General features: G+C 42.3%; 1 protein-coding gene across 1 annotated transcript; it reads left to right on the top strand.

Moving 5' to 3' along the window:
• The first annotated feature begins 17,035 nt into the window (after positions 1–17,035).
• RGS13 (regulator of G protein signaling 13) lies at positions 17,036–43,218 on the top strand. The gene is made up of 5 exons (XM_040985192.1): positions 17,036–17,162; positions 24,251–24,319; positions 28,591–28,652; positions 41,476–41,642; positions 42,741–43,218. Exons 2-5 carry the CDS (start codon positions 24,255–24,257, stop codon positions 42,921–42,923), a joined length of 477 nt encoding a protein of 158 aa, XP_040841126.1. The 5' UTR covers positions 17,036–17,162; positions 24,251–24,254; the 3' UTR covers positions 42,924–43,218.
• Positions 43,219–72,089: the final 28,871 nt, after the last annotated feature.

Genomic DNA, 72,089 nt, shown 5'->3' on the forward strand with positions numbered 1-72,089 from the left:
CTCAGGAAGCCAATATGTGCAACGCTCAGGAATGTGTTCCCAGTTACGCAGTCAGTGCTGAGACTCAACTGCCAACACAGACTCATCTAACACCAGGCTTGGCAATCTGCATATTAGGGACTTCCACGGCTCACCCATCAATGGATTTCACTCCACAGTTAGCTGTTAACTCTTTAAGAATTACCGTATTTTTTTTTTTTACAAAAATTGTACATGCTTATGGAAAACAATGTGATGTTTCAATACATGTATATACTACGTAATAAATGAAGATAATCATATATCTCCTCAAACACTAATCATTTCTATCATTTAACTCTTTTACTCAGACTGCCCAAGTAAACGTATTCCTCTCACTCACTGTAGTTATCATGTCAGCTTATATATTCACAGCTTATTTCCTTTTTTTCTTATTTCCTTTGTTTGTCTAAGTCATCACAGAGATCAAAAGGCCACAAAAAACATGTAAAATACAACCAAGGGTACAGACTGTCCTTCTTACTTACATCGTCCCACTGCCTTACACATTCCCAAAGAAATGAGAATTTTGCCTACTTGACCTATGGAAAGAGATAGAAATGTGCGAAGTAAATAAAAATTGGCTTTTAACATGACTAATGAGTTAAACACAAATTATCACTATGCTGCCATATTCGCTTTACAAAGTTTCATACGGCTCAGCCTTACTAAATGTGCACATGTTGAAATCAGTCAGCTCAGCTAAAGTTTGATCTATTTAGCAGAAATCAAAGATCAGTCTGACTCTGAATTTCTCAATCAAGGGGGAGCATCATTTCCTTCGTAACACTGTCCTAAGAGACAAGAGTTGTAAATGCTGCATTGTCAGTGAACGTGTGTATTTCACTATAATTAAAAAGTCATTTGGGCAAATGAAGGTGCCACAATCAAATCTGACTCGTAAGAGTATGCTCGTTGGAGCCAGATGGCCAGGGTTCTAATACTCAATTCATAATCCCTAATTGGTTAAATAGATTTCCCGTGGCACAGTTTTCTCATTTGTAATAGTGAGGAGAGTAACGTAGCCTAGCTCGGAGCACTGAAGCAGTTGATGTGCGTACGGCTCACAGAGCAGCGCTTGGTACAACCTGCGTATGTGAGTAGCAGAGGCAGTAGCAGTAATAGTGGCAGTAATGGTAGGATTGCGAGTGAATGCTGTGGCTGAATAGTATTCCCCAAACATGCGTACGTTGAAGACACATCTGCAGAAGCAAGAAGGCAGGCCAGTGGGTGGCGGGCTGGGGGAAGGAGGACTGCATACGGGCACAGGAGATCTTTCAGGCGCAATGAGTATGTCCTAAGACTGAACTGTGATGGTAGTGGCATGATTCTACATGTTCACTAAAATAAGAACCGTACAGTCAAAATGAGTGATTTGCTGTTATATAAGTAGCTCAAAAACATTTTCACGAGTGGGTTCTACCTGCAACACTCTGCAAGGCTGGCATCCTGCACTGGTAGCCATTCAGGCTCAACGGTTCCACTTCTTTTCTTGAATCTCATTTTATTTATTTCTATTGGAAAGGCAGATTCACACAGAGGAGGAGACTGGAACATCCTCCATCTGCTAGCCCACTCCCCAAGTGGCCACAACAGCCAGAGCTGAGCTGATCTGAAGCCAGGAGCTAGAGGTTTCTTCCGGATCTCAAAGCTTTGGGCTGTCCTCTACTGCTTTCCCAGGCCATAAGCAGAGAGCTGGATGGGAAATAGGAGGATTAGCCAGTCGAGCCATCGTGCTGGCTCCTCAGTTGTTCCAGGTCTGATCCTGCTCTATCTCTACTGTGCCTGGGAAAGCAGCCAAATCTGACTCTTATCACCATGTGGGACAGGCCAAGCCCCTAGCTCAGGGCTTCAGCTGTACCAGCCCTGGCTGTCGTGGTGGTTGGAGAAATGAGCCAGCATGTAGAAACTTTCTCTAACAAGTAGTCTTTAAAAACATAAAGCTATCTCACAACATGTTGGTCTTTTCTTAACATTTATTTGTATTGAAAAAAACTGTTAAGAACAATACTATATTGATCAAAACTAATAAAAAAAGATCTGTAATATTTGCATTTTTATAACCAGGAACACAGGCTGTTAACGTGTGAGGCAAATACAGGAACAGCACCATACAGAGAGCTGTTACCATGGCAGAGCACGCTGACATCTTAACATCTCATTTTCTTTCCGTTAGCGAGTGTGTAGAAGCACGCTCGCCATGGAAACATTCCAAGCATGTGATGTGTATGCCGCTTCCTCGTGTTTTACTGTGCCCAGCTCAGGAAAAGTGGACTGATCCCCAGTGGGACTCACTGCTTAATATTCAGACAGCACTCTCTAAACTTCATAGTCGGTATACTGCCATTTGAAAAAGAAACTACTTAGTGTGACAAATTTTACATGAGAAATGAGTCAAAAATTTAACTTGAAAAATGTTTTTTGTGCCAGAGTCTTATAAGCATTGCCAAAAGGAAAACCAAACTTCCTTTTCAGGTGGTCTGAATTATTCAGTGTCTGTGATGTGATCTCAGTTTAATGGAACACAAATGCTGCCTGTCCCTCTCGCCCTGCTCGGTGTCCAGGCGCCCACTGCCCTGTTGGAGGGACCCTGCCCCTACAGCTCACAGACTGCACTAAAGCACTCCTGCTCCTCACGCAGAACAAGCCACGTTGCAAGAATTTACATGAATTGAGGCAGCTTCCTAAGGATCTCTAAGGAACCCCTTTGGATCTTTTTTCCAAAAAACAAAACAAACAAAAAAACAACTTTTAAGGACCAGGTGAACACAATCTAAACGCGCAGACTCAGACCCCTGTCACCTACACAGGAAGTCTTAACCACTCCTCCCGCAAAACAGGAAGTCCCGCGTGACCGCTCAGTACTCTCCACCAAAACAATGGGACAACTGCTTTCCGCAGCGCGCCATTCAAGCTGACAGAATACTCACTTCCATCAATCTTAGCTGTTCTTCAGAGCGGAAGTCATGTATCCATCCGCAAGTGTCCAGCACATGGAACCATTCAATCTTGCCTGTGTTAATAGTCATACCAAGGCTCCCTATTCTAAAAATTGTGATATCACCAGTTACACAAAATTTCTTATTATTTCATAATCACTTCAACTGTATGCATTTTTTTTGTCGTATAATAATTTGATTGTCCTTTCATTTCCATCATAACATAAACTTATTAAAATGTTATTACACTATATTGCATTCCTCATTATGCCCCAACTCCCAATTCCACACAGCGTCATTCACAAAAATTACAAAGTGCCTTGAAATGTCAATGGAGATAAATAGTAATGTTATAAAATTGTTGTCTATAATTGCATCTTTGGGCCTGGTGCGGTAGCCTAGAGGCTAAAGTCCTCGCCTTGCAACCACCGGGATTCCATATGGGAATCCCGTGCGGCCCCGCTTCCCATCCAGCTCCCTGCTTGCAGCCTGGGATAGCAGTCAAGGATGGCCTAAAGCCTTGGGACCTGTACCTGTACTAATCTGCCTGTTGAGGCCGCTTGGGGAGTGAACCATCGGATGGAAGATCTTCCTCTCGGTCTCTCCTCCTCTCTGTATATCTGACTTTCCAATAAAAATAAATTTTTTTAAAAGTACAATACATTTTCAAGTATAATGTCAATTCAAATGTAAAAAAACAACAAAAACTCAGTCTTTCCTGCTTTGTCTAAGGAGCAAGAAACACTGGTGGTAAATGTAAACAACTTCTTCATGACAACTGGGAAGGGACTAGATCCCTTTCCCAAGATATCTAGAAATTTCCATCTCTCATCCTCCAAATTTCCATAAGCCTCTGGAGTGACACTTCCATCACTTGGTCCTCCGATACACAAATCAGTCTGGAACAGTAAACGAGGTAAGTCCTTTTCAGCCCAGTTCCCAAGAGTCGAGTTCAGCTAGAGAAACCACGAGGCGCTCACCCACAAGTTTGCCATGCCTTCTCTCTACCGTGAAGAGCCAAGGAACAAGCTCCTGCAGACACCGGGAAGACCGCAGGGGAAGGGTGCCTGGGATCTACTCAATGTCTGAAACATGAAAGTATCCGGACAAGTTAGAGTAAAGATACTCATTCAATTAAATCAATATTTACCCAGTGCCCAGTGAGGGGCTTCCATTTATTGGTTCTGAGAATGCAGTAATGAAGGAGACAGAAGCAGTCTCTGACATCTTAGCATCTACTGAAGCAGCCACTCTAGCATACAAATGTAACACCTGCTCACAGGCACAACACACAGTAAGTACAAAGTGCTTTATTTTTTTGCTTTTTAAAGATTTTTTTTTATTTTTACTGCAAAGTCAGACATACAGAAAGGAGAAGACACAGAAAGGAAGATCATCCATCCAATGATTCACTCCCCAAGTGAGCACAACGATCAGAGCTAAGCTGATCCAAACCAGGAGCCAGGAACTTCCTCCAGGCCTCCCATGTGGGTGCAGGGTCCCAAGGCTTTGGGCCGTCCTCCACTGCTTTCCCAGGCCACAAGCAGGGAGCAGGATGGGAAGTGGGGCCGCAGAGATTAGAACCGGCACCCATATGGGATCCCAGCACATTCAAGGCGAGGACTTTAGCTGATAGGCTACTGCGCCAGCCCCAGTACCAAGTGCTTCAAGGGAACCAATCAGGAGTCCTCATGAATTAGAAACTTTGTACCCTTTGAGTATCTTCAAGCTGCAGTCTACATTCTAAAACCAAGGACTTGGAAAATGCTAAGGATTATGGTAATTAATAACAAATCTGTCTGCAAGTCTGATGCTCAGGGTACAAGGTAAAGCAACAGGTCATCTGAAATCACCTAGCAGAATGATCGTGCCTCTGGCCCATCTCACATTCTACCGCAGTCTTATAGAGAAAGCAAACTATCACACCAACAGCCAACCTCCCGACATGCAGAAGAACCTGAAGACAAACACACAGTCAATACACATGTCATGCATTTACATATTTTCCTATTTTGGGTAACAACAAAATGCAATTGCAAGAGCCAGGGTCTGATTACAGAGTTCTGCAAAACAGATGCTCTCTACTTCCAAAGCCTGTTTCCTTTATTTTCTAAAATAGCGTACTAATTTTAAAAAGCAAAATAATGAAAGACACACACAGTTGAGAATGGAAAAGTTTCAGTGCTCACGAGGCCGCTTTTTCATTGCAAGTGGCCTCTGGGGAGTGATGAGAAACCAGCGGCTGTCAGACGGGAACCCTGTGCTGCTGCACACTTGGCTTAAGTTACAGCGATCTAACCCTCTAGGAACGCTGAAGGGGACACAACACACATAGAGCTAGACGAAGACTACGGGATGTGCAGCCTGACATGACTGACAGAAGTGACAGAGGGCTGTGAGGTCAAGTGCACAGATACGATTCTGTTTCTGAACAGGTCTGCAAAGAACAACCTAGACAAGGCTTTTATGTCTCTTAGGTGCTCTCCATTTTCTAATCAACTCTGCGTAAACAAATGCATCCCTTTCTATAGTCAGAATGCTTTGACGTGTCTTCCAGATAGTTGCCAAACACACACAAACCACCATTGTATTTCCATCAGTATGGAACCCTCCCAGGGAAATGGGAATGTGTGAGACCTAACTAGGATTCTAAGTGCTCAGCTTACAGCTTTAATCATGAAAGGCAAGTTAGTCATATGTCATCAACTGGAAAGAAAATGGAGTTGAACATCATTATGAACAATGCAAACAAAAATATCTTGTTTGAAACAAAACAAAACAAAAAGATTTGTATTGGAAAGGCAGCTCACATTTACAGAGGGAAGGAGCCTCTGTGTGCTGGTTCACTCCCCAGGTGAATGCAGCAGCCGGAGCTGAGCCCACCCAAAGTCAGGGGCCTCTTCTGGGTCTCTCTGCAGGCCCGGGTCCCAAGGCTTTGGGCCATCTACTATTGTTTTCCCATGCCACGAGCACAGGGCTGGATGGGCAAAAGAGCAGCTGGGACATGAACTGACACCCAGATGGGATCTCAGTGTGTGCCAGGTGAGGATTTAGCCACTGAGCCATTATGCCAGGTCCATTTAGTTCATTTTCCTCTGCATACTAATCACTCCGACAGAGGTGAATACGGATTCCCTCTCAGGCATCAACACAGGACTAGCCCTAAGGACCGTGCCAAGACTGAGCGGTGAGACCAGGCCCTGTCATTGCTGGGGCTCTTGCTCAGTGTGCCTGGGGCAGGCTCCAAGACAACAGCGGGCAACAGCCAGTGGAGGTTTAACTCCTGAGTTAATTAACAGGCATGTGATGTTGAGTCTCAACTTCCTCTCTGAGCACAATGAAGACAACAAGATCATAAGGTCATAGTTTGTTGAAAGGGTTAGCAATGGCTCACTGTGTCTATTGCAGACAAGGGGACTTCAAAAAGTTCACATTAAAAAGTAACAGAACTAAAAAATAAATTTAGAAACAGTGAGATAGCATAGCAAACTAATCCTTCAGCTACAGCTACAGCATCCCATAGGGAAGCAAGTGGCTACTCCACTTCGGATCCAGCTCCCTGCTAATAGCCTGGGAAGGCAGTGGAGGATTTTCCAAAGCCTTGGGCCCCTACCTGCACGTGGGAGATCCAGAAGAAGCTCCTGGCTTCCAGCTTCAGATTGGCCCAGCTCTGGCCATGGTGGTCACTGGGGAGCAAAGCAGCAGATAAAACAGCACTCTCTTTCCCCTCCCCCCCTTCTCTCTATAACTCTGTTGTTAAAGTAAAATAAAAGTAAATCTTTTTAAAATGAAATTTATCTTGGTGTTAAAAATGCATATACATGCATAGTTTTTCCCAATATTAATTTTCCATGAAAGTCTTTAAGACTCTTTATAAAAAATGAAAATTACTACTGTTATTACCACTCTAATTAATAGAGACATCTGGCAACACAGAATACAGTAGAACTCCTCAAACACACTCATAATGGGCCTGACAGTGCAGACATGTGTGATATTAAGGGAAAAGCTGAACCAGCAGCTAATAACCTTGGTCACTGGACATTTCCCTGCATACCTCGCTGGGACACCTGTGACATTCACCATGCACTCTCTTATGATCATTTGAAATTTGAAGGAGTCTATTTGTACTGCCCAGAGAACTCACAGATGGTATCTGTAGGAACCTTCCAGATTAGACAAGACCCATGTGAGAGCCAATCGACCTAACTTCCTACTTAATCTTGTGAGGAAACACAATTTTCACAGAGGTGACACACTCAAATTTGGTGGGTAGGAAGGAAGCTATGAAAGCTCCACCTACCTGGACAACTGCCAACTAAGTTTAAACTCCCAAACCTCTTCAAACCACATCCTCAAGACAACTCTAGCAGAGTTGATACTCATTTCTCCCTTTTCAAAGGCATAGGCTACTGTAGCAACTGATAAAATGACCTCTCTCACAGAGGCCCAGAACACTTCACAGATTCTATCACATTAAAACTGTTGGCTGTCTGAAGACGGCGAGCATGACAAATCACTCTGATAAGCAATCTGAAATACTGGAAGTCAAGTGACCTGCCCTTCAGCACCAGCACATCAACAACAACGCAGTTCTCTCACTGAGTCTCCTAATAAAGGCCACCCCACTCCCAGGGCCCCTGTGACGACCACTGGTCCAGACTCTGCCGCATCACAGCTCCCTCTTTCAGCTCCCTCGCCCTGCCATTCCCACCACATGCTTCCCTGCATCTAGGACTATCGCCAGCCACAGCAGCATCACGCCTCTCCACCCAGCACAAACACCCTCCTCACATGCTACACAGCCACCACTTAGGAGCGTTATTTAAAGGCTTTGCCTTAAGCTTTATAACAGAAATAATATGCACACAAAATTTGCCTTCTGATAGCAATCTCCTGGCCTCTTATATCCTTTTCCAAAGCTGGATGCATTCTCTGTGGAGTCCAGTGAAAATGAAAACAAGAATCCTTTGTGAATAAGAGTTACATATTTATTCATTTATTTGAAAGAGTTACAGAGGCCACGGGAGAGAGAGTTACATAGAGAGGGTGAGGCTGTTAGATCCATCCTCTCTCCACTGCTTCACTGCCCAGATGGCTGCAGCAAAGCCAGGGGCCCAGAATCCTATGAGCCTCCCAAATGCACTGCAGGGACCCGAACTTTCCAGCCATCCCCCACTGCCTCTCCAGGTACATGGCAAGAGCTGGATTAGAAGTGGAGCAGCTGAGGCTTCAACTGGCATTGATGTCCAATGCTGGTGTCACAAGTGGTGACTTAACGCGTCGGGCTACAATGCCGGTCCCTGTGAAGAAACTATTAATAATGCAGAGTGACAACAGAAACCAATCTCTGGACCTGAGTGACTGTGAAAATGTGACAGGCACACGGAGCTAGGTAACCTGCTCTTAAACACCTCCAGAGATGCCCCCTGGTACCTCCGTCAATTATGAAGAGCCTCCTCTCTCCCCTCAGTAACTTCCAATGATTTTTATCCGATCCCTTTGCTCCACTAGTTTATATTTGGGCTACTACCATTTTCTAGTTTCCTATCTCAATCCCACAGAGAGCAAGCTGTCAACCCCTTAGACTAATTCTTCGTGCATACATCATGCTTTTCAGTCCTGACACTCTGTTCAAGTGTGGATTCTGAAATCTCTGCTGTGTTTTTATTGAGTAATCCATCAGTAATCGACCACGGGAACCCCGAGTATGGCACTCAGTGTCTATTAAACAATCTTGCATGTAGTCTCCCTCAGAACGGAGCTGAACCAGACAATGTCTCTTCAGTGACCAGTTTCTTTCTTCCTATGACAGACAAAACACTTAATATTTCATTATCTAGAACCAATACTACATTTGTTGACTAAGATCAGCTCTGCCAATTAACTGCACCCTGAATCAATAAACTGCAGCCTACAAATGAGGCCATATGGTCCCTGTGGAGCACTGCTTAATTTAAAACAAACCTAAGTGGAATATTCCTTAATGACTACTGTTTCATAATAGTTTTTGACCTCCACTCTCAGGCATGCTTGCTTCTCCAGGGTATTTCTAAGTCTTTCCCTTAAGCAATTTAAATCTGTTTCCAATCTACAGATAATATCATTTGTCCTACTAAACAACCCTGCCCTTTGCCCTCCCCCCCCAAAAAAAGACCCAACAAGTATATTATTAATTATATTACTGTTTATATTATTAGGCATGATTATTGTTTGGAGCTGCTAGAATTATTTAGAAAGGCTTAGGTGTTGGGACTAGTATTGTAGCATTGTGGATAAAGCCATCACCTGCAAGGCCAGCATCTCACTGGGTGTCCAGTCATGTGCTGCCTGCCCCACTTCTGCTTCAGCTCTCTGGAAGTGGCCTGGAGAAAGCGGAAGAAAATGACACACTGCCTGGGCCCCTGCAACCCATATGAAAAACCCAAATGAAGCTCCTAGCTCCTGCCTGGCCCAGTGCGCCATGGCCGTCCAGGCAGTGCAGCAGCAGACAGAAGATACCTTATGTTCCCTGTTTTTTCTTCTCTTTTCTCTCTCACTTCCAAAATAAATAAGTAAATATTTGTAAGAAACAAATATTTACAGGCCTGAACAATGGCTCAATTGTTACTTATCTGCTTGCAAGTGCCAGAATTCCCATGGGCACCAGTTCTTGTCCTAGCTGCTCCACTTCCTTTCCAGCTCCCTACTTATGGCCTGGGAAAGCAGCAGAGGACAGCCCAAAGCGTTGGGAGCCCGCACCCATATGAGAGACCCAGAAGATGCTCCTGGCTTCAGATTGTCTCAGCTCCAGCCATTGTGGCCATTTGGGGAGTGAACCACCAGAAGGCAGATGTTTCTGTCTCTCCTCTCTATAAATCTGCCTTTACAATAAAATTTAAAATATATGTTTTTTAGCCCTTAATTAACTCAGATGCATTTGGCATTATGTCGTGCTTCTAAAATATTGTGTATAAACTAAGCTTCAATAAATTATCATAATAACTATCCCTTAATCTATATTTCCCATCATATATTTTGTTATACTCTGACACCAACTAGCATATATTGTTATGTACTCCTTTGAAATGCTACCAAACTGCCTTATCTGAATTGAAGAATATTTAAAAGTATAACTTTTCATTCATTCAACTCAATATGGAATTAATTACTTACAAAGCATATGACTCACTAAGGATGAATCAGAATTTGTGCAAACGCAGCATCCATGTTACATCCTTGCAGTACTAAAAAAGCCTAGATAAAGACACATACCCAGGGCACCAGGCTATGGTCTGCATTGAGTCGAGAATGTAAGATACATATGATTGCTTGATTTTCATCCAGGAGTAAATCAGACATGGAATTACAGTTCTAGTTAAAAGTGTACAGAACTCAGGATAAAGAAAACTTCATTCAGCTCACCACCACAACTAACTACTGAGGAACCCCAAACTAATCGGGGACCCCAAACAGCTCACAAGGAATCAGTCTGTGTCCTTTGAACTCTGTTCTTAGATAGCCTTTAAATTCTACATTTTTGTGATAAGACTTCTAGTTTAAAATGAACTTAAACCAGTCATTCCTGTAAGCTTTTCCACTGCCCACACAGACAACTGATATTTAAATATATAAACGCCTCCCTTACTGTAAGAGTCACCTTCCCAGAACTGTTCAGGAAAGGATCTGGAACATGAACAATTGATGTGAATTGGACACTCCTGTCCGACCTTCTTCCCATTCACCTGCAAAGGCCATACAATGGGATAAATGACCACCAACTTGGAAAAAGGCCATTTGCACTAAAGCACCGTAGTAAACAAAAACATGTTCCTACAAATGGATGTTTGTGATTAATCCCTTGCAATTTTTTTTTTTCCAAATAGAAGCCACACTCTGGCTCAGTGCCCCCTGTTCCAATTCCCACCTGTCCCTCCCCTCGGATTCACAGGGGTTGCACTCAGCTGGGCTCCCCAGGCCTCTGTCGTGCACAGGAAGCTCTGCACAGTGGCAGACATTCAGGACCTCCTCCTGGAGCAGTAACCACGCCTCGTCTGCCTTTGGATGTGATTTTATTTGAACAAAATTACTTTTTCTTCATGTAAAAAAAAAACCTGGGGATACATTTTTCTGTCTATGAGAAAAGCATTTACTTGACACATTAGTTTTAAAATCATTAAAACAACTCCCCAAATATTCAAACTTGAGGAGAAAAAATTCAAGTTGTGCCAAAGTCGTTTTCTGAAGCTTATGGGATTTCATTTTTAGAAAATTATTTGCCTTTTCTGAAGATTAAGCTGGTTTTATGCAATTTTATTTGCCTATCATGATCTCCCAAAGGTTTTAACAAGTTTTATTATGTTATTTTCAAACTAAACACAAACACTCCCTTTGTCTTTCACTCCAGTTCCTTATCTGATGAGTCACAAGGACTCCACTATTTAAATTTGCATGCTTCAGAAAAATACATACTTATGTAAATTATACATGCAAACTTAGCATTTCTAGACTATCTCATTAGCATCTATGGTAATTACAGGTTTTTAGAAGGTTATAACAGAGAGGCAGGACTATGTCAGAAAGTATTAAGACATAAGAAAACTTACAATCCTTACAACATAATCCTTTCTAAACTCTATCCTACAGTTTCTATGTGAGAGTTGGTAGTTTTTCAGATGAATCTTGTTAGAAAGAGAATGTATTCATCCATTCTTCAAACACGCATCGAGTGTTGCCTGCACCAGCAGAGGGTGTTGGCACAGACCCAGCAGAAGCGTGTACGAGAAGTGGGAGGCTCTGTAAGGAAAGGAGAGAGAAGCCGTGACTCAGCCTGACGGCTCTGTGCCACCGGCCCGCTCACGGAGGGCCTCCCTGTCCTCCAGCCGGCCAGTGCACGAGTCCCTGTCACACCACCTGCTTCCTTGAGTCCCCGGACACCCCGGGCTCCAGGAGTGCACGGCACGGAGGCCTTCATCATCATCCCCTCACGGCAGATTTCCTTCAAGATGAATTCAATACGTTTTGTAAAAGTGATCTGGGAACAAAAAAGGACATTTTAATCTCAGTGACAGGAAAAAAAGAGATGTGGCACAAGTGTGTTTGCTCTGCCCTTCAGTAGCAGAAAATCCACACGCTTTGCACCTAGCAGAGACAGGCTAATGGAAACAGGAACGGCAAGTTAAGCAGGTAATTAGAAACCAGACAGGCTTCCGCTTCCCAACTACACATTAACGTGCCCTGTATCTTCAAGGTATTCCTCACTTAAAGCAGCAAATACTGATTCTTTCCCTCTGGCTAACAAGTAAGGATGGCATTCCAATTTGCTTAATATTTCATGCATATAAGGAAATATGGAATAGACATGTCTGGAAAGATCTTCTCTACACTAGACACTTCCTGCATAACCAATCTCGTAAGAAATATCCTCCAGGAAAAACCAGAAGGAAACCTTAGCCAGAGTGATAAGCTAGCATTAAACACAGCTGTATTCAGCATTTTCTAATTTCTGTTACCTAGTGATAGGAATCTTCTACAACCCAGAAAACAAGATCAAAGGCTGAGCCAGCATTACACCTGCATAGACTGATGACACAGAAATAAATTGGCTTCAGCATAATAACAGGTCTCTGCTTTCCCGAGCTTATCATCTAAACTCGCTCTATCTGTGTGGGCCAAAGAGCCCAAGCCAGAACAACAACAAGCAGCCCTAGGTGAGGAGTCTGATCAGCTCATGAACGGAGGCAAACCTGCTTCAAAGGTGTGCACCAGCACCCAGCCTCAGAGACCTCAGCATAGACAACGTAAGTGTCCAGAAACTCACAAAGGCACATCGCAGGCCAGACTGGACAATCTTCTCCATTTTCCAGCAAAAGAACTTCTCTTTCCAAGCTCGGATAATGTCATTTATATATCAGAGAAGACAACAAAGTTATGAGGGATGCCCTGAAATCTAGTCAGGAAAGACAGAATGAAGCAATAAGTACTCAGGAGAAACAGAAACCAAATAGGACCATTGTCACTTCCCAGCTACAAGCTGCACATCCAGAACCGGAGAGCACTGCCGACTTGCTGGGAGGGCCGAGCACTGGATTGAGAGCAGCTGCCAGGGGGAAAGGAGGCCGGACTGTCAGGTAGTGACTAAACTACGGAATGCTTGGAACATGATCATTTTGAAAAGCAACTTTAAAACAAGTCATCTAAGTAAGTGCAGACAAAATTGGTAGCTATTTCAGTTGAATTTGGGTTGGCAACAGTGTTGTCAAGTACTCAGATTTGGGTTTCTAATTTGTGTTGCCATTATGCCTGAGGCTCACGGAAATCAGAAACCAAAGGTATACTGAGTCTAACGGACAGCAAGCCACAGGGAACGACACCCAGAGATAAGGGGTCAGTCAATGGTCGGCAGAGTTTTAGGCCACACTCCAAGATGTGCACTGAGTCTATGAAGACAGATGACTCGGCAAAGCTGAAATCCAGGAAGGAAAGTCAGACAGAGAGGACAGAGAAATGCTAAGGGCAGCAGATCTGCAGTTTAAGGAAAGCAGGTATAGCATGAATGTTGCTCCAAATACTAGTGCTAACTGCTGCCTACTGGATACATTTTGCTGATGAATTCACCAGAGTCTAAGACCCTGTGTTTCCATAGAACACAATGAAAAGTGCACCCCCATCAGTAAATTGTGTCAACTGTGCAATATTAGATACAGTGAATTAGAAGCTTATTTCTTTAAGTACTCCCAGTAGCAGATAGCCAAATGGTAGTTTGTTTTCCACAGAAGATATAAATCGTAAAGCTTGATATTTATAACGTCTGATGTTTCATTATTCTGTTCCTCTGAAATTTTAGATTTTCACAATATAAATGAAATATTCTTTAATTGCACAAATCTGACCATATACTCTTGCATTGCTTTGGACTTAGCTTTGGCTAAAACAGAAAGAGTAACAGTGCTCGACAGGATGCAGATGGAAAAGAATCAGAAAGCTTTTCAAAGTGAAGGTCATTCCCAAGCCACAGCAACATAAGCACAGTGATCATGTTGCCTGCCCTGACCTAGCAGCTTTGCATCAGTCTAGTCCACCTTGGAACCAAGGACTGCACTGCTCGGACTTCATTAACTGAGGTCAGTCTACCCTTTTTCCAGCAAACTGGAAATGTTTAGAGAGTGAACACAAGGATCCACACTTGTTCTTCAATCCACAAGGGCTACATTCTATACCATTCTGTTAAAAAGACCACCTCCCGCACCGTTCTGTGACAAGGGCCATCTTCCACACTGCTCTATCAAAGGGCTGTTTTCTGGCTGGTTAGGCAAAGCTGTAGGCCCTACCAGCATGAGCTGGAACTGGGGGCAGGCCAGGCCAGGCCACAGCACCCACTGGCAAATGCTGAGAGGTGAGGCACGCCATATCAGATTGGGCTGCAGCACCCAACCAGCACACATGAGACCCAGGGGCAGAGTGGGTGAACCTGATAGGGGGGCTACAGGGAGCTCCTGTACTGGGCCACTATACACATTGGTGAGCGTGAGAGCTGGGACTAGAGGCAGACCAGGTCAGGCAGGGCTACAACACCTGATGGTCTGCATGTACGCTGGGTCAGGGATAAGCCAGGCTGTGGGATTGTACCCACTAGTCCATGCATAAACCAGAGGAGGTGAGGGTTGGTTGGGCTTTGTTGCAACATCAGCTAGCAGATGCTGGAACTAGGGGGAAACTAAACTGCAGTACCACCTGGAGACTGCAAGATCTGAACGTGGGAGAAGGGAAACTCCCCTCTTGGGTCGCCACAACCACTGCTGAACATGAGAACCAGGACTGGGGCAAGCATGGCAAGGCAGCGTGGCACCTGCCAGCACTTGTGTGGGCTGGATAGTGGGGCTGGTTGGGTTGAACTAGGCTTCAATATCCACTAACCCGTATAAGAGTCTACAGCCACAACACCCTGAATGTGCCCGATCTCATCTGATCTCAGAAGCTAACCAGGGTTGGGCCTGGTTAGGACTTGGATAGGAGACATGTATAAGAGCTGAATGGGATGTGGGACAGACAGGACCAGTCTGTTGTTCATCAGGCAAGCACAGGAACCAGGGCAGGAGGCAGGCATGCTGGGCGCTTTTGTGGGTCGCCTGACTAGGCTGCAGCTCCCACTGGTTTCCGTGAGGGCCAAGTGTGTGGTGGGCAGGATCAGACTGGGTTGCAACACCCATTAGTTTGCGTGGAAGACAGGGCTGGAGACAACTGACCCAGCAATTGCAACTGTCTGTGTAGGCTGATTTGGGTGACAGACTGGGCCAGACTCTGTATTGGCAAGCACACACAAGAATGAGGTTCGAGGTCACCTCAGATGAAGTTTCTCTGCGAATGCCTCCCAGCTGAACTGCTGGACTCAGAACTCCATCCATGGAGGAAATTGCAGGTTTCTGACTGTGGAGTGCATGTGTCAGAGCTGGGCCTCCTTAGTGGCTTAGATGGAGCAGTGGACAGCATATCCAGAAGCACATGGAGAATATGGCAGTCCACTGGAGCCTGCAGAGGACACCTGGTACTGTAACAGAGGACGAAGACAGAACAAATCGACCAACTACCCCAGCAAAGAGTAGGCAGTGAATATCTGGGCAAATGGAGACTCTAAGGTGGACTATGTCAGCCAGTTTGGACAGTCTGGAGAGATTTCATCATAATTTGAGTGCCAAGATCAGCAGCAATACAGAACTGGACCCTCGGAGCATGCCCCACACTGGGGACCCTGGGATGGTTGGGAGGCTGAGTGTGGCTTCTCCCCTAACTCTCCCCTCCCTCCAGATACAAGAAGGAAAAAAAGAAAATTGCAAAATAGTAGTTTCACCCACTTCCCTCTAGCCCTTGACCCTTCGCACCCTAATCAAATATGTAAAAATTATCAAAAATAAAATGTATACAATTTAAAAAATCAAGTTGTAAAAACCTTCCGTGCCACTCTGTCACAAGGACCACCTCCCGCACCATCCTGTTACAACTCATTCTCAGCCCCTGCTGTCATTCATTTTCATTCTGCAGTGATTCGTGCTCAACTCCAGTAAGCAGGCTTCAAGACTGGCATTCTAACAGAATATGATTTCCAGAATCTCTCACCTTCTTGCAACCAAACCATACGAAAGAGGAAACATTCCTGGATCCTCCTCTCCAAAATAATTAATTACTTATTAGGGAAAACAAAAGTGTGACTATTACACTTGAAGAGGTATTAGATCTGCTCTCCTGTCCAGTGAACTGGACAAGCAGCTACCAGTGAGATCGGAGTGCCATCAGCAAACTACTGGGGTCCCCGCCCAACCAACACAATTAGTTACACCTGCTCAGCTTCTGACCACCTGAAGTCTGATTTTTCTAGTCCTAAACTTAGCCTGGAGATTTAAAAAACTCACTTTGGGTTTGAACCTCAGAACTATTAAACATAAGTAACAATCTTCTGTCTTACTGAGCTATTAAATATTTTGAAAACACTGTAAGTCACATTGTGACCTTTTTCCTGTAGTTTTAGTCCAGCATTCTCTATACTAACCACTGTATTTCACACACACTCATGTGCACACATGGCTAGGTTGGACACAGGACCATGGACCATGGGTTACAGGTACCAATCTCAGCCCAGCCCTCCAACACACGTTTACAAACAGGAGGATGATACAGAGTGCAAATGGAAAATCAACCATTTTTATTCTTCAGCTGTTCCACATCCAGTGTAATGTGACTTCCGAATAGTTCACTTTCGATAGTTCTCAAAAATTTGGTGGCAAGTACTTAGGGATGGCCTACTGAGTCTTCTGTTTTAAAACGGGATTTTACCTTAGGCTATACATTTTCTAAAACCAGAAAAGCACATTATTTTGGACACAGAATCTGTAATACTGCAGGTTTCATGCAGCTAGGGCTCGAGATCGTCTGAGCACCTCAGAGGCTCTGATGTTAGATAACGGCTCCTTTATCGGCAAGGCAGTGCAGTCCCACGGAACTACTTTCCATAGTCAACAGAACCTCTCTTTGCATAGATATGTGTATGTAAAAGCAGAACATTCATATCAAGCCCAGAGTGCCACAGAAGGTAATTAGACGAACAGCAAAGTCCTTTCATGCCTAGAAAAATAAAATGCTGGGAGTCTTATGAAACTCCGGAACTCATGTCTAAGGATCATCACAAAGAGACAATAGAACACAGCATGGTGGACCGCTCATTGTGATACACTTGTAAGTATGAGATTCTATTAAATAATATATATTATAAACAATTAGTGGGCAGTGATATTTTCCAACAGCAGGATTGCTCAGAGTGAACCAAACCTTGTAGATCTATTCCTGCGCTAGCTTAGGCTATCTGTAATTAAAACTTATGATCACCTCAGATACAAATATTTTCTAAGTTGGGTGGCACAGGAAACATTACAGTTTTAGATTAGGGTATATGCTTTTATTTCATGTATTTTGTGATCATATGTGCATTTATGTAAAGCTGCATTACTAAATCATGCACTTGAGAATTGTTTCTAAAGTCATGCATTTGCCAAATGATCAGTTCCCCTTTTTATGACCCTTCCTGACTACATGCGCATGGTTGTGAAATTTACCTGAAGGAATGATAATCTTCTTTCAAATTTCTTCATCCCTTCAAATTATGCCCAATACACAAGGTGCTTGCTGTTGAAGGGACACAAAGTTTGCATGCTAAGACAATCAGTCTTCACAAAGTGTAAATTTCTCCAGATTTTTCTGTATTTGATCTAACATGATATATCACAAGTATATTTAAATGCAGATACTTTATATACACAAAAGAACTTATTGATTGCTTATCAGGATAATAAAAGTGTATTAACATGTCAAAATGCTTAAGAAAAATCTTATATTTTCACGCTGCTGGAAGATTTCATTTAAATGTTAGATAAAATCGAATTTATTTCTTCTGGCTTAGCACATACTCATTTCAAGTCATCACTAACATATTTACAAGTACTCTAAGTTCATCAGTAAAATATATTTTTTCTTTCAAATGACTATCAAGAGAAAGCACTGGAAGCAAAATCAGATGAGAAACCAACCTGCTTAAAGTACTCTATGCTTAGGGGGTGATTGAGCACACCGGCTTAACTAAGAGGGTATTGGAAAAAGATAGGCAAAGGAAATATAATTTTTAAAAGCAATGGAAATACAAATAACATAGGAATTTAATAATAGTCACATAAAATAAATAAAATTCTACATAAATATTTAATAAATCAAAAACTGGGATAACCATAATCCAGCATTTAGACTGGAAAAATTATTTACTTAGACCTTCAGACAGGACTTATAGTTTCTTGCAAAATGTGCATTCTCTAGAAAGCACACAAAAATCCTTTCTTTTCGCTTGCTTTTATTGTTTTACTCTTAGCACAGAGGAATGTTTTCACATATCAAACCACCAACATAAAAGAAATGGTGGTTGTTGATCTGAAACTTGTTGAATTTATCCACAATATAATGATGGCCCAGATATGTGAATATTAGTATGTATTGTTTGATTTTGGGTCATTCCTTCATTGGGAACTCCTCTCCTCTTTTTTTTAATCTATTTATATGGAAGGCAGAGTGACAAAGACTTATCCTAGACATCTTTCAACTGCTGCTTCATTTCTCCAATGGTCTCAGCAGCCAGGGCCAAGTGGACCCAAAGCCAGATCCAGGAACTCCATCCTGGGTACCCACGTGATGGCAGGTTCTAAGTCCTCGGGCCACCCTTTGTGCCTTCCCAGGTACCTTAACAAACTGGAATCGGAGTAGACAGACTTGAACTAGTACTCCAACATGACATGCCAGTATCCCAAGAGGCAGTTTAACACCAGGAACAGAACTACACACACACACACACACACACACACACACACACATATACAGTTTTTTTAAATCCAACAAGTATCACTTCTTAAGGAATTAGAAAAGCTAAGATTTGCACTTTGGGGGATTATCAAAAATATTTCTTAAACGTTCTCAGCTGGGGGGGGAGGGGGTGCTGGGTCTACCAGTTGCACTGGTCCTTGTGACTCCTTCATCTTAATTCAGAATGCCTGAGATGGAGTTGTGTGCTCAACCTCAAACCCAGCCTCCTGCTGATGGGAACCCTGGGAGCAGCAGGTGCATCCGACAAGCAGCTGGGAGGCTGCCACCCTTTGGGAGATGGAGATTGAGAGCCTGGCTCTCTGCTTCAGGCTGCTCCAGCCCCAACTGATGTGGGTATTGGGAGTAATCAGAGCATGGGGGCAATGTCTGTTTCCCCTTTTTTTCTCTGTTTCTTGAATTAAAAGACCGTTCCAAATGTGTAACTGTGAAGGCTTTCACTCTTCCACTCTATATTTTGATATAATAAACTAGAGATGAAGCTGAATTGTTTAATTTTATCATTTAAATAATTAATAATAAATTCTTTAAGAATGTATTTAACAGCATTTATCTACCCTTGAATTCAGAACTGCAAATATTTCTTTTTAAGACACTAGCAATTTTGGAAATTATCTGTCTTCAGACTTTAATTTTATTTTCTTTCCTTAAGATTTATTTTATTTTGTATTGGAAAGGCAGATTTAAACAAAGGAGAGACAGAGAAAGATCTTCGATTCACTGGTTCATTCCCCAAATGGCCACAAAGGCTGGAGCTGAGCCCATCCAAAGCCAGGAGCTGCTTCCATGTCTCCCACGTGGGTGCAGGGTTCCAGAACTTTGGGCCATCCTCCACTGTTTTCCCAGACCATAAAAAGGGAGCTGGGTACACCAGCCAGGACACAAACTGGCAGCCATGAGGGAAGCTGACACTAGCAGGCAGAGGGTCAGCCAGTTGAGCCACTGCCTCAGCCTCCTGTAATAACACTTTCCTCGTTTTTTTATTCAGATGAAGTTACAAAGCCTGTATTATCTCTGCTCATTTATAAGTCAAGAAAATTTTCATTTCCTCTCCTTTACTTCTTCCAAAAATACTCCTGAAACATTGGGTCCTTTTCTTTCTCCATGTTTAATCCTTTTTCTCTTCCTTGCTAAGTCTTTTATATTCACTTCCAATGGCTTTATCAGTATTATGGTTGGAAGAGGGAATAAACACAGGAAATCCATAAGACCTGCTTGACAAGATCTGGGTTGTGTAGCTGTGGATTCACTCTTGTTTCAATATAGAAGGCAACATGAAGACAGAGCAGTGCCCCATGAAGTTTTAGAGTAGAGTAGGAATGCATGATGGCATGAAGCCAGCGGTTAACTAAGGAGGAAAACCGGTATGGGAGCAGACATTCAGTCCAGGCAAGCTCAGAGAACAAGCAACGGGGTATTAGGCATTGGGGAGTGGTCTGGAAGCCCAACCCCAGCTCCTGGGATAGTATCCAACATGTCCTATATCTTAAGGGAATGTAAAACCAGACAATTTTATAAAATACAACTTTTGTAATCTAGTTATTCTATGAAGAATGCATTATTACATACTTCCATCACTAAATCTCTTCAATTGTTGTTATCTTTATGATATTAAGTAGTACTTGTGTTTTGTAATTTAATAAATCTGCAATATGTATGACTTAGAATACTACACAACCACTTTTCAGGATTATCAAATAACATTTGAAAATAACACAGGGAATTTACAGTCTTGTAGGGTTAGATCAACTAGGAAATATTAGTGCCACGATTTTTATATATTTACACTTCATTCCTTCTCCAGCATCCCTAACTGATTTAGTACCTGGTATCCAAGAACCTTCCTATGCAGCAAATAGCTGAGCACAGGGCTGTTGCTGGTTTCTAGAAAGCCTTGGCAGAATTTACATTAGAGGCAGTCCCTTGCACCCTCTGCTGAAACCCCGCGGGGTCCCCCAGCTTACTAAGGGTCATCCATGTGGATCACAGATGCCTCTCCCTGCAGACCAGGCATCTCTGTAAGGGGACAGCCTACTTAACTGCGCAAAGGGACGTTGTGACCTTCCCACCCCCTCATCCACTTCCTCTCCAGTGTTCAAAACTGCCTCTGCCCTTCAGGCCCGAACACATCCCTTCTGGTGGGGTGCACAGGCCCAGATGTAGCAAAAGCCCTGTAGCCAACTCAACTCCTTTCAAAGCTGAGACTCAATCACTAATGTAACATATCAACAGAAACATACCAGCTGCACTGGAATCTAAAGGAGAGCAGGATACACACCAAGAGAATGTGTTTTCTGTATCTACAAACAAATATTCCCTTAGTGACAGAGTGTAAGAAAGTGTAAATAAACTGAAACAGAAAGTTTCAGCATATGTGTATTTTTCTAATCATTGCAGTTTTGTTTCAGAGAAAAAGAAATAGGGAACTTGAGAGTTTAATGTGACTTAGTTCACACAACTATCAAGTGCTTGAACTCAAAAACCTGTCTGTGCTCAGAGCCCAGGACTCCTGGCAGATACTCCGCCAGCCCTCCTGAGTCCCCAGAGTCCCCAGAACTGGAGGGCCTGCCTCTGCGATGGCCCGCTCTGTGCTTGACCTCAGCCTGCTCTGCACAGTGAAGCTGTTCTGCTTTGGGCAAGAGACACCTCTAAAATTACAAAACATAATAATCTTTAGATACACATACACCTGAGTTGTAGAAAACATGTATGCACAGTTACAGTTGATCAAGCGAGGCTGTAATAGGATATTTTTAAAAGTTGTTTAAAGCAGAAGGTAGAAAAGAGATCAAGTGCCAGGAGAAAACCAGCCATTCTAGCTCGTTACACTGACAGTGAAATGCAGGAAGGATGTTCTCCATCACCCTGCTGCTGGGAGATAAGCAGACAGCCCCCGGGTGACTATCTCAGTGATCACACAAAAGAGGATACAGGAAACTTCGCCCTCGGTGAATGTGTTTCTGAAGCCACTTATAACCAGGATCAGTTAGAGACGGCCAGTCAACACCAAGGCTTGCTTAGCCTCAACTATGTCAGTGTTCGTCATCTTCATGCTTTTCATCTTTCCAGAAAGTGTTAAATTCTCACACTGCCATGAAGAGACCTCCATGGATTACTATTGTCAATGAAACTGAGTCTACCACCTTTACATCTACAGCCGCTGGGAACCTAGCCTTACACAGAAACGTATCTCTTTAGTAAAACTCTCCTTTGCTGAAGCTAATTGGAGCCTTCATTTCTAATCCACACTCCACTCCCTTTGCACTTTGCTCTTTCCTGAAGATTTGAGTGCATTTAATTCTCTTATTCTTCATCAGCTTCCTAAACAGGGTAAATTCACACAGAATCTGAAATCTATCAGATCATACCTCCTGGAATTTTTTTCTTGAGATCTGCACATGTGCTAATTGGTACCTATATTTTCTCCACTACGTCCAAACACGAGCAAACAGTAACTTCTTCCAATCTCCACATTCTGAATTCCAACCGCTGTTTGCTGCTCTGTCTTCTGTCTCTGCCCGTGACAATCGTTTGATAACTTCAGGATATGTCACCCACCACACCGCAGGCTTCATTGTAATGACGCCCTCTAGAAACAGATCTTTTTGTTAACAAATATAACAGTACTTTTCAATCTTTTCCTTGCTTAATTTTCACAGCTTTTTAACACTCAAGAACTCATTCTGTGACTTTTAATGAACATATTCCTATTTTTTAATGCCTCATTATTGGGATTTTCCCTGCAAACTCCAGCTCTTTCACAGCTACTATCCCCACTGGTGGTGTTGTTCAGTCTCTCATCTTAGGGAACCTAATTTTTCAGTTTATTCTCTCTTTTTAAAACAGTTTATGGGGGAATACTCTATGCATTTTGGGAAAACTGCACACAACCTCATCTGCCTTGAAATCAAATCACGCACGTGAGTGCATTCCCTTCTCTCACATTCCAACATCAGCGCATCCCGAGTGTCAGGACGGCCGAGTGATCTAAGGTGCCAGACTCATAATCAGGCCACCGACATTTCTGTTAATTCTTCCTCCAAAATACCTGCCAGCTATTCCCTTCCCTCCAACTCATCGGTCACTCTAATTATCCTTCAGCTGGACTCCTCTGGTCACCTCCTATTTGATCTCCCTGTTACATCACCGTCCACTCCACTCCACTCACAACCCAGCTTTAGACATGAACATGGCTACTCCCAATTCTTAAATCTGCAATCATTTTCCAACTCCTAACCATAACATTCACAGCCTGTATAGTTTAATGTACTTGGCTCTTACCTGTTACAACTTGACCCCCCAACACTTTCTTACTGCACTGAATATTTTTTTAACACAGTTACTGATGCAGCCTTAATTCTGCTGCCTTCTCTAACTTCGCACTCTCTGGCTCGCTCGCTCTGCCATCCTCCAGATTGACTCAGGAACTAAATTTCTTTCCTCCAAAAGGACGTGACCTTCTAACCTTTACCCAAGCTGCCCCTGTTTCACTCCGCGCTTTCCTGCACATCCTGCTAGTTCCAGCTCTGACAATGCTTTACCGGATGCCTTCACTAACCACTCTCACATCAACCAGGTTCTCGTACGCGTACTCACAGCCTCTGTATTTCCAGTATCAAAGCCCCCATCTCATGTATGTTATTGTCAGTGAGGATGGGAACATCAGAGAGATCTCTGTAGATTACTGGCAAGCAGAACTTAGCACAAAAAAAAAAAAAAAGTTTTTTTTTATGAGTCAGCAAAGGCTGATAAAAATTTGTTTATCCATAATTCATTGTATATAAGTGATATATATGTTCATCAAACTATGTGAATTTCATTATTCTTAGATTTTTAAGCTATTTCCTCAATCCTGAGTTTGATAACCTCTATGACATCTGTTTTTATGCAAACAGTGCCTGGGCTGGCTGAGTAAATTCTCCCTGAATTTTAAGGTCAAGGCAATAACACTTCAAACGCATGAACTAGATGATTAATTCCTATCTCATAATCAACCCTTAAGGAAGTTTACTCTTTGACTATTTACCCATTTTATCTAATTATAAAGAAAAAATCCTGTAGGATGTATTAAGAAAGCTTTCTAAAAATGAGAATTATCCCAAAAAGGAGCCATTGGGGGTTGATGATGGACAGTGACCTCGAAATGGAACGATCTTTTACAGAGATCTGTGCCTCTTTACCAAATCCTATCAGATGAGTTCGAAAGTCGTTTACTGTGAAATCTAAGAAATGGTTCACCTGTCGCCCTCCCCTCCCTTCTTCCACCAGGTAAATCATCCCAGTCAGTTCAAGAGTCCATGCTTACTTTTCATGATGTATAATTTTATATGATTTTTAAAACTAGAACCCTAACAGATAATTATTTTAAATTACTAAACTATAAAAAAAATACTGTATTTCTTTAGGAAAATGAATAGACGAAACTGTTGGATTTGTAAAATGTGCAGAGACGAATCTAAAAGGCCCCCTTCAAAGTAAGTAGCATTTAAAATCTGTAAGTATGTTTTGAAATATTTAACATGGGATAAACAATGCCACCTTAATATATTTTTCAGAGAAAAAGCTTTGCATTTACATATGAGTAATTCCACCAGAAGAGCAATCATGTATGACACTAAGAATCTGTATTAAATATTTACTATAATTTATACTTGACAAGTCAGCAAGTTAAATGATTTTACATTTATCATTTTTTAATCTTTGTTTTATATTATTTCTGCTGAAATGATACTCTTTTTATGCACATGCTTTCACAATTAAAACCTACCATGTATAAAGTGTCAGAAACTTTCACCCTGAAATGTAGACAAAACTGAAAAGATAAATGCTTACCAAATTCCAGGTTTGCCATATTTTGCCATCACTAAAAATACAGCCATTTGAATGAGAAAAGTGACCAATTACAATGCAAAACAAAGCCTGAGAAAGGTAACCACTCTTCAGTTGGACCACATATAATTCCCAGTTTGAAGATGTTGGTTGGGTTATCCTATTCCACAGCAAGACCTCAATTCTGGCACAACTTCCAGTGTGAGAATAACTTCTGGCATGCGTGCTTCTCCACTGAAACATCAACATGTCCAGAAATGCCTGTAGCCACTGCGGGGAAGAGGATGCTACAGCGCTGAGCAGGGAAGGCAAGACAAGAGCTTAACAGCTGGATTACACCCACATGGCCTAGCGAGACATGGAAGCAGCTTCTCATTTCTCTTGCTGAGTTCCTGAGAGTTTCACCATCAGAGCTTGTATTTCCTACTACCTGTCCTGCATATCCATCATGGAGGAAGAGGAAAGCCAAGAAACAATCCTTCACATTCATGCAAGGCTGCCAGGCAACTCAGATTTCGCAGGCGTGATACATCCATGACCTAAATTAGGTTCCATAATTTTATGAGATACTCACAATTATCTCCATTTCATAGATAACAAAGTGGGAGTTTAAGTTCAGAAATACCAAAATTATTAAATACAGCAATAGAAGTAGAACCAGGGACTATCAGATTCCACTCTTTCCCTCCTTATCAGCAATGTCATGTTGTCTCCAAATGCTCCTGTATATGTTTGGTATCCACTGTCCAGAAGAAAGAAAAGGATACAAAAGTGGAGAACTATCAGTAAATTCGGGTATTTCAGGGGAATAAGGACAGTTCTTAGACTAATCCTAATAAAAGCACCTGGAGGCCCATGTGCTAGTTTGAATCTTGTGAGATACAAAGAAATTAAGAGCAAATTTCATCTCACTACTTCATCCCCAACCATAGTTACTATAATCAGGATCTCTCTCAATCTATCTCATGAATCTTAGAGTCAAAGGAATTCTCTTACCAGTCATTACCAACACTTAATTTTAAGCTAACCCACACAGTGATGGCATTTTTGCTGGTGGAGATGTTTATTCTTTCCTATTTAGAGAACAAGATTAAAGCAGAAAGGCCTAAAATGATCCCTGCCTAGCTATTTCTATTTCACTAAATTTTAAATATACATATTATATATATGTGTGTGTATACGTATGTGTATATATAATTTTTCACTTAATCTGAAAAGGAGAGAGAGAATGAGAATCTTCCACCTGCCAGTTCACTTCCCAAATGTTCAAAAAGAACAAGACCAGGCATACCAAAGTCAGGAACTCAGAACCCAGTCTGTGTTTAACAACTGGGACGTCAGCACTTAAGCCGCAGCCACTCCCTCCCAGGGTGCACATTAGCAGCAAGCTGGATCAGAAGCAGGGCCACCAGGACCCAGGCACTTAGAGATGTGCACATCCCAACAACAGTGTGACTGCTGCACAAACACCTGCCTCTTCCTGGTACTTAAGAAATGATAACTTTAAAGAACCTTGTAAGTTTGAACAAGAGCAAGGAGCATTGAGTCCAATATAACTTTGTGGAAATATTTCCTGAAACTAATCTTAACATACTATTAATATTTTCTGAAAGTAATTTTAGCACAGTGTTAAGCCTCCATACTGATGCAAATAGTCCATCCAAAACTAGCAATAGCCACCTGAATTTTCAAAAAAACCCAAAATATATTTGATTGCTTTAAGGCTCTCAATTTTCCATGTATCAGGTCAGTTTTTAACCTCTCTAACCATCTCTCACTGTGTTAAGAACCTGCTAATGCTGACGGCTGATCCACTGTTGAATTAATTACTGAGATAACTTGCAAACCACAGCCAAAGGACAGTGTTTCTTTGCATTTACAATAATCTTTTATGTAAATTTAGTTGTAGGAAGCAGGAAAATTTAGAAATTTCCATACACTGAATGTCAATGAACACATTAACTACTTTGAAACAAACATTAAATTACTTGTACACAAAATGACAGCTCACCAAAATAAAAGCTGGAAAGTAGCTTTGCGCTTTTAAAACTATGTATTTGAAATACATGTCAACTGCTCCCTTTTTATACATTTTTATAAATTTGAGAAAAATAAAGGAAGCTTCAATAGCAGCATCTTTCACAAAAATTTCTAAATGGTAAATAGCTTTACAGCACTTAGGGTAAATGAACCCAACAAATAACATAACTTAGTGCCACCAAAACTCCAAAATAATTATCCAAGTAATTACCCAAGGAAATATCCAAGTTAGATATCAAGAAAATAAGGTGCATAATTGTATTTATTTACTGTTTGAAAAGTAAATGTAGAGAGCAGCATTACTGCACAGATCGGTAAGGCTGCTGGTATCCCATATCTAAACCAGTTCAAGTCCTTGCAACTCCACTTCTGATCCAGCTCCCTGCTGATGGCCTGGTAAAAAGGAGGAAAGCGGCTGTTTGGGCCTCTGCCCCTCCCATGGGATACCTGGAAGAAGCTCCTTGCCCCTGTCTTCTGCCTGGCCACACACTGGCCCTTACAGCCAACTGGAAAATGAACCATCCAATAGAAGATTTTTTCTTCTCACTGTAACTCTTCCAGAGTAAATGTAGGTAGGTTTTGGAGAATCCCTAAATCCCTAATGGACTGCTAGGGGCAGAAGTACACAGTGTGAATACACATCTTTGGTTATTTGCATGAAGGACCGTAACAATGTGTACCTTCCTGGTCCACTGGGATTCGATTTCTGCTAACTTCCTTGTGAAAAGCCCAATATTTGACCTTTAAAGGTAAAATAAATATTCAAGCAGACGTGAGGCCTGGTGGTAAGGACACCATTAGCTGCCTCTTCCACTCTGGAATACCTGAGTGTGGGGCCCAGTCCTCTCCCAACCCCAGCTCTTGCTCCGGTGCACCCACAGAGGACGCAGCTGACAGTTCCATTACTCCCAGCCCTGCCCACCTTGTCAGAAACGTGAACTGAGCTTTGGCCTGGCCTAACCAACTTGTTGCTAATATTTGAGAAGTAAACCAGTGAATACAAGATGTTTTCTCTGCCCTTCAAATAAATAAAATCAAAAATGAGAGTAATCGCATCATCTATCCATTGTCTGCTTGCAGAGTATGCATTTACTACAAATGATACTATTGCTTATTAAAAATTTATAATTACAAGTTGTAACATGATAAATGATTAAGAACTGTGATAGTATAGGTAACAGTTACTAGAAGTCCCAACACATACAGTACACACAACACACACAGCCTAAGTACTTCTTGCTTAAAAACACACCAATATGGGTCCAGCACGACAGCCTAGCAGCTAAAGTCCTCGCCTTGTATGTGCTGGGATCCCATATGGGTGCCAGATCTAATTCCAGCAGCCCTGCCTCCCATCCAACTCCCTGCTTGTGGACTGGGAAAGCAGATGAGGACAGCCCAAAGCCTTGGGACCCTGCACCCACGTAGGAGACCCGGATGAGCTCCTGGCTGTTGTGGCCACTTGGGGAGAGAAGCTACGGGCGGGAGATGTTCCTCTCTGTTTCTCCTCATCTCTGTATATCTGACTTTCCAATGAAAAAAATGAAACAAAAAACACAAATATAATCAAAAAGAAATCTTAAAAAGACATCAGACTACTAATGCTCATAATTGAAGACTAAGGAGTTACTGGTGTCTTGGCCCTTCATCTTGTTAGAATTTATTTTATCATAATTTCAAGTATATACTACTTCTAATTTTTAATTTAGGTAGTGTAAGTAAAATGTAAGAGATCATAGGAAGTTCAATTTTTGTTCCAAACCAGACAAAAATGGAATGTAAATCTATTTTGGTAATATTTTTCAGATAATATCATTCAGTTCAGCAAAATCGAGAATATTTTAGTACTATCAACATTTTTTGTTTCCTTTTAAAGCCTTACCTTGGAGGAAGTGTTACAGTGGGCCCAGTCTTTTGAAAATTTGATGGCTACAAAATGTAAGTATGATGGAATAACTAGCCAGTTTCTTTCTGGTATCCAACCCTTCTCGCACAACCTTCCAAGTGACAACTCACACAGCTGAAAAAGGACACGTGAGCTTACTGTGTCACCCACGACTTTTCTCTGGTGTTAAAGAAGACAAGATTAGTCACTGGGACGATTCTTTTGTTCACAAGTGTATGTGCAAAATCCCTGGAGAATATGCTTAAATAGTAACATGCCCCGAGACGTGCTCTTCTAAAGTTAGTATTTTTTTTTTTAAAGGGAAAGTTTGCTATTCTCAGAGTCACTAAAACAATAGATTTTAGTCTTTACGTTATAAACGTTCTCCTCAAAGTTTGCTTCCGGTTTTACCAGTGTCTGACTTACATGAGACCGTTGGTGGATCCACGGATAGGTGCATGGTTAAGTATCAACACGCAGAGGATTCTGAAACAGCAATGCGTGTGAGGCAGAGTGCCCAGGCCCCAGCAGGAGCTAGCCATGAGGTGGAAGGCCCAGTCAGGCGAAGAGGACTCTGGAGTGCAAAGCTGGCAAGTTACGCCAGACAATACCGAATAGGAAAGGTACTGGGCACACGTACTCACACGGCTTATTCTGTTGAACTCCATTTTTTAAGTTAGTCCCCCTCAAGTGTTTTCAGGCTTTTTTTCTATAGATCTATATTTTTGCCAAAGGCCTTTTCAGTGTATGATCCCCTTTTTGGCTCTTTGTAAATATTAAATCTTTTTTTTTACTCACGTATGTTTATTATTCACCACAAAATTTGTCGGTGTAGTGGCTCTTCCCTCTCTCTCCAGCTCCTCCCTCCTGGTTTTCCTTAAGTTATGATAGCGGTATGATCCCTTAGTAACAGCTACCAGATGAACTTTTTAATATGTTTAAAGCTAGTTACTGCAGGGAAGTTAGCTGTGAGAGACAGATGTTTGTTAGGGGCATGCTGGCTATTCCGGACAGGATAGCTCCTGTTCCTCCGGCCACTGGCCGTGCACCAGGGCCACAACATACTCTCCTTCACTCAAGTGACCCTCTTTGGTCTAAGCGCAGCTGACCTGTCTCGCCCAGAGAGCAATGGTGTGCATTCTGAGCTCAATTTTCCTGCTGAGTCACCTTAATTCTGGAACTGACTTCATGGCCCCTCCCTTGGTGCCAGAATCTATACCTCCAGCCTCGGCACACCACCTAAAGCTCCCACTTTTTGCTTTTAGGCTTTTTTGTTATGTTTTTAATTTATTTTTTTAAATATTCTTTACACAGTAGAGAAGGATACACATGCATTTCTGCTTAGGTTGGGAAAGGTCAGGGTATGAAGGAACACAGGTGGGACAATAGTTTCAGTTCCATTCTGTTCTTTTTTTCTCCTGTGTCTGCTGAGGGGAAAGAGGGGAGGATGCTCCTTGCTGGCAAATTACGTCAGCAGCTGGGGATGATGGAGTCATTTGAGGACACTTTAGAGACTCCCGATGTGGAAGGAATGCTCCAAGGGTGTTTGAGTGTTTTTGTTAGTTCTGAGATGTTTTCAGCTTCTTTGCATCAGGATTGAGAAAATCTTCCCAAGGTTTATTGGTTCACAAAATCCACCTTAGTGCATCCATAGACCCAGGAACATGCTGCAAAGCTTGGCCAGGAGAGCTGTGTAATCTGTTCTGCTTTCTATTCCCTGACAAAGCAATTGACATCCTCCACTGGCCTAGCTGAGCTGGCAGTCACGTCCTCCATGTACATGTAGACATACTGTTCACTTCACAGGCATCAGCAACTAAGAAGGCCCGGTCTCAATACACAATCTCCAATGTTAGAATTTATTTCAATATTCCCTGCAGCCGGGGTTTGAGTCCAATGATCTAGTGGGGCATCTCCCAAGAAACCTGGTCTAGGACTCAGACCTACCTGTGTGTGCCAGCTAATGCAGTGTTTAGTTCAGTCTGTCACCTGCACTAGCCAATGCACAACCTGGTGGATGCAGCCTCCCCTCGCCTCATCTCTCACATAAACCAGTAAATGTGATGCCTTGGTCCAGCCTAGCCTGCCATAGGCTCCCCTATGCACTTTTAAGTAGATGCTGCTTTCAGCCTGGTCAAACTACATGCATTTTGACTCTTGTCTGTGCCAGCAGTTTTAGCAGCCTAGACAAACTTGGACCATGCCACACCCAGCCCACACACCAGACAACAGGTGCTACAGCCCTGCCCAACAGACCCACCCCAATCCCAGTTCTCAACTCACCAGTGGAAACAGCAGTTCAGAAGGGGAATCCTGAAGTTCCCCTACTAGTTCCACCTCTAGCCCAAGGTCTTCAGTGTGTGGGTAGGTGTTCCGGCCCAGTCTGGCATGGCCTCACCCACTCTCAGCATTTGCCAGTAGATGCCACAGCTTGGCTCAGCCTGACCCAACTCCAGTCCCAGCTCTTTCCAGTAGGTGTATCAGCCTTGCCCAGACAGACCCACACCCAGCCCTCATGTGAACTGGCTGGTATTGAAGCGTAACCCATCCTGGCCTGCACTGTGTCCTGGCTCTCACTCATGGCAGCATGTGCTGCATATTGGCCTGGACCAGCCCAACCCCAAACCTAGTGCACATGTATGCTAATGGGTGCTTCAGCCTGGCTTGGCTTGGCTCATCACCAGCCCAGACTCTTGTGCTCCCCAATATGAGGGACGCATAGCAGGGGAGTTTCTCAAGTTCCCCTAGAATGCCTAGATCTCTCTTGTGCAGGCGGGTAACACAACCCTGCATGGCATGGTATGCCATCCTTGCTGGCCTTTGCATGTGCTGGCATATGCTTAAGCCCAGCCCATCCTGGCTTCCTTCCAACTGCAGACTTCCATGAGTGTGAGTGAGTTCCCTGGTCCAGCCTAGTTCAAGCTCATCACTACCCCTAGCTCTCACGCAGACTGGTGGGTGCTGCAGACTCAGAGGCAAGGACACAAGTACTTAAAGAATCTGCCCCCAGATCCGGTTCTCCCACTCTCTGGTAGGTGCTGTGGCCCAAGGTAACTTGGCTAATGTCCTACACCAACATTCACAAACAGGCACCATGCCCCCGCCCAACCAGACATGCCCTCTAACTCCAGCTTTTGCATGTGCTGGCAGGTGATGGGTGATGCTATTTAGTCCAGCCCAGGTGGGGGGCCTGGGCTGGTGCCTTGGCCTGACACAGACATTCCCTCTAAATCACTCTGTCTCGGTTCCAGCACCTACTTTCAAGAGCAGTTGGCCCAGTGCAAACATTTCCACTTTTTGTAGCAGAATTTTCCTAGCAGCAGTTGTGGCCAAGAATTTTCAGATGTAATAATGAACTATGCCTCTTACTTTTCAGGTATTCCACATGGTTTGTGAAACAATTTATGGTATAATCATGAATTTTATAAAAATTTACTTATTTTTATTTGAAAGGCAGATTTACAAAGAGAAGGAGAGAGAGAAAGGAGCTTCCATTTGCTGGTTCACTCCCCAAATGGCCACAGCCTCTGGAGCTGAGCTGATCTGAGCGCAGGAGGAAGAGGCATCCTCCAGGCCTCCAAAATGAACGAGCACAGGGATTTGAGGCACCCCTGCTCCGCCACTCTCCAAGTCCACAAGCAGGAAGCCAGATTAGAAGTGGAGCAGCCAGGACACTAACCAAAGCCCACATGGGATGCTGGCACTTAAAAACCAAGGACTAGCCTATTGAGCCACTGTGCCTGCCCTAATTGTGAATTTTTAAAAATGAATCTTCTGGGCCAATTTTAGAACATGAAATGGAAGGACGAAACATGTGTGTGTGTGTGTGTGTGTGTGTGTGTTTATGTGTGTGGTGCACTGTCAGAACTCATCTTCTGCTAGTAATGTACAGTCTTTACCTTCTACAATCCATGTTTTATAACACTACCAAATTAATCTCTTGGAGCTCCAAACTCTTCATATGTAAGTAGTAAGAATATCAAACATCTACCCAGCATTATTGTACAGGCTAGCTATAAAAAAACTCTGCTCAATTTCTTATACAAGTTAGACATGCAATATTTGGTAGTTACTTTTATTAATAACAAAATACCTTTGAAAATCCCTCATTTTCCTTATTCATATAAAAAAGCCCAAATTTTTGATATTCAAGACTAATATAATTCATATTCTAAGTTTCATCTTCCCTATGTTCCTTCAGATACCAGGCGAAGCACCAATATGACCCTCCACCTTTCCTACGCCTCCACGCCTCTCCTGCTGCGAACTCTGTCTCCTCGACACACTCTGCTTGTCTCTAACAGAAAACAGGGTTGCAGCTCTTAGAAACAGGCTCCCTACAGACTGCTCCTAACTGTAGCTAGCTTTCAGGGACATTTCCAACAGGGCACACTGCTTCCTATTCACATTTCATCCTCTAGAAAGATTGAGCACATGCTAATTAGTGAACATGTAATATGTGCTCAACGAATAAATGCAGAATCAATATTAGTAATACTCTTTCGTACCAATTTTCCTGCAAGTTGTGAAGGTCTTATGAACAAAGTGAACAGAGCTATTTGTCAATGGCTGCAAATTGACTCCCACATAATTTACAGGTCCAGTATCAGAAGCAGCGGCAAACTATAGAGAAAGATTAATGCATGAAGACAGCACTTTTTACAAAAGCCAGCAGAAACACAGTAAATCTTGCCAGAAACTGAATTACTGTCCTGTGAAAATTCAAAATCAATTAGTCAATAAGTGCTAAAGTAAATCTCCATTTGGTGCACTGAACCAGAAAGAATACAAACAGCAAATCATGCCAGAAAACAAAAGCACGCTTACATCAACCAAGAACAACAATCCAATGCATCCGTTAGACTAAGAAAGGAAGGTGCCTATTTTTTTTTCCTTTTACTTTTGAAAGAGCTACAGAAAAAAAAGGAAGGGAGAAACAGAGAGGTATTCCATTTGCTGCTTCACTACCCAATTGACTGTCGTGGAGGAGCAGGGTCGGTATGAAGCCTGCAGCCAGGAGTTTCTCCAGGGTCTCCCACAGGACCCAAGCACCTGGGTCATCCTCTGCTGCTTTTCCAGGCCACTAGCAGGGAGCTGAATCAGAAGTGGAGCAGCCAGGACCTAAACTGGCACCCAATGAGATGCTGGCGCTACAGGCAAAAGAGAAGCCCATTATGCCACCACGCCAGTCCTGGCAGGTACTTACTCTACACAGCTTAGAACCTTGTTTCTCTGACCATGTCGTTCACAAACCTACATGGAAAGAGACAAGCTGGGTCTGAGCAGTAAATGAGCAGAAACTGGTTTGACAGATGTTCACTGGAGAGACATTACATAATGCTGCAATGAGTACAGCACAATTATGTCCAACAGCATCATCAGAAAAAGGAGACCCAAGAGCCTCCAGAACAGAACACAGTAAAGTTCAAACATTAGTCATTGCTTATGAATGCTGGTCACTGAGATCCATTCTAGATGTCTTCTAATGACATATTCTTGACAAATTGTTTTAAAATATTAAAGATTTTTTTTTTCAAATAATGTGTGCATTTTTGCTCAGTGTTCACTCAACAGAGGGGTAGTAAACACTTCTTAGATAAGTCCTGCACCCTTGTGGGAGACCTGGAAGAAACTCCGCTCACTTGGATTCAGATCAGCTCAACTCTGGCCATTGGATAGAAGATATCTCTCTTTCATTCCTTCTTTCTGTTAATCTACATTTCAAATAATAAACTTTTTTTAAAACCCAAAAATCTCCCAGAAGTAAATAAGGAAGTCTGCCACTTATGCTACATTGAAGAAAAGTAGGAAAAAAGTGATTAAAGTAGCCTCATTAACTGAAATTTCAATGGCAGAACAAACATACACCTTTTTTAAAATAACAGCCTTTAATAAAAAAAATCAAATGCTGTATAAGTGCATTATAGGCAGCAGTTTGCAGATCATTTAAAAGACGAAAGCTCAGTAGAGATAAACAGGTGTGTCTGAGTGAAGGAATAGTGTGGAATTCCTCAGTGGGAAACTAGTAGCATTAAACAACAACATAAGATCCATAGCAACATTCCAAAGCATAAAGATGACAAAAATGCTCTTCAATGTCCAAAGCAATCAAGATTTTAGGAAATAACTAAATTATTTTCAAGCAGATATAAAATAGTGATTATATTCAATGCATCAAGAAAAGCTTGCCTGAGCTAATTTTTAAATTCATAAAGAAATATACATAAATTTGCTAAGATTTCAACTTGCATAGTGAACCAAAATATGGCATTACAGTCAACACTGTCATCACAAGTGCTAGTGTCACTAACATGAACCCCCCAAAACAAAACCCTATGGGTATTTCTGAAGATTAACCCGAAAAAAGAGATAACAGAATTCTCTAGAGGGAACCAGAAAAGATTTTAAAAAGTGCTTAAGAAATGACATTAAACCTAAAGTCACTGAACACAGGAAATAAAGTAAAGTATTACTTTACTTTGGTAAAGTAATCAAAATTTGTAATGTCATAAAATATCAGGAATAATCTTATTAACTTAATCTCAGGTAATGAGATTCTCCACAAATATTTGAGTGAGATGTGTTTCACGTAGTAGAAAGACGATTACATAAACTAATGATTCTTTCATTCCTGCCAAGTATGTTCACATGGTCCAAGCACAGGGACATAACAGAAAAAGAAGGCCACATGTGCACCACTGAGGGATGACACAAACCGCCACATGAATGAGTGATTCCACAAAGCAGTTGCAAGTTTTAAAAATAAATAAAACCACATGCTATGACAAAGACAAACATAAGACTCTGCTTGGCAAGCCAATAAGCAGGTGGGCAATTCAACTCCTTTCCCCTCTGTCACTGGCCTCCCTCTCTCTTCCCTTCAAATAAATATTTAATAATAGCAATCATTTTTAAAATCCCCCAATTCTGTTTTGAAGAACACCAAAAAGTCCATGAGAAACACATATTACCTTTCAATTTGGAGATAAGAGATTAGTTTAGGAAACCAGGTCAACTAATGTGAAGTAAGCATGAACTAGGTGGAGTAGACAAAGCAGGATGGCAGCAGAACTTGGACAGGAAGAAGAGTCACGGCGTGCCTGGGGAAGGTGTCTGTGCAAAGGTTCGATGACCTTGGATGGTCCATCCTTGCAGGAGAGCCTGTGTTCTAGTCTGAGCTCCACTCTGATTATACCTTCCCGCCAAAGTTCACCCTGGGAGTCAGCGGTAATGGGACAAGCATATGGGTTCCTGCACCTATTTGGAAGATCTGTTTTAAGTTCTAGATTCCTGGCATAGCCCTGGTTATTGTGGGCATTTGGAAAGTGTTTCTCCATCCCTGTGTCTTTCAGAGAGAGAGAGAGAGAGAGAGAGAATCTATAGATGTAAAGTCATAGGGCTCTGAGATTACTTAGCAGAGGAGTGCAAACACAGGAGAGCAGAACTCCAGAGAGGAAGCTAATGTGTTCTCTGACATTTCCAAATCCAGGGAAAAGTGAGGGTTAAGTGAAGCAGCCAGAGGCCAGTACTATGGCATGGTTGATAAAGCCATTTCCTGAGATGATGGCATCTCATAAGGGCAATGGGTCATGCTCAACTGCTCACTCCAGCTCAACTCCCTGATAACAGCTGGGAAAGGAGTAGAAGATGATCCACTATCATCTATCCACTATCATCCATCTATCGTTGGATCCCTATCATCCACGTGGGAGACCCAGAAGCTCCTAGTCATTTGGGCAGTTCGCCAGTGGATGGAAGATCAATGTTTCTCTTTCTTCCTGTCCCTCCCTCCTTCTATTTCTCCTCTCACACACATACTCACTCTCTCACTCTCTTCCTCTCCTTTTCTGTCTGTAACACTTTTAAACAAGTAAATAAATCTTAAAAAGAAAAAAAAAGAAAGCAATTTTCATAGAAGCCAAAAAAAAAGGTGGGGGTGCTCACAAAGGGAGCTGTTAATTATCGCAGAGACTGCATAGAAGCCAAGCAAGATGAGCAAAGAGCAACTACCGCTGGACACGGAAATTTAGAAATCAATGGCACATGGGCTACTTAGTCCTTATGCAGTTTGTCAGACATTATGGAGATGGGTAGAACAGAGGACAAGACAGACAGCATAGGAAATAATTCACATAAACTTTTAATGTGAAGATCAGCCGAGAAAAGAGCAGAGACTCAAAGATAGATATTACATAGCCATTATAGCATTTACTGGTTTTATTTAGAACACACAGCAACATATCTGCATGCCTAATGGCAACCATCAGCGAGGAAGAGAGTGAGGACGCCGAAGACAGAGATAACTCAAAGATCAAAACACAAATGAAAAGCAACACAGAGAGCAAAAGTAGTGGAAAGTGAGAAAAAAGTGTCTGGGCAGCCCTTCAAGGAACTGGGACACATTCCTCCAGTATGGAAGTTAGAAGAGTTTCTAGAGATTTCAAAAGCTGTGAAGGGTCAGTTTTTTAAGGAAGGGTTATTAGATAAGTAGGCAATGTTGCGTGCCCATTTGATTTTGCAGTAACCATTTCCAGTGAGAAGGCATCACTGTTTATGTGCCCTGACCTGCCCACATTGCCACAGCACAGTGGCAGAGCAGACATGCAGTTGAGCCATTCTGGATAACTAATTGTCTGGAAACACGCAGTTTGCAGAAATCTTTCGATTTGATCAAAATCATCCTTGAATATTGTGTATATGCTTCCTCATTTTTTAAATTATAACAATCAAGGTCAGATAACCTTGGAAATGCTAGGCTGAACAGAGTAGGATTTCCACACTGCTGAAGGCGATGGAGGAGACTGCTCCATATTAATGAACTATCTAGCCTGGTTGGTACCTTTTCATCCACTTCAGGGAACAAGGCAGATCTCAGAAGTTACACATGGATGTTGTTGCTCCCTCGCGTGCATTTGGACTCTAGAGGAGAAGACGATCTCTTCCTTCCCTTCATTTTTGGCAATTCTTTGCTTCTCACTATGGATTAGCAGTCTGCTACACTATCAGTTATTCTAATTTCTGCTAACCGTCACTGTTGCCATGGTTACTGCCACACTGCCTTGTCTCAGCTCTATATTTAACACTTCTTGTTTTCTTCAGCTTCTGTCAGAATTTTTCACCTTGCAGAAGGTGAAAAATCCTGGCCTTTTATAGATATTACTGTTAAGTTAGTACTTTTTGCTTACTCTTAGAAAGCCAAAACATAGTAGCAGATATACTCTCTTGTCTTTAGTGCTTCTCAGAAGCTAAATAATTTGGGCCTGGCTCTTTCCTTTACAAGATCTTTAGCATTATTTTAAAATATAAAGGTCTGATGGACCCAAAAGCCTGTATCAACAAACCTCTCTACTCCCATACCAGCTATGAGGCAGTGTACAAGCTCTAAGGAATGGGTGTTCATGGATTAGTTGTAGTTTTCATGCACAAGGTACTCAAAACTGAGTGGGAGCACAATGGGATTCAACCAGTAAATAGGATAAACTTGATATGTTATATGCACGTCCACTTAGAAAATTAGATTCAGAAATGCATGGATGCTGGGTACTATTAACTAACAGAAACATTTACTTAACATGGGGAGATAATTTTTTGCGATGCCTGAATCTTAGGTTAGGGCATAAATGTAGCCAACCACACAAAAGAAATTGCATATGCTCAAGGGTGACCTGCCGCTTGGCCAGGAACAAGGCTCAAACCAAGTGGACACAGCACAGACGAAAGGAGAGCTGGAAAGGTAGACAGCTATATCCTAACAGGTCCCACAGCCATGGCCATGAGGCATGGTTGTGTCCCAAGGGCCTAACAGCCACAGCCAGGAGGTGTGGTTGTGTCGCAAGGGCCCAACACCCATAACCAAGAGGTGTGCTGTGTCCTAAGAGCCCCCATAGCCATGGCCAAGAGGTGTGATTGTGTCCTAAGGGTCCCTCAGTCACAGCCAGGAAATGTGTTGTGTCTAACTGGATCCTACAGTCATGGCCAGGGGGGTGTGTTATGTCCCAGTGGGCTCCCCAGCCATGGTCAGGAGGTACGCTGTGTCCCAGTGGCCCCACAGCCATGGTCAGGAGGTACGCTGTGTCCCAGTGGCCCCACAGCCATGGTCAGGAGGTACGCTGTGTCTCAGTGGCCCCACAGCTATGGTCAGGAGGTACGCTGTGTCCCAGTGGCCCCACAGCCATGGCCAGGAGATACGTTGTGTCCCAGTGGGCCCCACGGTCATGACCAGAAGGTGTGGCTCTATCGCCACAGAAGCTAAGCAGCACTGAACAGAGATCAAAGAAGACCGTGGCCAGCCCTGGTTTTAAGAGATTCTTCACTAGTAAAAAGAGCAGAACAGTTTGAGAGCAGAATCAGACTCATAAACATAAGCTTTTTCAGAGTAAATTGTTTCTAAATATACCTCAAAATCATGAACAAAGATATTTAGGAGAACAGGAAATAAGGCAACAAATGTAACAGAAATGTGCAAATGGCAAGGGAAAAAACAATACAAAAGAAAATGGAAAAAGATTCCAAATTCATGGGAAGAAATGAAATTAACAGGAAGAGAAAAGATGCTTAAGCATTAATACATTAACTCATTTAAACAATTGCAAGTCCTTGGTGTCATCCCACTGAACTGTAGAGCGGAAGCAGGTGTGCAGTGACCACTGTTAGGAATGAAAAGCAACAAAATCCTGCTGGAAGCAATTTCATGATACGTCTCCAGAGTCTCACAAAATATTACATGTTCAGGAAGAAATTGCATTCCTTTTAGATCAATTATAACAAAATAGAGATGTAAGAATTCATACATCAAAACTTTCAATATGGAAGAAACTCTCTAAATGTTTACAAATAGTATGAGGCTATTATAATATACAACCAGCCCCCGAAATCCAGATTCTCTATGAATTCAGCCAACAATAGATCCAAAACAGTACATTTGCAAGGACATGCACAAACTTGTTTCTTGCCATTAATTCCCAAACACTGCAGTACAGCAATTATTTACACAGTATTTACATTGTATTGGGTTTTATTTATAATCTAGAAATGCTTTAAAGTGTAACAAATGAGGTTGTGCAGGATAAAGGCAAACAAATACCACTTTACAAAATGGACTTGAACATCCTTTGATTCTGGTTTCTCTAGACCTGCATCCAATGCACTCTAAATACCAAGGGACAAGTGTATACAGCCCAACCCTTTATGATCATTAAAAATAAAAAGGAAGTGCAGGCATTTGGTTTGCAGTTCACACACTGGTTACTATGCCTGCGACCCACACTAGAGTTCCTGGGTTAGAGTTCTGGCTCTGCTCCAAATTCCAGCTTCCTGCTAACGTGCTTGTGGAATACTGGATGTCTCAAATATTGCATGTCTGCCTCTCCTCGGGGAACTCAGTCCAATCTGAGCTCTAGGCACCTGGCTGTTCAGGGCACTTGGAGAGTGAATCAGGTGGTAAGAGCCATGAGGGTGTGCACGTGTGTGTGTTTATGTGTGTGTACAGTGTGTTCTGTCTCAAAGAAAAAGAGCAGAAAGCATTCATTGTAAGATATTAAGTATGAAAGAGTGATACTGAAACAAAATTGTTTTCACACTATAATGCCAATAAGGCACTTTGGGTGTTATTTTACAGATGTGTAGGCGACTGAATTTCAGCTTAACTAGGCATTATACATGAGCCAAAAAATCATAGAAAGAAGAAATATCACATTTTAACCATGTTATTACTTTATTAATGCTTCCCACATTTAGAATGGCATATACTACTTTAAGCCATGTATATAATAATACAGCACAGGAAAGGTAGAGAAATCAGAAATGATTAGTATCACAGAAACAAAGCTGCAGAATTATAATAAAATGGAATTCTTAGTGTAAAATGATATCCTCATATAATTATGAAATTTATTACTCCTGGAGCTACATACTGGAAATAAAAGGGCTTAATTTTTATTTGGACATGTCCTTAATGGAATACTGCAATTAACACACATTTAGGATCGCATGCATGGTTTAAGACATGCTGCCTTGCCTGGCATATACTGCTAGAAGATAAGCACTGCAGCTCTGACTCGGGCAAGAGAAATCTACATTTCCCGTCCGCATTAAGAATGGCACCACGTGTCATCTTGTGTCACAGAAATACTGATCACAGTGACGAGTTTGAAAAGAGCATGAAAGGCAGTCCCAAATGCACCACCCTCATTCTTCCAGCACAAAGCAAACACTATATATAGCATGAACATGTCTCTTCTGTCTTCTCAATTTACGTAAGCAAATCCGTATTTCATCCTTTTCTCACTCAAATAGAGCACCAATCTCTTGAGTAGAATATTCAGGAATAAGTTATTTAAAGTTTCAGAATAAGCTCCCTATTTTCTGGCTTGTAACAAAAAATGAGTACAAAGTTCAGGTTTTCATCTCCCAATGCTGTCCTGCTCTGTTTCCAACTCAGAGTCCTGACAGGCCGGACACCCTGATGGGAGCATTACTTCTACATGACTTGGACATTCTCTTTCAATCTTGACCTGCCTACTTAGATTCTAAATCCTGCACTTATCCCCCATGTACTTCCATGATCTGAGCTCTATTTGTCCAGCTTGAGTTCCTTCTCCAGGTCCTGCGACACAGCCTGACCTGTCCGCTCTGGGCCCATTCTCATGGGTGAGCATTATGTTCAGAGTGACTCAGAAGACCTCACCAATGACTGGCATTAGTTAAGCAAGCTTCCAATGCACAGACCCCAGTGTGTGATATGCAAAGATGTACGTCTAACATATTTGCTTATGACATGAGTAGGAGCATCTGTTTGAATTTTTGTTTTAAAATGTTTTAAATGCTGCTCAGATTTTTTTGATTTGTCTCATGAACTCTTATCTCCATCTCTTCTAGATGGCCCAGTGGTCTATTCAGCATACCTTAAAATGGAGCACAGCGATGAGAACATTAAATTCTGGATGGCATGTGAAACCTACAAGAAAATTGATTCACGATGGAGCAGAATCTCTAAGGCAAAGAAGCTCTATAGAATTTACATCCAACCAGAGTCGCCTAGAGAGGTAACTCTCCAACAAGGATGGGAAAGGGAATTTCATTCATCACTGGGAGGGCACTAACACCTGCCAACCATCTCACCTGTTAGGAGTTGTTACACTCCTAAATCATACAAACCAGCATCGCTTACTTGATAAGGAAACCCAAGAATCTGAGAAGCCAACTAATTTGCCGAGTGACACATCACCATAAAGTGGTAGCATCAGGATTCAAAACTAGGCCATCTGCTTCCAAAACCTCTTTCCATTAATTTGCAGTAATGCCCAGGAACATTAAAAATATTTTTTTAAAAGTCCTTGTAACAAGAACTGGCCTTACCAGAAGAATTTGTTAATCTCAAAAGAGACCTGTGAGACTCCCCTGTGGTACTGTCAGTTTATGCCTGCACATCACAGTCCACCTGCACTGAAACAAGCAGGCCCAACAGACACTCACACTGGTACCAATGCAGGTAACACACAAGTCCCAACAGAAACAGACACACTGGGACTTCTGGTTGACAAAGAATGAGGGAAAGAGAACTCCCACTCAGAGGATAAGGAGAAGAGATGGCATACAGAATTTCCACCATTCAAGGCAGATCCACATTGATTCCCCAGAACGCGTGCATGGAAACTAGCTAGCTTAGTTAAGTGACCACATCTCCACTCACTTCTCCATTGCTCCTTACCGCATTCCCATGTTAAGACATACTCAGTTAAAGCATTACTTGTGAATGTTAAGGAAGAAATTCGGAAAAGCAACTCCTTCCTTTTTCCTTAGAAACCTCCACCTACCAAAGTTTCTTGCCTGGAGGCTCTCACCCATAAACCACTTACATCCTCTAAGTAAGCAATGGTTTCTGAGACTCTTCTGGCCTTGAACCTCATGATTTTTTCATTCTTTTTCAGATGTAGAGGTAGATACCTATATTTTTGGAAGCCAAATGTTTATATCTTATAAACCATTTTAACACCTATTAACTTGTAACCAAAATTACTCTATTCCAATGAAAATGAGAGGAATAAACAAAAACCTTTCATTTCTAACATAAGATATTTACATATCTTCTACATAATATATTAAATTATGTTTACCTCCTCTGCCTGTAATTCACTTTTCAGATCAACATTGACAGTTCGACAAGAGAGACCATCATCAGGAACATTCAGGAACCCACTCAGACATGTTTTGAAGAAGCTCAAAAAACAGTGTACATGCACATGGTCATGGATTCGTATCCAAGATTTCTAAAGTCAGAAATGTACCAAGAACTTTTGAAAACTATACAAGCCAACAATTCTTGACTATCACTCAAAAGTGTAAATCGAAGATGGTATGCTGACAGTAATGACACTGTCCTTTTAGAGAAACATAGAATCTGAAATAAAGTCACAATGAAAGAGAAATCAAATTACAATTTCAATTCTTATTCCACGAGAGGAACAGTTCCAAAGGGATGCATTTGAGAACTCATAAAAAAAAATGTATGGCATTATTTTCTTCAAGAAGGTTGATTTTCATTTCTTCAGTAACACATTAGTCATTCAAAAGCATGTTATTCAGCTTCATGGTGTTATTTTTTCTTCCTGTTATTGATTTTTCATACAAGGGGATGTACAGCAGCTGTGAAATGGAGGCTAACATATTCAGATGTGAGGATGCAGTGTAGTATGCATCTCTACTTCCACAGATGGACTCCCAATGAAACTGTTTACTATATCTAGACAATAGGATGCTGGACTCTGCCATTGTCCATGTCCACAATGATGCATACATGCCTGTTTATGAAGAACTATACTATAGTAATATAGGGGAACACAGTGACGGGGAGGGGATAAGGGAAATCCCAGGACCTATGCAACTATCACAAATGATAATATTTTTAAATTTTACTTTTTATTTATTATTTTATATTTTATTTATATATTTTATGTCTTATATATGTGTGAGAAATCCCCTGTCAGCTGCCTGGGTTTGCGTCCCAGCTCTGCTCCCCAGTTGTGCTGATGCACATTAGTTGAGTGACGGCTCGACTCACGGGGATTTCCGCAGCTCATTTGGGAGATTATGCTCGGGAGTGAAAACAGATGTTTTCAGGTGGCACAACAGTGACAATACGCAGTATTTTACTTTCCAGAGCAATTTGCATGGAAAATGTAAACAATTAAAAACATTTCACAATAACATCACATTTTATATTGTCCGCCAGTTTGAAACATTGAACAAATTCAGAAGCTCTGCATAATATTTACAAATATAAAAAGTGATACACTGCCCTATATAAAGTATTTTAGAAATTGCAAGTATTATATTCCTGAAGAATTGACTCCTGATTGTGAAAAGTAAAACAGATTTGTCTCTTGATCTAAAACAGAAGAGCTTCTTCATTCTCATCATTCTGTGTCCTTTAGTCCATGAGATTTCACGTTACACTAGAATCAAGAAATCTTGGTCACAGACAGATGCCCTGTGGCTCACAAGGTCACATTTTGTTTGTCGTGCTTTTCACTCCAAGGAGCTAGCTGGATAACTCATGGCAGGCTCTCTGGCTCAGAAACCAAGGAAGCCTAGTGAAACATACGCCAATTAACAGACACATCACTAACAAACAAAAAAACACACACAGAGGAAAGAACAAATGTGGATTTCAATTCTGGATTTTCAAGTTTAGCTGAGTATATTTAGCTTTTAGTAAATTATAGAAAATCATAAGTGTTGATTAGCTTTCTATTGTTAAGTTACATAATTTTTAAAATAGCCAATCCAGGAACAGAGAGTATTAAATTCTGCCTATACTTAAGTCTACCTGTCCAGAATGTTACATAGAAATGTGCTTTTCATTTTTCTGATAGTTAAAATAGCTGCAGGTATTCTAGGGGCCAGCCTTGTGGAGCTGCACATTAAGCCATAGCTTGTAATGCCTGCATCCCAGGTCAAGTGCCACTCCTAGCACCACTAGTTCTTTTCCTGGTAATCCAAGTGGGAAGGCAGCAGATGACGCTGCAAGCACTTGGTGCTTACTGCCCATGGGGGAGACCTGGATATTAGCTCAAGCCTTACCCAGCCCTAACTCTCATCACTTGGTGAGGGAATGAGCAGATGGGAAAGATTCTACCTCTCCCTGTTGCCCTGCCTTTCAAATAATTAATTTTTAAAAAATAATATTTCTGTTTTGTTAAAACAATTCAAACCAACATACTTATCAAACACTTACAGGGGTATATTGAAAGTAACACACTGAGACATTGCTTATCTTTAGCATTTTCAGCTTCATAAGTTAAATAAAAACAGACTGGCCAGCCTAGTCTGCACTGCCACCTTGCTTTGGTAACAAACACAACACTCACTCATAGAGCTACCTGTTACTGTTAGTCACGAGTGTCTGAGGGCAAGAGCAGCCAAAGTGAGAGATGGACAGGAGCAGTGCTGCCTTAAATGGTCAGAATCAGGAGCAGGAACAGAAGAGGAGGAGACGCAAGGACAGGACCAGCAGCGTACATCCAAAGAGGAACAAGAAGTACAAAAAAGTGCTCAAAGTAGAAAATGCCAACCAGTAATAAAAGGAAGCCCTTGGCCTTCCTTTGGAAGCTGGTGAACACTTTGTGCCCAGAGGAAACGAAGTGACTCTGCATTACTCAGCTAGCTCATCGTGCTCTAGGTTTGCGGAGTGATGCATAGCTTAGAGAGCCACAGGCAGGGAGGAGAGAAAACTGTCAGTTCAGACAGCGGATGCAGAAACTCAAAGAAAAGCAGCTGCGTTCCAGCCCGCAGGCAGTTAGCACTGACCACTGTCCTCCTGAGTGTCATAATGAGTTCGCCTCACACCATGAACTGATTGTTTCCCTGAAGCTCAGAGGGAAGCCTGTAAATTTACATACGTATTGTCGAAAACCTGATGCTATGTGGTTCTTGTGGTTCTCCTATTACCAGCTTCTAATTCAATGTTTGGGGCTCACTGTAACCTCTTGTCAACAGCAGGGTTTTACATAGTACAGGGAAAGATGCTCATTTTATATCCTGAAGTTAATAAAGCAGTTTTATATATTCATAAAGTTAGTAAAGCAAAATTCTTAAAGTGAAAAAGTTAATAAAAAGTTTTTAAAATTAATAAAGCACAAAGAGACTTCTCAGGTTAAAATGTGAATACACTTATAATTTTTTTCTGTTTTAGAAATATATTTTCAAGCTCTGGAGATGTGTGGCACTATGATAAGCCTTCACTGCCTCTGCATAAGCATATCTCCTCCCACAGAAGATAGTAACAGACTTGGACCAAGGCAGCTCACACCTGCAGGGTCTTGGCAGAAACAAATATCTCCCTTTTTAGAATCCATCATTCTTGCCACAGTTTCATTAACTGCCTAGAACTTTTTACCAAGTTTAGAAGAACTGCTACAAAAAAAGATATGAAGCTTTATCTGAAAATATAAAAAATTGCAACGTGAATAATAATGCCCACTACTCAAAATGATCCACATGTAGAATCTGAAGCTCCCACCACTGGCATAGAGGAAAAGAGTCATCTAATGCAAGTGCGCATGAGCAATGGATCCCGGTGCCACCACTAACCGCTGCACGGCAGGAAACAAAGTGTGGAAGAACAAAATGCATGCCATCCGGCAGCACAGGCAAGTGATGAGGCTGAAAGAACCAACACACTGGACACCAGAGCTCACTAGGTGCGTAGGGCAACAAATGCTTCCCACGCTGTACATTAAAATAACCAAAGATGAGGGGACTTAGATTTAAACTCAGGTATTCTCAACTGGTAATTATACATGTGGAAAAAAATAATGTTCTTACCAAATAAAAGGTCAAGTATTCTACCCGGCTCCTATTGAGTAGATATTATGCAACATTAACTATGGACGTTCCTATTCTCAGGAGCCCATCCACTGATGGGCAAAGCACAACATCGTAAGGACTAAACTCAACCTGAGTAAAACTGCCACCAACCTGCAGAAGAGGCATCTAGCTCTAGCCAGTGGAACCTGGAACAACTCAAAGTTGGAGAAAATGCATTAGCAATAATTAAACGAGCACTCGGGAGCAAAAGGAAACCTGTGTGGGCTGGAACAAGGGTTGGAGATGCTGAACTTATCAGATGATTCTTCAATATCAGATATGGACCATAAAGGTGAATCAAGCTCATGGGCAAAAACTCCTTCCAAAAAAAAAGCAATGACATCTTCTAATTTCACGTAGAAACTAAAGTGTATTATTTTGTTACCATTACCTCAAGGCAATGCTCTAAGAACTGCATTCTGAACCCAATGTGTGCAAACATGAAGGACTGCAACCTGACAAGCAGGGCTTCTGAAGCCACGTGGGCTTGAGCGGTGAGAGCCAAGCACACAAATCAAAGTCTGTTGGGAAGATGATTACAGAGCCTGCCCTGCACGGGTGCTTTGAGTTAAGACAGCTGACAGATCCGGATGTGCACATCAAAATGCCTGGCAGATAACTTATTAAAATATAAATCATGGGGCTCGGCTGGCCTTGTGGTCTAGCAGGGAAAGCCACCACCTAACACCAGAATCCCATATAGGTGCCAGTTCTGGTCCTGACTGCTCAGTTCCTTGCTAGATCCCTGCTAAATGGCCTGGGAAAACAGAAGATGACCCAAGTTACTGGTCCCCTGCCACTCACAAAGGTGGACAAATGAAGCTTGTGGCTCCTGGCTTCAGTTTAGGTTAGTTCTGTTACAGCCCCTTGGAGAGTGAACCAGTAAATCAAAGATCTCTCTCACTCTCTCAATTCTTTTATCTCTCTCCCTGTTCTTCCCTTTCCTCTTTTTTCCTCTCCCTCCCACTGGCATCATAAGGACCAGCTTACCGTGCTGCACCACACCCTGGCCCTTCTCTTGAGCTTTTTAAAGACCACTCCATATGTAAGAGAAACAAGGAGTACAGAAGGGAGTAAGCAGAAGGGAGTAGCAATCCCAGATATCAAACAGTAATTCACAGATTTCACTTTATTAAGCTCAAATACATCCAATGTTTCATCAGCATTTCATTAAATATTTAACACATAGGTGCTACTGGGCTTGATGAAGATAAAGTGCAATAGGTAAGTAAATTAAGGTGCAAATCTGCAATGTGCTTAACATCAGATGGAAGGGAAGATTCCAGTTAATAAACAAGAGTGATGCTTAGCACGAGAAGCCCCTTCCATTAGCGAATTTCCATTCCTAAAAGAAAACTTTCACGTATAAGAAAGGAATGGACAAGGTATAAAAATATATTTAATTGCAAACTTGTATTTTAAAAGGAATATTGTGCAGAAACATGTAGGAAATTTTATTGGACCATTTGATTCCCTGACAGAATTACAACTCAACTTGCTGCTTGTAATTAATAACCAGTTTTGCCCTATTGTTAGACACCGAGATATGCTTCTTTGACAACACTTGTAACAGTTCTTTCTCACAAGGCTCTGCCAGCGAGAACATCCAAAGACAGCTCAGATAAATACAGTCTGTCTTACACTACCAACGCCTGCTGTCTCAGTGATTCACACGCAAGTGACACCCGAGGCAGCAAAATCCGAAGCCAGAGCGTAAGTGCTAGCACAGCTTTCCTGTCAGAGTCTGGCAGTCTGTATGCACAACTGCCACAAATAAATGCTATTTTTAACTTAAAGCCTCAGGAAAATGTGTTATAAGCAGCTTTTTTAGGAAAAGGGGGAAAAAAGTAAGACTTTGAAGCTTTGATTCCAGGAAAAGAAACTTGGAAGTCTCTATGCACCCGGCACTGCAAATGATCATTTCCTAAGCTCATTTTAAGTCACTCACTAAATCTGTGCTGAAGTAATTAATAACTTAGCTTTGATTAAACTGAGATACAGACACTTAAAATGTGTACAAAGACAGTCAAGGAGCTGAGACCAAGTCAAGGTTAAACCTAAGAATGTTTGATTCCAAGGCATGCTCTCCATGAATCAAATGAGATTTTTCTTATTGGAATCAAAATTGCAACTTTTCTTCAGTCACTTGCACGAGGTGGGATTGAGACTTTGAGGCAATAACTACTACAGCAAATAACTACTAACTGGTTTTCCTTAAGATTTGCTTATTTACTTAAAAGGCAGAATTAGAGAGGGAGTGACAGAGACTTCCATCCACCAGCCTTCTCTTAACATGTGACAGCAGCCAGGACCAGGCTGTGCCCAACCCAAGAACCTGAAACTCCAGCACTGCCTCCCACAACGTGGCAGGGGCCCTGGCACTGGTAGCACCTGCTACCTCCCGGGCATATTAGCAGAGAACTGAACCAGAAGGACAGCAGCCAGGAATGCAATTAGCATTCCTATATGATGCCAACATCACAAACAGCATCCTAACCCTCTGCACCACACACTGATTTTCTTAGTAAACATTTTCTTAATAAACATCCTAAAAAAATAACTGATTTTCTTAATAAACCTTAATGCACCTATGATCATTCCTCAATGATAGCATGAAGGTGGATGCAGTCATCATCCTAAAGGTACCAAAGTTAGAAAAATGTCAGTTCAATCAACGTAGGAAGTTACTGATATGCCAATCAAAAAAATCAAGAAGGCCCACTTTCCAAAAAGATCAATCACTGTGGTCATTCAAAGGTAGGAACATCACGTGGATAACAATGACATGAATGATCAATCATTCAGGCCTCAAGAGGACAGTTCCTGCTCATCAGACTTTTCAGAGCAGTCACAAGCTGACACATCAATACCAGCATCCTCCAGACTGCAAGCCGGGCGAGCTGAACCCCATCCTTAGATGGGGCACTCTGGCCTGACAGAACCAGCGAACCTAAACATGCAGCCAGGAAGCAGTTTAAGCCCAGGCTGGCTTTTCCTCCTCCTTCACTGCCACTTGTGATCCCAGATCTCCGAATGGGTTTTATATCCACAATGAAATACACCACTTCTCCTGCCTCCCTATCTCTGCTTTATTTCCCTCCTGTATCCTTGATCAGAAATAATAGTGTCATTCATCAACTGTAACATAACTGCACGCTCTCTAACCTCTTCCATTAAACTGTTATCATGGCATGCTCAAAACTTAGCACAGAGCCCTAAAAATGTTTAAAACACACTTAATGTATAAACACTCCATAAATAATGCTGTCCCATCACTTTAAAACCAAAGAAGTCCCTTCTACCTTGGCTTCCAACACAAGTTAACTGACAAGTCAGGTTCATTCTAAGCACCGTCCTCAGGCTGCCTGGAGTACCACTGAATTCCTCACAGACAGCCACTCTTCCTCTCCAAGGTGTCTCACCTCCACAGCACTGTCTCCCAAACTCATCCTCTCTCACACAAATACAAACACACAAGTTACAACACTTTTAAACTCACGGACCTTTTCCGCTGTGTAGTTTCTTGCCTATGAAATGATGTCTATCTACCTCTAAATTTCTAATTATAGAGCCAATTGTTAACATTTGTGATCCCTTTAATGTGACAATCTTCAAATATTCATTCTGCCAAACAAGATTCGTAAGCATCCATATATGTAAACTTAATTTCATAAGCTCAAAAGGCAAGGATATTTCCAAAGCCTAGTGAAAAAGTGAAACTGAGAAGTTCCCTAGCCAGTGTTGTGGTACAGTGGTTGTTAAGCTGCTACCTGCAACACCAGAGTGCTGGTTCAAGTCTCTCCTGCTTCGCCTCTGATCCAGTGCCCTGCTTATGTGCCTAGGTAGGCAGCGGGACAACATCCAGGTATTTGGGGCCCTGCCACCCAAGTGTGAAAACAAGAAGGAGTTCATGGCTCCTGGCTTCATCTGGACCCAGTCCTCACTGCGGCCACCTGGGGCGTGAGCTGGGGGATGGGTGAGCCAGACCTTTCTCTTTCTCTCTCTCTCTCTCTCTCTCTCTCTCCCCATCATTCTGCCTTTCAGGTCAATAAATCTTTACAGAACAAACTGGTCTTTATGGAAAACAATCTCCATTCAAGTGACTACGTCATCTGAGAACAAACACAAGACACTGATGTAAACCCCATAAAATAAAAAGTGGCGGAGGTTAAAACTGGCTTGAGGCTTTAATGAAGCAACATAAATTTGTAGCAAAAAAAGGAATCATTTAATCACACTACAAGAAAACATAATGATCAAAAGTCTACAATAAATAATGCTTGCATAAATATTAGATAACGATGTTTAAATACGAGAGCTAGGCCAATCCTGGAGGACAATCAAGCAATTCAAAAGGATGACATGCTATGAAAGAAGTATCGTCAACTAAATCACAACATGGATTAAAACGAATGAAGTGTTTTTCAAAGGCCCCATAACAGACTTTAGAATTGGCAAAATCATCTACACATGACTCATCAACAATGAAAGAACAGATTATAAAATACTTTAAGTACACGCCTACCTATTTTTGATTTACCACTTCTAAAAGACAAAGAAATCTTATAAATACAAGTAGTATGAGATGTTTGAGAGACTAAATAGTCCGGGTACTAATAAGACATTTCAGACTAACATAAGGTGTTTCAAAAAATTCCATGAAAAACTATGAAGTGCAAAAAAAATAAATAAATATGATTGCCAAATGTTTTACCAAAATAAACATCTTTTGAATCCATTTTCCATGAACTTATTGAAGTAACAAAATGTCCAAGAAGGTATTATTTTTCCTCCACAGTTCTCCTTATCTCAGAACACATTCTCCTAGCAGCGACTGCAGGACCCAAAGGTTGGAGGGTTTTTGAACTCTGCTCCTTATTTCATATCACATATGTAATCCCTCAAGCTTGTCTTCTGTTCCCTCACATCATACCCTGAGCCTATCACTAGTTCATGTCACATCTCTCATCTACTCCCAGCTACTGTCATACCTTGAGTGTTGAAACAAACTTCTAACTTTGCACTTCAACATTTATTTATATTTTTTTTAATTGGAAAGGCAAATTCAAAGAGAGGAGAGACAGAAATCTCCCATCCACTGGCTCACTCCCCAAGTGGCCATAATGGCAGAGCTGAGCCGATCTAAAGCCAGGAGCTTCTTCCGGGTCTCCCACGCGGGTGCAAGGTCCCAAGGCTTCGGACTGTCCTCTACTGCTTTATCAGCCCACAAGCAGGGAGCTGGAAGGGAAGTGGATCAGCCAGAATATGAACTAGCACCCAGATGGAATCCTGGCATACGCAAGACAAGGACTTTAGCCCCTAGGCTAGTTAGTGTGTTGGGCCCCAGACCTTGCACTTTCTACTATCCAAATCTTAGCACCTACATACTTCCCGCCTTACACACACACACACACACACACACACCCATGAGTATGCATCTGCAAATTTGTCTGATTACATCACAATTCAAAATTTGCCTGTGATTTCCATATCAAGAAAACAAATCTAAAGTCCTCACCAACATAAATTATAGCTAACCATATTTATATTTTTTACAAATTATCTTTTGAAAAAGAAATTGCTACGTATAATTGGGTTTATAGAATGATGTGGATACAAACAGACAGCAAAATAGTTACCACAGGCCCTGCGCAATAGCCTAGTGGCTGAAGTCCTTGCCTTGCATCTGCCACTGACACCAGATCTAATCCCGGCTGCTCCACTTCCCATCCAGCTCTCTGCTTGTGGCCTGGGGAAGCAGTCGAGGATGGTCCAAAGCCTTGGGACCCTGCACCCACGTGGGAGACACAGAAAAAGTTCCTGGCTCCTGGCTTTGGATCAGTGCAGCTCCTGTGGCTGCAGCCACTTGGGAGTAAGTAAACCAGCAGACAGATCTTTCTCTGTATCTCCTTCTCCCTATACAGCTGCCTTTCCAATAAAAAATAAATATTTAAGAAAATATAGTTACCATATATTGAAGCAAATCAACATAATCACCATCTTATACAAGTCTTTTGGTAACCAAAAGTAGTTAAAATCTATTTATTCAGTAAACTTCCCAGCACGACCCTATCACCTTGTGCTTCATGTTGCACTGGCCACCTGCAGGCTTGTCAGTGCTATCTGCTGCTTTGTGCCTCTGAAGCTACGTCTCCCTTCTATGTCCCTGGGAACCACTGCTTTAGTCTCTATTTCTTTATATCTGACCCTAATTTTTTGAACTCCACATATGGTAAGTGAAATGAACCAGACATACAAAGAAATAGATTTAATGATGCCACTTATCTGAGAGCTCCACTTCACTGTGTTTAAGGAAAGTATTTCGTGTTTCTCAGGCTCTGGTTCCTTAGCCTAGGGGAAGAAAGGCTGTGACGGGCATAGCAAGGAGGGGCTGGGGAGAAGGAAGGCTCTGTTCAAAGTGTTTCTACAGGAGAAAAGTTACTCCCAGGCTTGCAAGCAAGGTTATATTATTTTAAATCGCCTGTATAAAAGACCAAACAAACTAGCCAACCTGTGACAAGCCTTCCACAAACGTTCAAGAGCCCATGTTTTTTCTATTGTTGCCCACCTGTCTTCTCTAATCAGAGAAGTACAGCTTCCTGGGAGTGTGGGCGCTCAACACAGCAATGAGAGGATGAAACAGTGAGGAGACACACCAGGCACAGTAACTTCCCAAGTGGCCATTGTGCCTGGAGTCAAGATCGTTAAGACAGCCATCAGACTTGGCACACTGCAGAGCCTGGACACAACCCCAGCTCTGCCCAGACTCCAGCACCCTACTCAGGCACACCCTGGGAAGAACAAGGAACATGCCTACCGAGACCCACTCTGCAGCACCGCTGGTAATCAAGCCATGACACATGGAGTCCTAGACGGGCTCCTGGTGCTGGCTTCATCTTGGCCCTGTCTGTGTCTCCTCTCTCCCTCATCAATAGATAAATAACTTAAAAACAATAGCTTCAACTGTTTACCTGTGCCTGGGGATTGTGTAGAAAAAAGCAAAATACCTATAAAAGATCTAGTCGTACAGTCTTCAGTACATTATAGATAAAGTCCTCTTTCCCATTTCACACCTATACAACATTGAGATGTTTAAAAGACTAATTTCAGGGCCCGGCGCCATGGCCTAACGGCTAAAGTCCTTCCATGAACATTTTCTGGGATCCCATATAGGCACCAATTCTAATCCCAGCGGTCCCACTTCCCATCCAGTTCCATGTTTGTGGGCTAGAAAAGTAGTTGAGGATGGCCCAAAGCCTTGGGACGCTGTACCCATGTGAAGAGCACCTGGCTGCTGGCTTCAGATTGGCACAGCACCAGCCATTGCAGTCACTTGGGGAGTGAATCATCAGACGGAAAATATTTCTGTCTATCCTCCTCTCATATATATCTGACTTTGTTTTCTTTTTTTTTTTTTTTTGAAGATTCATTTATTTTTCTTGCAAAGACTGGGCCTGGCACAATGGCCTAGCAGTTAAAGTCCTTGCCTTGAATGCTCTGGGATCCCATATGCGCGCTGGTTCTGATCCCAGCAGCTCCACTTCCCATCCTGCTCCCTGCTTGTGGCCTGGGAACGCAGTCAAGCACGGCCCAAAGCCTAGAGACGGTGCACCTGCATAGAAGACCTGGAGGAAGTTCCTGGTTCCTGGCTTCAGATTGGCACAGCTCCTGGTGTTGTGCTCACTTGGGGAGTGAACCATCAGATGGAAGATCTTCCTCTCTGTCTCTCCTCCTCTCTGTATATCTGACTTTGCAATAAAAATAAATAAATCTTTAAAAAAAAAAGACTAATTTCAGGATAGTTTTATTTCAGTAAATTTGTTTAGACTATCTACATGTTACTGTTTCTTGGAAACTTATTATTTTTTTAAATATCAGCAGATCTTGTACCCACAGGCCTGGGCTGCTGTCTTTTGCCATCTGTTTTAAGATTTTTCTGAAGACAGTTGGGATTAAACACAGTCATGTACTCTATAGCACACAACATCAAATCCTTCTGCCAGCTGAGAAGGTGAATGATGTAGTCAACATGTTAAGTATCTGCTCTCAGCCGCTGCGCTTGATTAATTTTAATTGATACATCTTGCTAATAAACTAGAGTACTGTAAATACTGAAGCTCGTTATTTTTTCCAGGACAAGGAAACCATAATCCCCAATAATTCGCCTCATCTGTTGGCTTTCTCTACAGTCTGTCAAAGTGTTGGTTGACTCAAATTCATCTCTTTTCTGAAGGGATTTTCCCCTTGAATTTCACATTTAGGAACTGCTGACAAGGTCATAATGTGAGATGGCTGGAGAAGGCAGCTCTGCCCCAGAAAAGCTGACAACGTCCGCTCCCTCTCCTCCCATCTGTCCCTGATACACTCCACAGGTTCACATAGAGTCAAACCTCGTACAGATGCTAACATCGCAGCACTAGGACACAGACAACAGGCACCAAAATACAGCCGAGGCCGGATGATGTACAAGGAAGCAGTAAATCGAGTTACATTGATTTCATCATCACACTTGGATACATATCAAATTACCACACTGCATCTCGGAAAATGCACAACAAAAACGGAGAAGAAAAGCTCTATGCATCAATGTCCATCATTTCCCTTCTACTGGAGACTTTTTAGATACATGTTCCTTAAACAGCCATGTGATCTCAGTGGTAATACAAGGTACTGTGTCAAATTTCAACAATCTTTAATTTTTCCATTGCCATAAAAAGAGCACACATTTATGAAGGTTATTATGATGGTTCAATGCATGTATATACTGTGTAATTCCAGTAAGGATAAATATATCTCCTTAAACATTAAACATTTCTTTATGGTGAAAACTTTGAAAAATCATTCCTGCCAGTTTTTTTGGTTTGTTTTTAGAGAAATATACACCATCATTATCTGTAGTTATCCTACTGTTCAACAGAATACTAGACCCTTTTACCCTGATCTAATTACAGGTACCTGTCTTCCTAACGTTGACTTATTTCACTTAACATAATGACACCAAGTTCTTTCCTTGTTGTTATAAATGACAGGATTTTATCCTTTTAAGGCTAAGTGGTACTCTACTGCAGATATGTAGAAGATTGTCCTTATCTGTCCATCAGAGATGGATAGATTTCCTCTATTCTTTGTATTGCCTTTCAAGTAGAAGAAAATAAGACAACAGAGAGAATCAAAGAGATCAACCTTCCATCCATGGTTCATTCCCCAAACGCCCTCAGCAACAGAGCTGGATGAAACCAAAGCCACGAGTTGAGATCTCCACTCGGGCCTGTGCTGTGGTGGGACAGTTCTAACTTCGGGAGCCATCATCCGATTCCTCCCAGGATGCATTGGAAGGTAACTGGACCAGCAGCAGAGCAGCAATACTCCAAATGAGATACAGGCACCCTGCAAACCCACTGTGCCATGCTGCCTGCACTATTTTCATCTCTCGGCCACTGTGAACCAGGTAGCAACAAACATAAGTGTGCAGGAAGTGCAGATGTCTCAACAGAATGATTTCATTTCTCCTTGAGTTATCAGCTGTGGAAAGGCTGACTAGATCTTTCATGATCTATTTTCATTTTTTTTAGGAACTTCCATGTGTCACAGTAGCTGCACTAATGTACATTCCCTTCATCAGTGTGTAAGAATTCCCTTTCCAAATGTGAGTTTCAAGTCATGGAACTCACGGAGAGATTACCACTGCAACAGTGGTTCTCAAAAATTCCTTTCCTCACCATCCCCCTAAGGAACCGTTTCTTCATTTTTCCCCTAGTTGATCCTCCTCATGAAATGTCATTACTACAGTGTCTTCCCGATCTGGCTAGGTACTACAGCCTGTTGTCAAGGCCTTTTTCCATCACTCAAGGATCAACTTTCACTCCTTCGGGGCAAAATCACAACTATGAGAGTTCACCCATAGCACTGTCATTCTATTTCCTCTTCATCATTGTCTTAGTTACATATTCTCATTCAGATATATGAATTCCTCTGTATATGATGTCTCCAGAGAGAACTGAAAGACCAGGTACACCCACCAAGGTCCATTGCCTACAGGATACAGTTAAGAAAATATACAGGTACATACATATCATCTCCTTTCTCTATCCCCCTCTCACAGATAATGCATCCTGGATCAGATTCAAACTCTGGCAGTGCAGCCTTGAAGGAAGAAAGAAGTCTATAAGTGCTCTTTGCAAATCATGCATTGAAGAAAGACCAAGTAAATGTGAACCTCTAGTCATATGCTTTAAAGAAATACTTCACTTTTCTGGGCTTTCCTGTCCACATTTATTAAACAAAAATTTAAACAGATAAGTCTTACCTATTCATTCAACAAATATGTATTAGGTCACTGGAAAGTCCCCATGAAGACAAATACTGCTCATCAGAAGGTGAGTATAAAAAAACACTGCCTTCACAAATTCTTAATTGATAAGCAAGCTATTTTTCAAAACATCCGCAATGAACAAGCTATTAATTTTTATAAATAACCTGTTCTCGTTGATGTGTGGTCTTTTCAGAATTGTTGAACATTGTAGTTGGAATTTGTCACAATCCTTTATTTCCTACAACATGACTGTGCCAACACTAATTTAGACAGTCAACAAAGATAGCTTCCTTGCCTTCAAGAAGCATCCATCATAGCAATGGACATAATCTGTAGGATATTTTATACACCAAATGCATCAAGTGTAAGAGCCCTGGAAAAGGCTCCAAATCGGCTGGGTTCCAGTCATTGCAGCCACCTGGGGAGTGAACCAGCAGATAGATGGGCTTTCTGTATCTTTCTCTTTGTGAATCTGCCTTTCCAACAAAACTTAATAAATCTTCTAACGAATTGTTAGTGCAAACTATCTAGAATTATGTACAGTGAAAATCCAAATCCTGGCTTTGGTAAATGTTACACCACAGTGTATTTTCATCTCAGATGGTTTTTGGAGTCAGGTCTTTTGGCTGCCTCTTACACTGTCCGTTACTGAAACCAGAGCTTACCAGCAGTTGCAGTCTAGAATTATTGAAGCAGTAAAACATAAATAAATCTACTCAAAAATCTCCAAACACATCAAGAAAAAGAAAACAGTTTAACATAATGAAATTCTGGCTTTGGTTCTATTCCGGCTCAGCTCTGACAGGTGCTCGGGAATAAGCCTCCAAAGCCAGCAACTCCTGTTAAAGTTGGCTCTGTATCATCTCAATCCGTCAGCTCCACAAGCACCCCTCCCACTTCCTACAAAGACTGACTGCATCTCCAACATCCTTATCTTGGAAGTCATCAAACAGGCTCAGCAGGTGAGCTATCCCATACAGTACTCTGACCCACCACCAACTAAAACCAGATTAAGAAATCACTCAAAATCAGCACTTCATCTTTCTCACCCATAAAACCAGGTTCCTAACACACTCTAACTTGTACAGCTGTTCTGAGGTTGAAACAAGATGGTACGTGAAAAGGGATTAGCATACCAGCTAAAAAATACAGAACCATAAATTTTAGCCATTATAATTCCTTCAGTACACCTCTTATCAACTCCTAACACCAACAGGATCTTGATCTTCATCACAGCAACATTAGTTTTCCTACTAGTTATCTTACCAAGTTTTCCTTCATTTTAGACATTAGTAATAATGTTTGTGTTCGACTTCTTTAAAGTTCTTAGCCTGTACATATTTTCATGCCCTGCTTCTGAGTTTTTTTTTTTCCCATCTGACTTCACTAAAGCAACCTAAGCTCCTAAGCTTGTTAATTCATAGTCACTGGATATGTGTGTGTGTTATCTTTCAGCGCAAAAAAAAAAAAAAATAGGTAGGAAAGATCCACCTCTCACAGCCTTGCCTCTCAGAATATCCTATTCGATAACTAGACTCAGCGATGGCTTGCCATATATGTGAACAGGCATTGGACTCCAAAACCACTATCGCATCAGTCCGTTAAGCTCAATAAAAGCTCATTATCTCTAGTGAACTTTCAGTTGTTTAGACAGTGGCTATTCAATCTGCATGCCTGTGTCACCTTAAAATCTTGAGCAGCAAGATGATGGCATAAAGAAACAGGGCCTTTGGGGTCACTGGGATGGCTCTACTGCTAAGAACGGGATTGGTATCCTTCTAAAGAGGCCGGGAGCGCTGCTTTGCTCTGTCATGTCAGGATACAACCAGACAACACCAGCTGTGAGCAAGCAGTTCTTCACCCAACAGCCAGTCTACTGGATTTCTCAGCCTTCAAAACTGAAAAAAAAAAGAAACTTTTGCTCCCTGTAATCCATTCAATCTATGGTATTTTGTTGTGACTTCCTGAATGGACCAACTGCATGGAAAATTCACCTAAAGCTAAGTTTACAGAGACCAATCTCTGTAAACCTGTTCAGAGTCTGGCACCAACACCCTCTGCTAGAGCACTGAACACAGGAGAGGTTCAGAGTCCTGCACCCAGGCCTTTCCCCAAGCATGGAGCTTGGCAGACCCACAGATTTCGGTGCCTTTTTCAAAGCAGCCTAGCTCTAACAGGCGTGCCTTTCTTAACTGAATTCTACTCAAAAAACGTAGTTACCGAAGCAGCTAACACGTCACACACAACTGCCTGAGCCCTATCAATAACTCTCATCACCTCCCCCCTAACAGCTATCTGCAGCACTCAAGTCATTTGCTTTGCCCTGCTCAACTAACCCTGTTTCCCACCTGTGATCATTATCAAAAATACGTCCTGTGCCTGCCTATCCAAATTTCTAAACTGATCACTTCTCATTTCCCATATTGAAAAATATCAAATATCCATTACACTAAATTTAAAATCAGCTGGTATTAATTAAAATAAAGATAATGAACTCCACTGACTGGACCTCAGGAATTTGGGTCTCTGCTTACAATCTTTCACAACTGACTAACCATCTCTGAACTACACATTTCTGATTAAGGTATCAAAATGTTAACTAACCAACTTCAGGCAGGGATTTCACTAACTAAAATCTTCTATGTTGAAATATTTTAACAATAAACACCAGAATGTTAACAGTCAACTACAGCTGTACCTTTTTCCAACACATACACATGCATCTGAGCAAGGCTTCTAACACTTGCCCTGCAGACATTTTGCGTCAATCACCTGTTGTTGAGAGAAAGCCTATGCATTGTAGCACAGTTAAGACACCCCTGGTGTGTGTCTGTGAGAGGCCAGCAGCATCCTTCTCCAGATGTAAAAGGCAAAAAAAAGTGTACAGACACTGCAGCTGTCCACATTCTAGCGAAGCACTCATTAAGCACCAGCGCCCTAGCTCTCCAAGATCGCCCTTACTCCCCCACACCACCTTTCCTTGCTTTTACTTGTGAGAGTCCTCTCCTCATCCTCTCCTACCCCAAAGTGAATCTCTGAACATGAAACACCACAAGAGGCTCCCATATGTGATGTGTGTGGTTCATGCAAGCACTGGTTCCAGACTGCTACGGGGCCCCCATTTCTGATTACCTTACAAACCTCCATTCTCCCTGTTTATCTCATTGTATAACCTGCCTGGGCCTGTAAGGATTCACACAGAAACTTACATCTTACTAACAAGACTAAACGACCCTTCTACAAATTGTAGTAATCTAATGATATCTGTGCTGAACTCTTCTTTCTCGGTAAAAGCTTGTTGGAAGCAAACAAAAAACATGGACAATTTTTTTCTGGCAACAAAATATCCTAAAACTTAATTGCCTCAGAGAAATAAAGTATTGAGGCACATTTGTATGTACTACGGTCATCTATTCTTTCAAATAGAGATCATAAGTTGTTAGATCATAAACAAAAAACCAGAAAGTCAAAAAAAAATCTGTGTCAATATACAGTATGAGCTGTCCTTCAATTCCCAAAAACAAGGATTACAGAAGACAAGTATACTGTAAGGGACTGGCATTGTGGTGTAGCACACAAAGCCGCCATCTACAGGGCCATGTTTTCACATCCCAGCTGTTCCACTTCCAATTCAGCTGCCTGCTGGTGGCCTGCGCAGCACTGGAAGACAGGCCAAGTGCTTGAGCCTCTGCGAGACCAGTGAGAGGCTCTCGCCTCTCGGCTTCAGCCTGCAGCTGTCCTGGCTGTTGAAGCCATCTGGGCAGTGAAACAGTGGGTAGAAGATCTTTCTTCTCTCTGTAACTCTTTCAAATAAATAACAATCTTAAAAAAAATTCTTAACAGAACAAAAATTACCTCCCAAACTGAAATACATGAATACAGTACAAATTTGAACATCTTTTATGCACAATCTACACATCTTATTCCTCCAGTTTTTCAACCAGAATAATTCTACTTCTCCTTTTTCCACTTCTATAAGACACTTCACAATGCTGCGGCACCAGACAAAACACCTTCACAAAAGAAAAGCTTTCTGATAAAATGGTCTTTTCAAATGGAAAAGAGGAAAGAACATTTATCAGGTTCCAACTTAAGTTCAGCTCTATGTAAGACATCTTTAACTGTTTCAAACTCTTAACAGAGGGCACTATATTCAATTTATGAAATAAAAATGAAAGGTCAAAAGAATTTAAGAGTACCATCTGATGCCTTTAGTGGAAAATGAAGAATCCCAACTCATGCATCTCTGAGTTCAAGCCTGGCTGGTGAGCTACTCTTGCTGCAGATTGATTTTTTTCGCTCTTAGCAAAGCAATCTTGGTCAGTCAACTCCACCCAATTCAGTTATCTATAATCACACACCAAGTGTCTTTTTTTTTCCCAGCACTTTGAGATAAACAAGACTTTGACAATGCAAAAAAAAAAAAAAAACTAGTAAGATACACGTGAATTTGTACAGATGTAACACCACGCATTCAAATGCAATAAGCAGTGTATATCATATGCACTGCATCCATGTTAGGTGTCTAGTAGATGGAACAAGGACCCAAGTAATCTTCCACGTTCTTCCCTACGTAACTGATGAAACACTTCAGCTGGTATGGCTACGAGAACACTCTCCATTCTACTGTGATATTTTCATTCATTCCCTTCCTCTTTCTCTCTGCTTTCTCTAGCTTCCTCTGTGTTTTTGTTTTTAACTGTATTCATTTTATTTAATGCAAACTTCACGGTTTCTGTGCCAGCATAAGCCACTATGAACATTTCCTTTATGAATACCAAGATTTTACTTTCAACATCGAGTTTCGCAAATTCACGTATGGAATCTACCACTACACTCTAATATTCACCTAAAATGATTATTCAATGTTTGCCAATTACTATATTAAACATATCAAATGTATTATCTTAGATTATATTCACAGAACTTTGTACACTAGGCATGTGTATTTCTCCCTTGCAGTTGTAGAAAGTAAGGTTTGTGTAGGTTGGATGAAATTTCCACACTGGTGAAAATTCAGATTCACAATCAATTCCAAGCTGTAGCCTTAACCACCTTGCAGGTAAGGAAGCGATGTTTCTCTAATAAGCCTTGCAACAAATTAGTAACATGCTTTATATACTAACCAAGACATACTTTCTTATTCCAGTTACATGGCATTCTGAGCACTGTTAGGCAACAATGGGTCTGTTCAGTTACTCATGGAGAAATAAGGCTGGTGTTTTCTACAGAAAAACTAAGACTTCCAGATCAACACGCAACATGAAAATAGATCACCCATTTGACAAACATTTCCTTTACTTATGCTACACATTAAATATTATCTAGCTTATGGTACTCGGGAGACATTGTGAATTAATTCTGTCCAAATGCAAGTTTTATTTCATTAACTCAATCTTGCAAAAATATATAATTATCTACTTGATTAAACTCTACAACTTAATTAACATCATTTTGTGAAGAATATAAAATAACCACATTACAAAGAACTTAATTTCAAGTCCACTTTGCACTAGGTTGATGACCGATAGCCAAAATGGTACAAATAGGGGCAGGTGCCCTGCCTTGCAGTTAGGCTGCCTGAATCCCGTACTGAAGTGCCTCTGTTAGATTTTCCAGCTCCTGACTCCAGTTTTCTGCATCCGCTGGGAGGCAGCAGTGATAACTCAAATGATTGGTTCCTGCCAGCTACATGAGAGACCTGGGTAAAGTTCCTATCTCCTGGCTTCATCCTGGTCCAGTCCCAGCCACTGCAGGCATCTGAGAAGTAAGCCAGTGAATGAGCCAGCAAGCTCCCTTCCCTCTCTCTAGCTGGCTTTCTCCCCTACCAACCCATTCCTCCTTCCCAAGCAAAAAAAATTTTTGAATGCTATAAATGGTGAATACAACTTATAATGGGAAATGTTAGAAATCACATACGGGAGCCTGGCATGGTGGCTAAGCAGCTAAAGTCCTCACCTTGCAACCGCTGGGATCCCATTTGGGTGCCAGTTCTAATTCCAGCAGCCCCACTTCCCATCCAGCTCCCTGCTTGTAGCCTGGGAAAGCAGTCGAGAATGGCCCAAAGCCTTGGGACCCTGCACCTGCACGGGAGACCCAGAAGAAGCTCCTGGCTGCTGGCCTTGGATAGGCTCAGCTCCAGCCATTGCAACCACTTGTGGGGTGAATCATCAGATGGAAGATCTTCCTCTCTGTCTCTCCTCCTCTCTGTATTTCTGACTTTGTAATAAAAATAAATATATCTTTAAAAAAAAAAAAAAAGGAAATCACATACTAAAAAACATTCCAGCACACACAAAGATGGTTTTCTGTGATTTCTAATCAATGGAGGAAAAACAATTTTTCTAATAAGTATCTGCTTAAAGCAATTACTGGCACTTGGAAAAATAAAATTCTGGTGGAGCCAGTTTGGTGGTTCAGCAGTTTAATCCTCAGGCTGTGGCACAGCATTCCATATGGGCACTGGTTGGAGTTTCAGCTACTCTGCTTCCAATTCAGCTCCCCGCTTGCGGCCTGGGAAATCAGCAGAGCACAGCTCAGGTCCTTGGGCCTCTGTACCCGTTTGGGAGACCCAGAAGCTCCTGGCACTTGACTAAGACTGGCAGTTGCGGCCATTTGGAGAGGCAACCAGCAACTGGAAGACCTTTTCTCTCTGTCTCACCTTCTCTAACATCTGCCTTTCAAATAAAAGTAAATAAACCTTTAAGAAATCAAATTATGGAATAGTATGAAATTATATGCTCTACATGGATACATAGTCACAATAGCCGTGACACTGCATTAAACTCAACCACACAGGGAGTCAGCAGCATTGAATAGCAGTACGCTAAGCCTCCAATGAGGCACCAGCAGCCCAACAGGGTGTTTGAAACCCCATGTGTGCCCAGCGCAGCATTTCCAACCCAGATCCAAGCTCATGGACTGGGGAAAAAGCCCTAAGATGTCCCAAGCACATGGGCTTCTGCACCCATGTGGGAGACCCAGAAGAAGCTTCTGACTTCGGATCAGCTGTTGTGGTCATTTGGGGGATAAACCTGTGGGTAGAAGACTTTTCTCTTTCCTCTTAGTAACTCTACCTTTCAAATAAAAATTTTAAAAATCTTTTTAAAAATCATACTATCTAGTCTTTAAAGCAAGAAAAGCTAGTAGGAAGTCAGCCTCAAGCCAAACATATCACTGTGTTATAAATTTTGGATTCGTTTTATCCTATTTAATCTTGCAATTTATACTAAGAAATTCATTTTGCAATGGAAATTTTGCTCATGGAACTTGAGTAAGGTTATTTTTAATATACATAAATGTTTATATAACAGTATGCAAGACATCACACATCAGATCTACATAATATAACTTCATAGACACTTTAAAATCCACAGAGTTGGCTGGGAATGAATGCATCCATTATTTACAGTTAAATACTTCCTCCACCTGGAAAGGCTCCTGTTTCTAGAAGGCACTTTTGAAGATGACGTACTAATATTTTTAAAATAGGGTGAAGGGGTGACAATCTTTTAAAATGCCTGCCAGTAAGAAAAATACTAAAAATAGACAGAGAAACTCATCTTATTTGAAAGAACAAAGCCTACCTGTGTAAATACTTGGAGTCATAGCAACTTTCCACCACAAACCAGTCAACCTTTCTATTTTCGGAAGTCTGTACCTCTCATGCAGCAGTTTATGGTGCAATTCTCCAACCTTGTCTCCTCCACACCATCCCCAGCCCCAATTTACAGCAGTTTACATAATTAGATGAGGTGAGAAAAATCGATTCACTAGCTTAAAACAAAGCAGGGGTTTTTTTTTAAAGCAGAAACTTATGGTAGTCTAATGAAACAAAATTAAAACTATCCTCATTTAGGTTTTAAAGAATTAACTAAATTTAAACATAGTACAGCACAAATCCTAATCTTAATTTCACACATTACACTACATTACCCTTTTCATTCACGTATATATTTTATCTTTAGAAGCATTTCCCAAAGAGTCTTACTCCTTTATCAAATGAGGATTACAGCTGTAAGTAACAATTCAAAGACTTTCGGGGTTGAACGCAGCCTTACACCCTTTGTGCCTTCAAAGGCAGGCAAGCTTACAGCCTTGTCTGCTCTTAAGCACCAGTGGGTAGCTACTTGCTGCTGCAGAAATTATTAAATCTAGAACAAGGTTAAACTTGTTATTATAAAATTTAACAGTATATCACTGTGAAAAAGTTGTTTTTAAAAAAAAAGGCAAAACAATCCAGATGGTCAGCAGAGGAAGAGGAGCCGCGGACAGGAGTAAGGTTAGGCCGAGGCGATCATCTTGGGTGCTCATCCATGAAAACGCCATCGTTTATTTGCTCAAGTCTTACACGTTTTAATTTTTCCATAAGTAAACAAATAGTTTTAAGAGAAATTCTGGAGTTGCAGAAAAGCAGGGCCAGAGTTGTTGAGCAGTGAGAAGCTACCATCTGCAATGCCATCCTTCCCAGGCAGGCACCTCACTTTCAATCCACCTCCATACTAACGGCCTGGAAAATCGGTAAGAGATGGCCCCTGAACCCACACGGGAGACCCAGGAGAAGCTCCCAGCTTTGGGTCAGCCTGGTTCTAGCCATTGTGGACACATGAGGAGAGCACCAGTAAACGGAAGCTCTCTCGCATTAGGCTTTGACGCACAGTATCCATAATCACTGAAAATAATTAAGTACACTCATTCACATGGCATTCAAAGCCTATGGGTGAACTTACATTAACATCATATTCTAGTTCCACAGGAGTAACAACTGTTATTGTCAAAATTGACAATTGACTCTGCATATAATTCATCGTTTGGTATGACAAATTATTCAAGGATAGCACAAAATAAAAATGAGAACACTGACTCACTCTGCCTATTCGTTCTAGCTGCAGAAATTTTGGAAGTATAACAAAACTGATTTCACTGCCATATCATTAATCCATCTTAGACACTGAAACTGCAAATAAAATCATGCTAATGGGTAAAGCAGTTTGTTCAAATGGTGCGGATATTTTCAGCTAAGCAGTCAGCTAACAATGACAATATTAGCTAACAAACACAAATTTTCCTGTTTCTAAATGAAGTGTATAGGGCCATTCCTAGGGGCCCTAAAGGTTGATCTCCACACACGCACAGAGCCACGGGGTTGAGGACTAAAAGCCAGTCTGCGCTGACTCACCAAGTCCATGAAGTGGAGGACAGGTGTCACTACTTGTTAACAGTAAGTTCCAAAGTGTGCCCTTTCAAGACAATAGCTCAATTGTCCTGTGTGTCACAATCGCAGAATCCAGGTGCCCACTGTCTGTCACAGGCAGGAGCAGCTCCTACAAATTCCTCAGGATGGCAAAGCCAAAGGAAGATGTTAGGGGGCCTTCCCTCGGAGGAAACTTTAAGTCGTTCGCAGTAATTAGAGGTTCTAGACTGCAGGGTTCCTCCCGCGCCTTCCAGGAGGCAATGAGCTGTGTAGTCCAGCAGGCACAAGAGAGACGGTCAAAACCCCCTCCGATACCCCCAGCAGACACCGGGCCCAAGGGAGTGCCTTGCTCAGAACAAGCAGCCGTTCAGCAGAAGCATGGCTGCTCAATGTATACTTCCTGCTCGGCATTTCCTTAAGTGGACTGAGACGCGCAGGCGCAATCATGACTTCCTTTCACTTGCGCAGCCATCTGCACGGGCAGTGAAGGCTCCGAGCCGAGGCCACCACATCACAGACCTCTACAACTGTGCAGACCGCGCTCTAGTTTGTATTTTTCTCCATCTCTAAATATTGCATTTACAAGTACATAAGCATACCATGTTGACTAATAACATAAAATGATACCACAGTATTTTCATCAGCTACTACAATTATCCTGCCTGCACAAATTGGAAAACAAGAAAAAAAAGCAAAGCTTATGAAGATGGGATAAAGTGAAATCAAAGGCTGAATAAACGGCTCATTTGCGTACATATCTTACCACTTATAATCAAAGCCAATGTGAGCCTGGGAGTTCCTGTTGCTGATGATGTCTTCGTGAGTGGACAGTTAACAACTTACACACTGGAGTACAATTAAGCCCAGGCCATTTCTGGACACTTTACTGTGTACCTACCCATTGCCCCAGAATCGGGCCCAGGCCTGTAGCACACCTTCTGGGAAATGGCTTGGTAAGTATCTAAAAATTAATGAAAGTGATGGGAGTATGAGCTGAAACTGCTATGGTGATAAACACAGCCACTGTGACCTGCAAGGCTAGCCTGTCTTTGCAATTGCTTAGCAGCACAGGAAATGTAGCTGTTTTAGCCACTTATATAGTTTTTGGCTAGAGGAATTAAAGGATGCTTTTATTAATATCATTGAGCTATGCTTTGAATTATTGTTTCTTTGAGTTTGTAGAGCCTATAGTTGTAGCAGGATTTAATGTTTGAAATTTTTGTTTTGGACCTTTATGTTTTTTCCCTTGTGACTTCTTTCCCCCATTAACTGATGGACAAGTTGTGGAAATAGAAGCGTGGTAGGAATGTATTAGTGGTTAGCAGGTAATTGCATGTGCCTTGGCCATGGGGTTGTGGCTGTCGCTCAATGGCCACTTCTGAAGAATGAATAACGTCTTACTTTGAAGAAACTGATTATAGTAACTTACAAAATTATCTTTAAGAGCACCTGGTTGACCATGAAGTAAAAAATAAAATCAAAGGTCTGTGCATGTCCATTTAGTCATGAAGTTAAAAATAGAACAATCAAACGATTGTGCAGAAGCTTGTGGTGTGTCTGAGTAATTGAGGCGAGCTTCTTCAGCTGTTCAGGTGACCGTGTCCGGGTCTCTTTGCCAACTCCACGCTCCATTCTCAACCGCCAAACTCGGCTGGAGCTGGCCTCGGATAGGAAATCATTTAACTGCCAGTCCATGGTATCCTGCTGCAGTAGCCTGAACTAAGACACAATGTTTAATGACTAAGGAGAAGGCAAAGACAGAGGGCTGGTAGGTATATTTCTGGTCTTTAAAAAGAGAAGGCAGGGCCCAGCACCATAGCCTACTGGTTAAATCCTTGCCTTGCATGTGGCAGGATCACATATGGTTGTCAGTTCATTTTCTGGTCACTCCAATCCCCTTCTAGCTCCCTGCTTGTGACCTGGGAAAGCGGTCAAGCAGTCGAGGAAGACCCAAAGCCTTGGGACCCTGCACCCACGTGGAAGACCCAGAAGAAGCTCCTGGCTTCAGATCGGCTCAGCTCCTACAGCTGCAGCCACTTGGGGAGTGAAGCAGTGGACAAAAGATCAGTCTCTCCTTTTCAGTAAATCCACCTTTCTAATAAAAATAAACAAATCTTAAAAAAAAAAAAAAAGATGAGGGCCCAGTGCAGTAGCCTAGCAGCTAAAGTCCACACCTTGATTGTGCAGGGATCCCATATGGACCCGGGTTCTAATCCCAGCAGCCCCACTTCCCACCCAGCCCCCTGCTTGTGGCCTGGGAAAGCAGTCGAGGATGACCCAAAGCCTTGGGACCCTGCACCTACACAGGAGACCCAGAAGAAGCTCCTGGCTGCTGGCCTTGGATAGGTTCAGCTGCAGCCACTGCAACCACTTATGGGGTAAATAATCAGACAGAAGATCTTCCTGACTCTCTGCCTTTCTGTATATCAGCCTTTCCAATAAAAATAAATAAGTCTTTTTAAAAAAGGACAAATATCTTTTAGTCACTGAAGCCAATAATTCTTACTAATGCCACCAATTACTGAATATTTAATGCAATACTTCCTCATTTATTCCTCAAAACAATCCTAAAGCAAGTTGAAACCAGGGAGATTGGGTAACTTCCGCAAAGCACACAGCAATGACTCACTGGAGATTCCATCGCAGCCCTGGTCCCTAAGCCCCCGAGTCCATCCTGGCATCAGGCAGAGAGGAGAGGGCAGGACTGTTCTCCCAGCAAAGCCCCAGAGCCGAAGAATACAACAGGCTAGAAACCCAGAAAACAGGGTCTCAATCCAAGAACGACGAGCTGCTTCTTTTAAGCTCCTGCCAAGAGACACTGAAACAGCAGCTTCCTGGTTGGGAAAGCGTTTTCCCTTGTAAATAAAAGCATCACATTAGCCAAGATGGACATGGCACTGTGTCCAGTCTGAGCAGAGCCCTCGGACACAGGATGAGCACGTGTTTGCCGGCACACCTTAAGCGACATTCCCTGCCAGGAAAATGTGAAAACTGGGAATACTGTGATGCTTCGAACTTACTAACATTACATTGTACTCTATTTTTTCATTTGAAATCAGGAGTGATCTGTTCTCCCAACACTCAGAAAATCTGTGCTCTGGGATTAAATTCATTCAGACAAAAAGTGCACTGACATCTTTCTTGTCTGAAACTCTGTCCATTGGAGCAGATAAGAAAAATCGTCCCATAAATCTGTAAAGACATTCTTTACCAACCATCTGGCCAGCTGTTGCATCAAATGGTCTCAACACAATCTATTACCCAATATCTTGTTTCTGACAGTAAGCAAATTCTGTCTATCCACAAAAATAAACAGCAAATAACCTTGGCTCTACTTAAAATGGAGTCCAACTGTGCAGCCTGAACCCAAGATACACTGTTCTGTGTGTCACAGTTTTTCTACTTTACAGCAGTCCAAAGAATAAGGAAATGATACATTCAGAGACAGATGACAAATACTGGCTGTATTTGTATTTGTACAGTAATAAATTTTTAACTCAGTTTGATAAATTGTATATGCAAGATTCGGTACTAAAATGAAGTACATTTTAATAAGTTGTTCAGTTGGTTAACATTTAAAGGTATTCAAAATAGTTACTACTCTGTAAGTTCATTAAACAAACCCAATTTATGTTGATATGCATAATGTTTAATTTGTACACAAATTAAAGTACTAGATGACTCTTTCCTTCTCTTTTCAAAAGAAGGAAAGACAGATTGTAACAGAACAGACAACTAAGAGAAGCAGAAAACGGGGCCCAGTGGGGACACAGGCACCCGGTGGGACAGGGGACGTGGCGACCGGAGGACAGGGGACCAGCACGCGCAGGCCGCCAAGCCCCAGGGTCAGGGCGTCGTAGGCGCCCCCCGGTCCAGCTCCCGGGTCACCTCCCGGGTCACCCCCCCGTCCACCTCCCGGGTCACCCCCCGTCCACCTCCCGGGTCACCCCCGGGGCGGACCGCCGACCTCCAAGCAGAGGGCAAGGCCAAACATGGCGTACCTTCCAAGAGCCTGAAGAGGCAGGTTCCCCATGCCCGTGGAATCTTCTGGAACCGAGGATGGCGCATTCCCGGGGACCCGGGAGGGGGCCTCACCCAACGCATTCCCGGGGAGGCAGAGAGGGGGCCTCACCGAACAGGCCGTGACCCCACAGCCCAACCGCCGCCCTCCGGCCTGCGCCAGGCTCCCTTGTGAGGGCCCGGAGGCGGGCAGGTTCTGCCGCCACGAGGCGAGCGCACGGGGCGCCCAGCGGCCAGGGGCCAGGGGCGCCCAGCGGCCAGGGGCCTGCGTCCACCTGGCTGGGGACAGGGCAAGGGCGACACACGGGGCGTCTGTCCCCTCAGTCCCGCGGCCACGGCGGGCCGGCTCTGCTGTCCTGGCAAGGGCCTTGCGGAGCCAGGCGAGGAGACGACTTGTGGGGACAGCGGCTGAGGAGAGCACCTTGTGGGGACAAGGACAGAGGCTGCCGTTACTGACCTGAGGGCGCAGGGACGTGGACAAGGTGCCCGGAGAAGATGGTGTTCTGAGGACGCTCTCACCCGGCGCCGCAGGCCGGCTCGCTGAGGATTTGAACCTGCCGCGCGAGCAGCCGCAGCTGCCTCGGAGTCCTGACTCGGTTCAGCTGCTCATTCTGGCCTCACGCAGCTGCCGCCCATTTCCCGGGAGCGTTCGGACTGCAAAGGTCCCATTACTCCCAGAGTTGCATTTGGCTTCCCCGTGTCCCCTCAGCTGTAAAGCTTTTCCTTCAAGCCAGCACCGACTAGCCAAGGTCTCACAGGGCCACCAGTGTTGTAGACCTCGGGCACGTAAATATTGCCGAGTCGTGGACCCCGCCCCTCAAGTTCACCACATGGAAAATCAGAAGCAAAATAATGACCAATGTGCTACATGCTACTGAGGGCACTAAAAAGTAAATAGGTCTTTTTTTTTGTTAAGTTACTTTATTTTTCCTGATATGGCTCTGCAGGCACAGGGATTTCACCTTTAACCACAACTGCTTTCCTATATAAGAATAGCCTGGGGGCTCCTGGCCTTGAACCGGCTCAGCTCCAGCCATTGCAATCATTTGGGGAGTGAACCAGCAGGTAGAAAATCTTTCTTTCTCTCTGCCTTTCCAATTAAAAAAAAAATAATGTTAAAAAAAACACAGAAAATTTGGGGTTTCCATTGTTGGATTTTTCTTGACTCTGTTAACTCATTTATATTTCCAACCAGATATCGCTATTGAACGTGAAATCAGCGTGCCTACTGTCCACTATGTGAATATGTTTATTTTTGTGGCTAGACTATCACTATTTTTCCATCAACTTTACTGGGATAAAATTGATATGCATTAGTATTTCGGCATATTTGTACAACTAACAAACCATCAATATGTCAAGATGATGAAGTTAGTCATATATTTATATGCAGTATCATCAAGGGCGTGTGTCCCTCTGTATAATCCTGTTCATAAATTCTGTCAGTTAAACTGCCATATAATTGATAATTTATAGAAATGCTTGAATATTAGTGGCATTTTACTACCTCAGGCTAAACCTTGATCGCCTTAACTAAAGCACAGCAAGGTCCCTCTCTCCCACCTCTCATTAGAAAGCAACAGACTCTCAGCAGGTATTTTTCTACATATTCTTTAAAAATAACACAACTCTTCAAAAATACCCATGTAAAAGTGTTCACTTACCATGAGATGACATTTTGGAACAGGGCACTAATAATTTGACAATTTTTTTTAAAAACAGTTCTAGGAGCCATCCAGAGTTTGTAAAATCATCCATCTAAGACGCGTTTAACCCTCATCTTCACCACCACACATATACCCCAATTTGAAGGTCATTGCCAAAGAAAACTTTCCTGTGAAAGGTTCAGTTGGAAGGCAGAACACAAGGGATAGAAATCCCTCATCCACTAATTCAATTCCTCAACAATCAGGCTTAGACCAGGCCCAGGTTGGGAACACTACCTGAATCAGGGCCCCAGCACTCGGCCATCACCTGCCACCATCCCAGCCACACTGGCAGGAAGCAAGATCAAAAGCAGAGGAGACCAAACTTCAACCAGCTCTTGGCTTAACAGAGAAATAAAAAGCTGGGAATCAGCTGCAGGCAGAAAAGGTTTAT

Source organism: Ochotona curzoniae, unplaced genomic scaffold (assembly GCF_017591425.1).
Source record: "Ochotona curzoniae isolate NIBS_2020 unplaced genomic scaffold, NIBS_Ocur_1.0 contig_430, whole genome shotgun sequence".
Classification (NCBI taxonomy): domain Eukaryota; kingdom Metazoa; phylum Chordata; class Mammalia; order Lagomorpha; family Ochotonidae; genus Ochotona; species Ochotona curzoniae.

Coding starts and splice junctions, on each gene's coding strand:
- RGS13 (XM_040985192.1), top strand. CDS start 24,255: ATGAATAGACGAAACTGTTGGATTTGTAAAATGTGCAGAGACGAATCT. Junction 24,320..28,590: donor TCTAAAAGGCCCCCTTCAAA/GTAAGTAGCATT, acceptor TTCCTTTTAAAG/CCTTACCTTGGAGGAAGTGT. Junction 41,643..42,740: donor AACCAGAGTCGCCTAGAGAG/GTAACTCTCCAA, acceptor TTCACTTTTCAG/ATCAACATTGACAGTTCGAC.